Genomic DNA, 72,089 nt, shown 5'->3' on the forward strand with positions numbered 1-72,089 from the left:
TTTGGCAGGTGAGAGGAGATGCAGGATGCTAAGTATATTGGTTTTTAGAGATGGTTTGTGGGCAGCAAGATGCCTGGAATGGTCTTTTGGGAGTGAGTAGCCCCCACAGGTATCCCACAAAGAAAACAAAGATGAAAAACAGTTACAATTTAATCACTGTATTTGCAGCAAAGATGCCGCAATAAATGCAATTGTGCACAGCAAAATTTCAATTTTTATGACACAAAATGTTTAATTCAATGCTGCAATATTCTGGGAGGTCTGGTCTGTAGATAGGTCTTTATGTCAAAAGCAATAGGTCGTAGCTTGGGAGCATCCAGGCACCACCGACAGGACTCCCTCTTGAAACAAAGAGTACAAAGCATACCAAAGACCTGTTTGTATTACTATACATCATACTATTTTGTGCAAAACATGTTTGAACTGTAAAGTAAATAGGCTATCAGGACTTTACTCCAGTGTGCTTGCCTTTTCGTGACTTTGCACCAGGCATCAGTGTTGGTAAATCAGCCTCTTAGTTTTTCATGATTGATAACATCCACTGGATGCTGGAAGAGAGCAAAAGAAGTTTAACTCTAAAAATATAATCTTTCCAGTCTGATTTCAAACCGGTGAATCAAGTGGGGGCATCCATTAAGCTTCATTTTGTTCAATATTTACGTTTCATAATTAGCTCAACTTGTTATATCCTGTGAATTCTCCTTTAGGACCTATGCTGATGATACTCCACTGGTAATCATATTGGACAATACTTTAAGGGAAAATGTCAGGTTTAAAATTTACCTTATGGAAGAGGTCCTGTAGGTAAGTAGAGAAATCACTCAATCTGAACAAAGAAAAGATCAAAATTCTTATTTTTTTTTCACATCAATTTACACAGGGGCACAACCTGATGGCATTCGTAACTGGGTATACCATCTGTTCTAGTTGGTTCTTGGATTAATACTAGACAATTTCATAATCAACAAGGTCATGTTTCCCTGCTTTGCTTTTATAATTCAAAATTAGACAATAAAAATCTGTCCTATTTTACAAATTTATTGTTTAGCGTGCCATAATACTTCCAGATTTAGACCACTGTAATGTCCTTTATCATTCTCTTTCTAAATGGGACAGCCACAAATTACAGTTACTGCAATTTGGTAGCTTAATCTCTGCTAGGACTAAATAGATTTACACTTATGTCTCTAGCATTAGTAAGCCTTCACTGGATTCTCGTCAGTAAGTGTTACCCAACATAATGCAGCAGCAAAAAAGGCTGCGCTGCATTGCTTGACAGAGAGAGAGTGGGAGAGCACCATACCTATGGAGGTATGACACTCTCCTCCCCTCTCCCTAGTGTCTGTGCAGAATTCTTCTGCCAAATACCATGCACACACTTTTGTACCATAGTGCAGGGCTGTGTGTGTGAGTATAGTATAGGTTTTGCACTGCAAGGATAATCTTCCAGTACAAAAAAAGGGCTCCCAGCTTTATAGTATTTACATTTTTTACATTTCCGTCTGTAATTATCCATATTTATTTTTTAGCCATCTTATTGTTATGTATCCATATTAATTTTGTGTTTTGTGAATAAATGAGGTTGTAAAATGTATATTTCCACATTTATTTAACTCTTAAACGTGCACTCATATGTGGAAGCCTGTCACGCTTTAGCAAATTAAGCCATCACATATAACAAAACACTACATCCATATGTGCATATTACCTTTATACTACTATTTACTAATATGACTATACTAATTTACATTAACATATGCCTGTATGTATCTGCTAAGGTTTTGCCTGGAATTCATGAAAGACAGCATGGAGAGTCTTTCACAAAAAGCACAATTTTCAATATTTTTCTGCTTTAAAACTTAAATACAGACCGGAAACACATTGTTTTCTGTATGTGTTGGTCTGTAAAAATCATTAAAAATGGAAAAGTGGGAGCCTAAAAAATTATATACCTAGACAACTTTCAAACCATTTTCAACTTTATATTTCACAACTCCATCTTGTGCCCTATGTGCTGTGGCTTCTACTCGCCGGGCTCATGTCATCCTTCCCTCCCTGTTGCCTACCTGTCCTGAGTACTCCAAGTAATCCTTCCATTGTGATGCCTTCTTGTCTCAAGCAATCCATGGGCCCCTCCCAGGAAGCTTGAACCATTGAACCTCCTCTGTTATAGAGCAAGTTTAGTCTGTTTTTGCACCTGCAGATTCTTACGTGTCTTTAGGATACGGTACGCTATCCACTGTAAACCATTGAACTGTACGATTGTGTTCTTGGGGTTCCGTTATACTTGTTAATTGTTTCCAATTACCATTTGCAACTGCCAACTGTAAGGCTTCATATCTGTTGTGTGTAACACGTGATTTTCCCCAGGTTCATGGGAATATTCCATTCTTCCACGTGGGGCATGTGCCTTCTGGAACAATCTTTTCTTCCAATATAAATACCACTTCTGAACCTCCATTGATGCTTGGCCTCATATCAGTCCTACACAAGCATTGTCCCTGCACTCACCTCCTGAATCACCCGGAACGTCCAGCGCTTTAGTTTTCTACAATTAAAGTTCCACTGGTGATTCCCTGGGCTCCAGCTCCGTCTACACATCCGTTGACTCTGCCTCTCACACACCTCTTCATGTTCCCTGGTGACATCAAGAGTCAAGTCCTTGAGACTTTCTTCAAACTCCGGACAAGCTTAAGACTTTGGCTAACTACTCGATATCAGGTTAGTGCACACTAATTTTCTGATAGTAGTAGCAGGTCTACATATCGCCATCTTCAAGACTATAGACTTGCCTTCAGTTCCTTCTCTGTGATTTTCCTCTAAATCTCCTTGCCTGTTCGTGCTCTGGAGCCCTCTGTAAACTTGGCGTTGAATTGTGATTACACAAGGACTGGAGACTTAAATTCTGTGTTTCTCTGATGTAGAGTAATGCCAAGAAGAATGTCCTTAAGAATGATTGACATATGTATGAACCTTGTATATCACAACCTGTGTTTCTAGCATACCTTTGGACTGTTCTTAACTCCAACGTGTGTTCCAAAGTTTAACCTTGGGAGTGTCTGCAATTTCAACCTATATTAAAAGTGTAACCTTGGGAATGTTCTGAACTCCAACCTGTGTTCCAAGTGTAACCTTGGAAGTGTCCTCAACTCCAACGTATGCTTTGAGTGTAGTCTTGGGAGTGTCCCTAACTCCAACTTATGTTTCAAGTGTAACCTTGGGAGGGCCAATAACCCCAACCTATGTTCTGAGTATAACCTTGGGAGTGCCAGTAACTCTAACCTATGTTCTGAGTGTAACCTTGGGTGTGCCAACAACTCCAATCTATGTTTCAAGTTTATCTGAAGAGTGGCAGAGGGTCCAAGCAGTATTTCAAGTTCTTCCTCGAGAGTCTCAGACATTCTTATCCAGGAACTTGGTTATCTAGATCTCATGCACTGATTTTAAGTAAATATGTAAGTGTTTGTCACTGAAATCAATGCATTATTATAATATGTAGAGGTCTGGATCCTGCGCAATCTGAGAGGGATCGGAGGTCCAGCGTCGGCTCCAGTGTCGTCTCTGCAGTTAGAACCAGGTGAGTGAGTGACAGAAGGCCAAGGATTGCATGTTTCCACTGCTTGGATGGCATGGATGACCAGATGTGTTTTCAAGACCTGGGCCAGACTCCATTCCAGGACATCTGAGGGTTTTAGGTCTTGTCAGGGCATTAGAGTGTATACAGTCTGAAGTTCAACTCTGGTGATCAGAAAATCAGTTGTTTAAAGACAATCTGGTTCAACATCATCCTTGCCAATTACCCTGGTTACCTGAGGGAGAGACTGGGGAAGTTCCCAAAGGTGTACGTCCTGATCTGCAGCCCTTATGCTTAGACAAGTTGGGAAATCAAATAGATATTTCCGCTAACTGAGGCACTAATCCTGTTCATGTCATAATTACTTCCCCAGTCCCTGTACTTTTGGACCCACCCAAACTATTGTTTTGGAAATTGTCACAAATTTGATGCACTCTAAGATCAGTGCTAGTTACAGTTTCTTTGTAACCCAGAAGCCTGTACCTCCGATTTTGGTAGAATGACTTTAATCTTGTCCTATCTTAGGGGTGTCACAGTTATTTGGGCTATTCTACTCCTTGAAAGCAATGACCCGGCTTTAAATGATCTAACAAAGTTTAAAAACACAACGCTTCATCTCTTGGATATGCATACCCTTGTTCAGACCATTGATACTGGGTTGCTAAATCACCACCAGGGCAGTAAGGTCCTCCATACCTACATTACTGTATTCGGTCAACTAGATGTTGGATTCCAGTGGCTGGTGGATATGGTTGGAAACAAGAACGGCCATCTTTTGTAGAGGGTTGAGAGATAATCAAAAGATTTCCCTGGTGCACCCTGTAAACCTACCCCTAGACTGTTCCGAATTCAGTGACTTAGTTGTCAGGTTTGACCATAGGAAAGAGGAATGTAAAAAGGAATAAAAACTGTATCTATATTCCGGTGAAGCGGAGCATTGTACACAAGAGTGTACTGCCAAACTGAAGAGAATTCAGAGGGTTAGCACCTTGACTTCTGACACAGTGCTGAAACTACTTGAGTGCACAGCTGACATGGAGGTTAGTCAGTCAGACAGGATTCTTGATTCAAACCTCCCTCACCTTGCGACTACCTCACATAAGGTTCCACAACCTTTAACAATACCAGCCATCCTTATCATTTCACACCAACAGAGACAGGGGTTATCCATGCTAATTGATTCTGGGGCCACAGGGAATTTACCAGATTCAGCCTTGGCCAATTCATTACAAGCCTTCAGGTTACAAAGAGTGAACCAGAGCAGGGTAGAACTGTAGATGTCTCTGAGTTCCCTTCTGGGTTGATTGTATATCAAACGACTGCACTATACTTAGTATATGAGAAAGGGCACACTGAGACCTTGACCTTTGATTGCATTGACATAACTTCTTTTGCCACTATTTTAGGAATTTATTGGCTTCAGCTGCACAATCCTACCATTGACTGGTCTCTCCATTTTGTCATTTTTGAACCCTAATACTGTCAAACTCATTGCTATGATAACTCTCTGAGAGGTCCATCTCTCTTGGTGTTGAGGTAATGCAAACCTTCAAGACACTTTTGACATTCAAGAAATTATACAACTACCTCCTCACAAGGAAATTGGTTGCCACATAGACTTCACTCTGGGTGCAACACTTCCCTATAGACAAGCTTACACTCCTTCAGGGCCTGAGGCAGAATGTTCTCTTTTTTCCAAATTGGGCAGAGTTAGTCAGAGTGTGAGTAGAGACGAAATTGACTCATGTATACACTCAGTTCCCTTATCATGGTACCACCTTATCTACCCTAACAAAATAATTAAGACAAGAAGCCTTAACAGGGTGTCAGGACATTCCATTGGAAGATCTTCTAAGGATCGAAGAGATCTTAGTAGATTGTCAATTATGGTTTGAGTGGTCCACATTGTCTAAGGATGTGCATGACAGCGTTCAGATTTGCCCAACACATTTTCAAGGCAAGACATTCCACTCTGCCCCTCCAGGCTATTCAAGAGCCCTGCCCATACCTCATTATCCCTGACATGTCATCAGCATGGACCTTATTACTGACCTTCCTAACTCCAATGGCTATACCACTGTTTTGGGAGTAATTGATCTTTTCTCCAAGATAACACACCTTATTGCCTTTAAATAAATACTTACTGGCAAAACCCTTGTCATGCTGTTTTTTCAACACATTATACAATTGCACAAGCTTCCTTTGGTCATTATGTCTGATAGGGGCCTGCAATTTGTTTCACAATTTTGGCACAATCTTTGCACATCATTCGACACTGAGGCTCGACCCTCATTTTCCTGCCCCCCCTTAAGCTGATGAACAAACAACTCAGGTTTTAAAGCCTGTACTGCGATTGTCTTTTGACCTCCACTCCCGAATGTTAAGAATCCTTGTTACCTGTCATTGATTTGCCTCTAATAACACAACACAATCAGCCACTGGGGTCTCCCCTTCTGTTGTTTAACAGGCATACATCCACATATGATACCCAAAAACATTGCTATGAGCTTTGAAAATGTACCTGCAATACAAGACTTTGTGAGGCACTTATCTGACTCCCAACATGAGGGGTTACAACACTTACAACAGCCTAATGTAAACATGGAGAAAAATGTAATCAAAAATCATTGCAACCACCTGACTACAAAAGCGGAGACCATGTTTGGATTGCCACAAAAAACTTATGACTACATGGTCCACACAAATTGTAACCTTGGTTTATTGGTCCCTTTCCAATTGAAAAGGTTATTAACCCTGTAGCAGTCCAGCTCCAACTGGAAAATGATTTGCCTGTCCACCCTGTGTTCCATGTTTCTCTCCTTAAACCATATCATGCTCAAACCAGTCCCGCTCCTCTACCTCCACCTGTAACCCAGGATAGTCTCCTAGAGTTTGAAGTTAAAGGATTCTAGATTCACAACATGTTATGGGTCATTTGTTTTATCTAATTGCAAGGAAAGAGTGCTGAAGAACTCTCTTGGGGACCTGCTAGTAATGTTTATGACATTTGTCTGGTTCATTCATTCATTCCCATCAACCTGACAAACTACGCTAAGTAGGTTGTTCCCAGCAGGAAGAGAACTGTCACAACTATATCTTGTGCCTATATGTGGGTATCACTCATCTGGCTCATGTCATCCTTCCCTTGGGGCGCCTCCCTGTCCCAATCGGTTATATCTCGGACCAACGAGTGCTTGAATCACCCATGCCTGAACAACGAGGTTGGAACAACGATCTTGTTGTTTCCACTAATGCCTTTACCACGAATGCCTAAACAGCGATTTTTCGTTGTAAAGGCATTCCTGGTAAAGGCATTAGTGAACGGCATGCATGGTTCCAGCATGCGTCCCCCCTGGCTCCCCACCCCTAATAATTACTGCAACCCCCAAACAACCACCCCAACCCCCACCCCCAAAATTACCGCAACCCCAACCCCGCCCCAAAAACCTAAAGCACCCCAACCCCCACTCCACCCCAAAAACCTAAACACTGACCCCCCACTCCCCTGCCCCTAAACCTTAATCACCCGAGCCCCCCACCCCCAAAAAAACAGCCCCAGTCCCAGCCCAACTTACCTCCTCCAGAGTGAGCAAGAATGTATTGTTTGAGAACGTAGTGCTGGCCTAGGCAAAAACAGCTAGACTGAGAATAATAAAACAAGACCGTAAAAGTGACTATTGTTAAAATAATAAAACAAAGCTGAATAAAATATATCTAGGTTAAAGTGCACATCGGCAGGTCTAGTATGCTAAAATAACGTGCATGAAGCTATTACTAAAATGGCTACACAACAGAGGAAATGCTACAGATGTGGCATGGTAGGTCACATGGCCAATGACAGGAAATGTTCTGCTTTGGGGGTTGTGTGTAAGTCATGTGTTTTCAAAGGCCACTACAGGAAGGTGTGCGTATCTAAAAATAGAAGCAAAAAAGTGAAAGAGGCAGGACTTGACAAGAACATTTTAGATGAAGATGAGTATGAAGAGTTGCAGGTTGGTGAAATTGTTTTACAAGTGAGTGAGAAAAGTAAAGGGCATGAACCTGAGGACACAGTAGATGTGAATGGTCATGGTGGTGTAAAAATGTTGTTTGATTTGGAGGCAAAGATTACTTTAGTTCCAAAGGAATTTCTTAAGGAGAAATTGTTGGGAAGAGTCAAGTTACACAAGCCAGGCATTAGACCATTAGCGTATGGGGGCCAACCCATTAAGTTGGTGGGTTATTAAGTGGGAGTACTGGAATACTGTCATGCCACTCACCTGGCTCTTCCCTGCAGAGACAATGCTGGACCTCCTATCTCTGTGAGGGTGGCTGATCCGGGAACTGTAACCGTGAATCAACTGCCGCCCCAAAAGGGAAGGGGGATTGGGACAAAATAACAAACAGAGAGACTTGCATGCCTTTCAGATCAACCTCCGTCTTCTTGGAGTTGTGCATATGTCTCTTCTCAGTCTTGGAGAGCATTGTCCTGATATGTGCATAACGTAGTGCGTGGTGAGCTGTCCTGCAAATACAAGAAGGGTGGTATTCAACAAACAAGTTTACTAATAGTCACTTAAACAATAATGTATCTATTGCTGCATAGATTTCCAATAATCAACTGTTACCCTAGGAGTTGCGGGACTACTGGCAGAAGCTATTTAGTGTTTTAACAATACACACTCAGGTACACCTTGTTGTTCAACACTAGGCACAAGGTACGCAACAATGTGCTTTTGGACTTCACAGACTATAGCACAATAAAGGATGGCACATCAGAATGACACTGGGCACTATTATCAAGGATTCAGTATGCGCATTAAATTATACCCACAATGTCTCAAAGTTCAAGAGTTGTCCTATTTTCTGATTTTAAACATCAGAAAAACAAGTCTTTGGTTGATATGCTTTCTATTAGTGCACTAACCTTAAGGATGGTACTTAACCATGTTTGCTTCGTTTATATCGTAGGCATGGCATTGCAGGGATGGTGTTTGCTGCATCACTGCATTTGCAGGGGAGAAGATGTACACAGCATTGGAGATTCTTTTGAGAGCTGTGCGGTGTTGCAGGGATGGTGGTCGGTGCATTGCTTGATTTTCAAGGGAGAAGATGTCCGCAGCATCGGAGATTCGCAGGAGAACCGCAATGCAGAAGATGCTTGGCCAAGTCATGGAGACGTACAGGTGAACGGGATCGCTGAAAAGGATATGTCCTCTTCAACCAGTGAGTAAGCCAAGTACTACCTTGTGGTTTGAGTGCGGTATAAACACTGTTCCCAAATCCTGATGAGTCAGCCAAACTGTCCCCATAGTCATGTGCCTATGAGTCAACCCTGATATCCCCACAGCCATATGCCTATGAGTCAGACCAAATATCCACATAGTCATATGCCTATGATTCAGCCCAAATATCCCCACAGTCGTGTGCCTATGAGTCAGCCCAAACATCACTATAGTCATGATGAATCTGCCTGAAGGCCCTGGTGGATATTACCATTTGGTGTGTCATGACTCAGTAGCCTAGGGCCCTGGGGATATAATTACCATAAATGCAAATTATGCTGTCAAGCCTACGGGTCAATGAGTCACAAGAACAGCCAGGGGTCATTGAGACATAGAATGTGAGGGCTGTAGAATGTGAGGAATTAAGGTTCCAGGGAAGGTGGTTGATGGATGAGACTCAGACTGGGAAGCCAAGAGGCAGTGCACATGTTGGATGGCTGAGGTGTATTTACCTAGAACCTAAATAAATCAACTTTGACCTCTTCTACATGTTGGAGTTGCTATTTCACAATAACCTTGGGAGTGCCAGCAACTCCATCCCTTCTTCCAAGAGTAACCTTGGGAGTGCCAGTAACTCTAATACATGTTTTGACAGTCAAATTGAGAGTGCCAGTAACACCATTCTTTGATTTGAGTTTAACCTAGAAGTGTCAGAGGCTCCAAGCAGTATTTTGATTTATTTGAGTCTCTGAGATTCTTATCCAGGAACCTGATTTTGAAGACATTTGTGTTTGTCACTGAAGTTAATGCATTGTTAAAGTATGTAGAGGCCTGATAGTGTATTGATGGCAATTGCTTCTTGTTGTTGTTACCAGTGTTATATGTATTCACGAAAACAGAGGGTCTGGTCCAGTGCACACCCACCTTCGCAAACAAAGAAGGTCTGAGGAATGACATATCCTGGTAAACAGTCTTCCACCATTGCTAAGCTGATCCATTCCCGCAAGTCTCCATTTTTTAATTTTGTCCCAACCCTCCTACCCCTTGGGACGGTGCAAGATCTAGCAGTTCAGTCCCTGGATCTTGCATAATTCTGAGAGTCGTACGAGGATCAGCAATACGCTCCAGTGTCGTCCCTGCAGTTGGAACCAGGTGAGTGCATGACATTGTATGTGCACTGTACAGTGCAGCACACATTGAAAGTCAGAAAAGAAAGGAGAAATTAAAACATTTCTCCTTTTAACACCTGCTTTCATGTAGCATTCATTTCTTAAGCAAAACCATGTCTGCTATTGGAGTAGATAGGGTTTTCATTACAAACCAGGAATGGTTGTATGGTATCCCATGTACCGCCCATGGAACACCTCCTTGACCATTTGTAACTTACAGCAGTGTGTCACGCTATTTTGCATAACTTTCAGACCACTTTCCAGCACACAACAGGTTTTGCACTGCAAACTAAATCACTAAAAAACATTTTGTTCTGGTTTGTATCACATTTGTGATGTAAAGCCAACAGAAAATTTTAGTAAAACTGGCCCTTTGTATTTTCCAATGGACATTTTACCAACAAAGGGCCTTTATATTTATATCCAAGATAACATTATTATTTTATCAAACTTGAGGTCTTCACTCTGGTACAACAGTGTTGAGCTTGAAAAGATTCAGGTAAGGCAATCATTCTTTCTTTGTAGTTACTGCCAAGCAATCTAATCCACTGCCTGCTCGACTACAATTCCTCCATAGTCATATAGCTTTAAAGAAAACATGAAAACATTTATTTCAAACCTGTAACTTAGATACATATTATAGCTGATTGAATGTGTTATTCATATGTAAGTATGTGGTATGTTTTCAGAACAAGCTTAGCCAAAAGGCAGCAAAGTGCTGTAGCACTAAGACATATTAGGGTAATGGTTGCACACTATAAAAAAGTATCACATAACATATTGTGAAGTCTACACTTTATCACAACAAGCAAACTAAAACACAGAATAATAATTCCACCTTTTGCTCAACTATTCAGGTAATCTCTTTTTCTAGCTGCTAACAAACAATTTTTTTTTTTTTACTTGAAATTCATAAATAGTAACTTAAATGAGACAAATGTGGCAAAATGTTACAGCTAAATTCAGACTTGTTTCAGCCAGAAACCTTAATATATGTTTCAAATGATAGAAACATTAATGCAAGAAAATTGAGCAAGCATTGTGAAATTCATAAATGGCAAGCAGGAGTAGTATGCAATTGTTAATATGGAAGGTAAGAGTGTTAACAGTCTCACTTTAACGCTTAATTTAAGATAGCAGTACAAAGTGATGAATCAATTATTGAACATGTAAATCAATTTTAGACTGTTTTATAAATGTAACTTCCATCATATGGACTGGCTCTTAGGTCCCTTAAGATCAAGTACATTTTTAAACTCTGGTATTAAGAAATAGATCTCTGTTATACCTGTCAGCTCTTGACATGGGTTCCCCTGCATTTTTGCTTCTGACTTCCTGTTTTTTATCCTGTGCTGAATTTAGTTTTTGCTGGCTTATGACTCTGGGCACTTTACTACTGGTGACCAGTGTTAAAGTGCAAGTGCTCTCTGTATAAATTGTAATGGTGATTGGTTTATCTATGATTGGCATTTTTGATTTACTGGTAAGTCCCCAGTATAGTGCACCATGCATGCCCAGGGTCTGTAAATAAAACACTACTAGTGGGACTGTAGCAATGATTGTGCCACCCACATGAGTAGCCTTGTAAACATATCTTAGACCTGCCACTGCAGTGCCTGTGTGTGCAGTTTTAAACTGCCAATTGGGACAAACCTTTCCTTTTACTACATGTAGGGCACTCCTAAGGTAGGCCCCCCAAGGCAGCCCCATGGGGGGCAGGGTGCTGTTTATTCAAAAGGTAGGACCTGTTCTGGTGTGTTTTACAGGCCCTGATAGTGAAATACTGCTAAATTCATTTTTCACTATTGCAAGGCCTATCTCCCCCATAGGATAACATGGGATTGCCTTGAAATATCTTTTAAGTGTAATTTATTCCCATTGGGGGCAGATAGAGATTTGAAGTTTGGGGTCTCTGAACTCACAATTTAAAAATACATCTTTTGGTGACGTTGTTTTTTAAATTGTAAGTTTGAAAATGCCACTTTTAGAAATTTGGCATGTTCTTGCTTAACCTATCATGTATGGGCCAGGAAGACAGTTGTGCTGTTTGTGAATTCACTCTAGACAGTCACACAAAGGGAACTGAGGTGTGCCCTGCATATCCTGAAAGATCTTCCTCAGGTAGAGTGGTGAGACAAGCTGGCACTTGCATCTGAATGGGGCTGTGCATGTCCTTGCACAAAGCAGTCTACAACCCTCTGGAGTGTGTCTGGGGCCAAAACAGGGAAAGGTAGGGTCCTATACACTACAAAGAAGTCTCTTTGAAGTTTGTCTACATTAAAGGCAGAAATGGGTATAAGGTCTGGACCTCTTACACCACAAGTTTAAAACACATATGGACTGAGGACATTCTGCCAGGAAGAAGAGCTGGATGCTGTAGGAGAGACTGCCACTTTGCCTGTTGCCTTGTTGTGCTGGCCTGCTGCTTGCAGCTTCTGTTCTAGGAGTGAAAGGACATCCTGCTTTCCAAGGTTCTCCAAGGGCTTGAGTTGAGCCTCCTGTTAAAAAGGGTTCTCAGGTACATCAAAGTCTTCATCTGCCAGCACCTGGGCTCTTCTGTGGTGAGCCCTTTCCTGTCAAGTGGTGCCAAATCCAGTTCTGGGCCCTTGAAGGAGGTTTTTAGTGCTGCAAGAAGAAAATCCATACATCGACTCACTGCGCTATTCCGAACCGACACATTGCTGTAAATATTTGATGCATCGCTGCCGCCTGCACCTGATTGGGGTCCCCGCTTGACGCATCAACAATGGTTTTCAACACAGGTCCCAGCTCTTCATTGTGGCACGTCAGAAGAACCACAGCTCTGTGAGTCTTTAGCACGGCAACAGAGATTCATGACGCACCACTCTGACTTCGATGCAGCACTTGCTTCATCGCTGTGAGATTGACGCATTGCGGCTTGACTTTCGATGCATCACCAACACGCTGTGCTCGGGCATTATTTTCTTCATTGATACCGCACTGCAGTAAAGAACCCACACTTTGTGCCGCAAATGACACATCACCTCCCCTGTGGCAGTAAGGAACTGACACATCACTTACCCTGCATAGCAGTAAGTAACTGACGCATCACCTCTCCTGCAACAGTAAGGAACCAACACCTCTCTGGCTCTTTTGATGCATCACCTCCCCTGCAGCCTGCATCATCATTCTTTTTGACACATGTCAGATACTTTGCCTCAGTCAAACGCTTCATGGATTTCAGGAACTACAATTACATTTAATCTTTTGAAAGTGATATCTTTGCTTGTGTATGTTGGATCTTTGTCGTTTTGGTCTTGTTTTACCCAGATAAATATTGGCTATTTTTCTTAACTGGTGTGGAGTACCTTTGTAGTGTTTTCACACTGTTACTGTGTGTGCATACAAATACTTTACACATTGCCTTTGAGATAAGCCTGACTGCTTGGGCCAAACTAGCAAGGGGGTGAGCACGGGTTATCTTAGCTGTGTCTCCCTTACCCTGATTACAGTGAGGGTCCCTAGTTGGACATGATGCAAACCACTGCCAACTAGAGACCTCATTTCTAACAATCAGATTTAATTGCAAAACAACATGTAGGTGAGAAATAGTTTCTACTGTCACACTGCAGGGGTGATGGTTTTGTATTTTCACCCTATATATAAATGAAAAGTAAATGTTAATAGGATTTCAAGAACACTTAAAAACTCAGTAAAAGAAAAAGCATTTAAGCACATGATAGGCAAATTGAGGTGGCTTCTACCTAATACAGTATTTTAATGTTGATGATGGCACAAATTATCATAAATGATTATGAATACATGCATTACATTCATGAAAGCGATGTACTTGTCAGCCACATATTTTCTCTCCTGACAGAAACTGACAAAGTAAGATACATTTCTCCATATAATGTGTTCACAATACACTGTTATCCTATTACAAGCAAGCAACTTGAATCTTTCTTTTTACTTTGCCTCTTTAGATGGAAATCAATGCTTAATATTTCAAGATAATAAAAAAGGTTCACATCTGAAGATCTCTGCACTTCAAATTTTGATGCTTTAATGAAATGCAGTTTTTCTTTTTAAGGCCACTTTCTTAATATGTTTATACAAATAAGATGGTTAGTTCATTTCAATTCAAAAATGTTATGTGAATTAATGTTTACATTGGGCAACATGTTTTAGAACTGTAATCGCAATGCTGCAGATAACGGTATTTTTCTTTAAGGGGAGACTTTCTCTAACTTTAGTTTCCTAAAAAATATGGAGGGCCACAAATAGATTCTTTTCATTTATTAGGTCGAGCCTATGCAGCACACATGCGCTGTCTCTCGACATGTTGTAATCCACTTCTGGGGGCTTTCACCACTCATTCCTTGGCTTACCTTTCAAAATTCCTCTGGTTTGTTATGTAAATGCTTTAGGTTTGCCCTGCCTTGAGGCTGTTTTGTTACTGCCTTGGAGACTGACCCTGTTACATGGATTATTGCACGATCGGCTATCTGCATCAGTGTTGGCACACTACTTTTTTCTTTTGCCTCTCCTCTTCGCGCTTGAGGCTGTATGTTGTGTCTTCCTCTGGAATCTTGCTGTTTCTTTGTGGTGTCTGCACCAGACAAAGGCTGCAAGCTGGGGGTGGGGATTCTTTTTTATTTTTTTATATTGCACAAAATCGACCGGAAATTTGGAGTACTTTACATGAGCACCGGTTCAATTTGCAACACCATTCCTAAATTCTTCCCAAGTTTAGCAGTTAAAAAATATACAACTTGGCATCTTTTAAATAGAAAAAAACACAAGGGAAACCCTCAACGCTGCACTCCCTTGCACAGGGGGAGAGCCGATACTATATTATTCACTGCACTTGGGATACTCGCCCCATAATGCTTTGCATGGCATTCCTTTTACAACACATTTTGCCGATAACTCAGCCTGTGGTGGTCCTAGGACAATAGGACCACCACCAAAGTGTTCATCACAACATGCTCTTTCTGTCATCTTCTGTGTCCCCACATTAGGTTGGAGGGGTTCCCAAAATCATAACCTCTCCCACCACTCAATGTCTTTTTAAGCTGTCTCCTGGTTGAAGCTTTTGCTGTACAGCTGGGCTTAGTTTGTGTTCTAATGGCCTTGTTTGCAATAATATTCTAGCAGGCCTGCTAGGCCTGAAAATGTGTAAATCACTATGCCTTCCAGGGGCTGAATATATGGCTACACTGCAATGCGCTCTGCCCTTCTCTTTTCATGTGGTATGTTCTCTAGGGGCTGAACATATGGTTACATGACCATGTTTCTTCCAAATGCTATTTTTATTTTGGTGCCCTCTAGGGGATGTTCTGACCATTACAGTCAAATGCCATGTGTATGAAAGAATCCACAAACACAGTCTATTTTTGATAAATGTTTAATGTGCTGCATGGCAAAATATGTATAAGGTCCCAAGGACGACACCTATTGGCTATGTAAATGCTTGTATTATATTACAAGGATTTATCAACAGTGAATGGAGTTTCATTGAAGAAAATTAAGTCAAAGAAATGCTAAACACTCACATGCAGCTAGTTAGTCTGCATGAACTGGACTATTCTTTATGAAACATAACATTACTGTTCATTTATTTATTCAGAGGTTTTGGATAAATGTATAAAATTGGCAAATATATTTTTTAATTTTATGTGAGATGTAGGAGAGGAGTTTGGTTGAGATAACTACAAAATAAATTTGATTTTGAATTTTATTTTCATATTTTGTATCTAGTGCTGCAGCTTCTTTTACATATATCAATCCCTAATGTGATAATGATAAAATTTTCATTGAAATAATCCAAAGTGTTGAATACAGATCAGATAGAGGTGATAATTTTTCTGCCAAACTTATTTTGCAAAAGATTTAACTCTTTAAACACTGTGCATCACACTGGCCATTTATATTTACAACAACAAGCTTGCGATCAATTAAACATCCTCGACAATCTATTGTTTTTTGTTACTAACAACATTATTCATAAAGACTTGTGAGGAAATTCCACTGACACCTCTGTTTCAAATACACACATTATAAAATTACCTATATTGGTTAATGACTCACATTGCAATGTTCTCTGTAGATATAGAGACAACCTAACATCTGGTTTCTAATAAGTCCCTATGATTGGCCCTGAAAGTGGTTTTCAAATCCCAGTTGACTGAAACACAATAATTGTACTATGTGAGCTGCTTGACCATGGTATGGCACCTTCCATCAACCTCCTTTGACAATTGGAGTTGCCCTCAGTGCAACCCATTTCTCCGGTCCATATTCTCCAAGAACACCTTTGTCTTTTGATCAGCCTTGGGAGTCACTCCCAGGGGACAGCATTTGACCATATGAAAACTACCTCATCCCATGTGTGGCTGTCGCAGAAACAAAGGGGCAGATTTAAGGTCCCCTAGAGCCACTGGAGTGTCATTTTTCATGATGCTCCGGTGGCGCTAACCACAGTTCCATATTTACAAGGAGGTGTAACACCACTTTTTTGTGGCATTACGCCTCCTTTTAACCCCTACGGTGCCCTGGACGAGCGCTCTCCCATGTGCTCAAAAGGCAGGGATGCTTGCAATCTGGCTTTTGAAACGCCCACTAGACACCAGGGATTTTCTTTTTTTGTGTGAAACTGCCAAGGGGGAGCGACCCCTTGGGCAAGGGTCGCTCCCAGGGGGGGGCAGTTTTTTGGAAGGCCTATTGGCAGATCGGCCTATTATTAGGCCGATCTGCCCCCGGGGGGGCAGAAACCTCTAGGCACCAGGGATCATTTTTTTTTTGTTTTTTTTTGTTTTTTTGGAGGTGGGGAGCAAGGGTCGCTCCCCTAGGGGGCACATTATATTTAGGCCATTTCTGCCCCCCTTGGTGGCAGATTGGCCTATTTTTATGAGGCCAATCTGCCCCCAAGGGAGTTTTTTTTTTACGTGAATTTCACGCAAGGGGAGCGACCCCCTAGGCAAGTGTCGCTCCCCTGGGGGAAAAATTTATTTTAGGCCATTTCTGCCCCCCTGGGGGGCAGATCAGCCTATTTTGATTAGGCCGATCTGCCCCCAAGGGGGGCAGAAACCACTAGGCACCGGGGATTTTTTATTTTTTTTGTTTTACAGATGGGGAGCGACCCCTTGGACAAGGGTCACTCCCCTGGAGGGGAAAATTTATTTTAGCCCATTTTTGCCCCCCCTGGGGGCAGATCAGCCCATTGTTATTAGGCTGATCTGCCCCCAGGGGGGGCAGAAACCTCTAGGCGCCAGGGCAATTTTTTTTTGTGTGTTTTTTTTTTGTGTTTGTTTTTTTAGAGGTGGGGAGCGACCCATTAGGCAAGGGTCGCTCCCCTGGGGGGCAAATTGTATTTAGACCATTTCTGCCCCCCTTGGGGGCAGATTGGTTGATTTTCGGTCAATGGGGGCAGAAACCACTAGGCACCGGGGATTATTTTTTTTGCGCCAATGTCACGCAAGGGGAGCGACCCCATAGGCAAGGGTCGCTCCCGGGGAGGGGATGGGGGTGTGGGGGGGCAAATTTATTTTAGGCCATTTCTGCCCCCCTGGGGCCGGCTGAGCTCGAGGCCAAAATCCACAGGTAGGCACTTTGCAAAAAACACCTCTGTTTTCTTTAAAAAAATGTGATGTGTCCACGTTGTGTTTTGGGGCATTTCCTGTCACGGGCGCTAGGCCTACCCACACCAGTGAGGTATCATTTTTATCGGGAGACTTTGGGGAACGCTGGATGGAAGAAAATTTGTGGCTCCTCTCAGATTCCAGAACTTTCTGTCACCAAAATGTGAGGAAGATGTGTTTTTTTAGGCAAATTTTGAGGTTTGCAAAGGATTCTGGGTAACAGAACGTGGTCAGAGCCCCACAAGTCACCCCATCTTGGATTCTCCTAGGTCTCTAGTTTAAAAAAATGCACAGGTTTGGTAGGTTTCCCTAGGTGCCGGCTGAGCTAGAGGCTAAAATCCACAGGTAGGCACTTTGCAAAAAACACCTCAGTTTTCTGTCAAAAATTGTGATGTGTCCACGTTGTGTTTTGGGGCATTTACTGTTGTGGGCGCTAGGCCTACCCACACAAGTGAGGTATCATTTTTATCAGGAGACTTGGGGGAACGCTGGATGGAAGGAAATTTGTGGCTTCTCTCAGATTCCAGAACTTTCTGTCACCATAATGTGAGGAAAATGTGTTTTTTTAGGCAAATTATGAGGTTTGCAAAGGATTCTGGGTAACAGAACCTGGTCAGAGCCCCACAAGTCACCCCATCTTGGATTCTCCTAGGTCTCTAGTTTTAAAAAATGCACTGGTTTGGTAGGTTTCCCTAGGTGCCGGCTGAGCTAAAGGCTAAAATCTACAGGTAGGCACTTTGCAAAAAACACCTCTGTTTTCTGTCAAAAATTGTGATGTGTCCACGTTGTGTTTTGGGGCATTTCCTGTCGCAGGCGCTAGGCCTACCGACACAAGTGATGTATCATTTTTATCGGGAGACTTGGGGGAACGCTGAGTGGAAGGAAATTTGTGGCTCCTCTCAGATTCCAGAACTTTCTGTCACCAAAATGTGAGGAAAATGTGTTTTTTAAGCCACATTTTGAAGTTTGCAAAGGATTCTGGGTAACAGAACCTGGGCAGAGCCCCACAAGTCACCCCATCTTGAATTCCCCTAGGTCTCTAGTTTTTAAAAATGCACAGGTTTGGTAGGTTTCCCTATGTGCCGGCTGAGCTAGAGGCCAAAATCTACAGGTAGGCACTTTGCAAAAAACACCTCTGTTTTCTTTCAAAAAATTTGATGTGTCCACGTTGTGTTTTGGGGCATTTCCTGTCACGGGCGCTAGGCCTACCCACACCAGTGAGGTATCATTTTTATCGGGAGACTTGGGGGAACATAGAATAGCAAAACAAGTGTTATTGCCCCTTGTCTTTCTCTACAGTTTTTCCTTCCAAATATAAGAGAGTGTGTAAAAAAGATGTCTATTTGAGAAATGTCCTGTAATTCACATGCTAGTATGGTCACCCCGGAATTCAGAGATGTGCAAATAACCACTGCTCCTCAACACCTTATCTTGTTCCCATTTTGGAAATACAAAGGTTTTCTTGATAGCTAATTTTCACTCTTTATATTTCAGCAAATGAATTGCTGTATACCCGGTATAGAATGAAAACGCACTGCAGGGTGCAGCTCATTTATTGGCTCTGGGTACCTAGGGTTCTTGATGAACCTCCAAGCCCTATACATCTCTGCAACCAGAAGAGTCCAGCAGACGTAACGGTATATGGCTTTAAAAAATCTGACATTGCAGGAAAAAGTTATCGAGTAAAACGTAGAGAAAAATTGCTGTTTTTTTCACCTCAATTTCAATATTTTTATTTTCCAGTTGTTATTTTCTGTAGGAAACCCTTGTAGGATCTACACAAATGACCCCTTGCTGAATTCAGAATGTTGTCTACTTTTCAGAAATGTTTAGGTTTCTGGGAACCACCATTGGTTTCATGCCCATTTCTGTCACTGACTGGAAGAAGGCTGAAAGCACAAAAAAACTTAAAAATGGAGTATGTCCCAGTAAAATGCCAAATTTGTGTTGAAAAATTGGGTTTTCTGATTCAAGTCTGCCTGTTCCTGAAAGCTGAGAAGCTGGTGATTTTAGCACCGCAAACCCTTTGTTGATGCCATTTTCAGGGAAAAAAACACAAGCCTTCTTCTGCAGCCACTTTTTCCAATTTTTTTGAAAAAAAACGAAATTTTCACTGTATTTTGGCTAATTTCTTGGCCTCCTTCAGGGGAACCCACAAAGTCCGGGTACCTCTAGAATCCCTAGGATGTTGGAAAAAAGGACGCAAATTTGGCTTGGCTAGCTTATGTGGACAAAAAGTTATGACGGCATAAGCGTGAACTGCCCCAAATAGCCAAAAAAAGGCCTGGCACAGGAGGGGGAAAAGGCCTGGCAGCGAAGCGGTTAAATATGGGGCCCCTCCGATGCAGTGTTCTGCATCAGAGGGGTGTGCAATGGTGGTTGCTGTGGGTGTTCCACCACAATACCCATTGCTTTTGATGCTGCCCAAGATTTACAAGTAATCTTAAACCTGTGGCAGCACCAAAAACTAGTTTTGAGCCTCAGCTTACCAGGTTTGCATCTTGGCGTCAACTCAACATCCTGTGATTCTGCACAAATCAGTTAATCTCCCCATGCCAAACAAAAAAATATATAATATGTCCTTGTGTAATGTAATTGGTGTTCATGAAAAGCGCTCCAATACTTTTGGGTTGAGTTTCCTCTATATAAAACTGCAAAAAAAGAAAATTTAGACATTAATAGAGAGACAGATATGTGTTACAAATAATAAGGGTTGAAAATGAGATTCAAATTATTATGTATAGTAATATAAGTACTATGGTCACAAAAATATCTGAGCACGGATTAGAGAGGGTGGATTGCTGCTTGCAGGATGCCCACAATGTGCTCTAATGGGTTTGGAGTAGTGTTGACACAACATGAGGGGTCGCAATATCTGCTGCAGCTGTTGAAAGTGACACACAAAGAGTATTGCAATATTATAAAGGAAAGGAAACGTGTTAGTTTTACTCAGTGAAAAACATCTGCAGAGTTATCTCCTATGTGACAGCCACTGGCAGAATGTTGTCAGTCATTGGCAAAACACACTGAGAGAGAAAATGAGGGAGTAGGGGGGTAAACAGGGAACACAACCGTACTCAGCTCCCAAAATACAAAAACACAACTGAGAGTACGGGGTTCTTGTAACGGGGGCGAATCAATAGTATATCAATTATAACACTAGGCCCCTCGTAATCCTCAACTAGAGGCGAGACATGGGTGGACTGTCCAAGCGGTCCTGAGAGAGGTCGGTCTAGGCGCATAGAGAGCGCCCGCCTTTGATGCAAGTCTGACTATAAGGGGACGCTCCCTCTCCTGGACACCGGAGGCCAGTAGCCTCTTGTGATAGGGTCCTCCCAAGGTATTTCCTTGGCAAGGTAGGCCCCTCCGCCCACTCGGGTATCACCCTCTAACGATTTCCTACACTATTGTTATTTTATGATTCAGCGCTCACTGAACATGAATAGCAGGGATCCTTCGCACTGATGAATGCCCCGAGACCTTCCTTCGCTCATTTTTTGTGGCAGAAACATGTCGGCTTCTTCCTTTTAGATAGGTGACCCAGTGAGTCATTGCTCTCACATTGGTGTCCCAGTCTTCTTTTTAATCACACCAAACAGAACCTTCTATTAAAAAACTCACATGGGTATCTGTTTAGGTGTTTTTATTTCTTAGTCTAGCTGGATCCCTTTTCCAGAACCAGAAGTTATCTACGCACTCCCTCGTGTTCCTTTAACAGTGAGGTTGAGTCCGCCCATGTGGCACTGTCCTACCTGGGTGGGGCTAGGTGGTCATATGATGAAGCATGACACCATAGAGTGTGAGAGACCACCTAGTCCGTAAAGGAAATTCCCCTCCCAGATCATACACCACAGTCCATCCATGTCTCACCTCTAGTTGAGGATTACGTGGGGCCTAGTGTTATAATTGATATACTATTGATTCGCCCCCGTTACAAGAACCCCGTACTCTCAGTTGTGTTTTTTTCAGTCATTGGCAGACATTAAGGTATGGTGAAAGAGTGTTATGTAGTACGAGAAGAGGCATATCAATCTATGACCAGCACCTGGGCAGCTAGCCCGCCACTTGCTTGTGGCCTCCAGTTCCTGCTTGTCCCAACCAGATCCAGTTGCCGCAATTTGACTAAGTGACATGGCTGTTGCCTGGGTTTTCCTGTCCCGGTTTTCCCACTCTCCATTCTTCCTGCAAACAGAAGTCATGATCACTTAATGCAGGCTGCAGCGTGACTGAGCCACTGGTGCACCAAAGACATGCCAAAAGCAAGCCCATTTGTGCCTGTCTGTGCCTAGACTGCATCTAGTGTCATGACTCCTGGCCCTCCCACCCCCCCACTGGCACACCATTGCCCAGCTCCACACTCACAACTCCGGATGCACAACAAACATTGCCACCATCATGACCCACGCTCCATGGTCGGACCTTACACCTGCACCCATTGCCAATTCACCTGCCACAGCACATACACCAGCCCCCCCAGCAGCCCACTCTGAACACACCACAGATACCACCTGAATAAAAACACCAACTCGCTTATGTCCTCCTCACCACACACTCACTATGGAAACACGCCACTGAGATTTGGGACCTCATCTCAACTATCACACCCAATGTCCTCTTCTTCACCAAGACTTGGCTCAACCTCACTTCTGCACCTAACATCGCCACCGCAATACCTGAAAGATACAAGACACACTGTCACCCATGCCTTCCTCTCCAGTCATTGGGACTACGGAAAGCTCTCTATGCGGAGATTGCAGCTCACCTCCTCTGACGACTACAGACCATACAGAACAATGCCGCCAGACTCGTCCTGGATTTCCCTAGACCAGGGGTCTCCAACCATTTCAGTAGTGAGAGCTACTTCTGATCAGTGAAAATCCTCATGAGCTAATTAATGCCAAGCAACTAGTGCATTGTTCCCAGAGACTGCCAACGCCCAGCTTCATTGAGTTGCACAGTGCAAATGCATTGTTAAGTGTACAACACCCACCCCAGGTTTAAAATGTTCCTCTTGTAAATAACACTGTAAAATGTGGAGTGCCCTAGGCTAGTAGGATGTCTCAATTGGCTGAAGTCCCATCTGGAGATCTACAGGAACAGGTTTGAATTCCAGCAGAGCCTTCTTTGACTGTCATCCTTACAAGGTCCATAACATCCGTTTTGTCCTGTAACCAATAAATCTGTCATTTGAGCACCGTGATGCAGTCTGTTTGTTGAGTTGACCAACTGCATTTGCTACTGCTCATGTCAGCACATGCTACAGGCGATTTGAAAAGCAGAGGTCCTGCTGAAATTTTATGAGAGTCGATTAAAACCATCAAAAGCTCCTGGTGCTCTGGTTTTGAAAAACTTCGAAGGTGTGATCTTGGTGAGACTGGGGTGTTTAAGGTGGCTTTCAATGGCAGGATAAATGAAGCCTGTCAGTCAGACGCCAGCTGCAGATCCCTTGAAGAGACAGAGAGAAAGTTTAGCACAGCCCTGCCTTGAAGGAGCTGTTGGCAAACTGCCAACAGGAGCATGTTATAAATGCCACCACCCAAGCAGTGCACACAATACTGTAGTGTTGTAACTCTGCCACCACAGTGGTGCACATTTTAACACAGTTCCAGATTGTGGTATGCTTTCTGCCACAGTGTTGTAACTGTGACATCCGAACTGCGGAGCTCTTTAAAAAGCAGTCTGATCCCCAGACCAGCGCACATCGTACGGTTGAGTTACCACTCTTCCATCTGGAGTACAGCCCACATCATTCTGTAGTCCATTTCTCTAGTCTCTTAGAAAGATCCTTGTCTCAGTTTCTGGTGACAAAATGCTTGTATCCCTGGTTTGCATTTAATAAACTTCTGGGGTCGTAAAAGATTTTAAATTTAATTTAAATAACAAACAAGGTATAGGTATGTCAGGCATCAAGCTTCCATTCATATATCCATCAATATATCCAGCACTTTATAACCTGTTTGTAGGACCAACCGGAGTCTGGAACTTCATTTTACGTTTCTCTGCACTGTAAAGAAAAGTAAAATGAAGCTGAGAGAGGCACTTTATTTTAAAAAACGGTGGAATGCTGCTTTCAATTAACACAACGTTTCACTGTGTTTTTTTTATAATAAAGAACGTCTTGCATCTTACATTTATCATCGAACAATAAAACAGTGTTTGACATGAATATATTTTTTTTAAATAAATTACCACTTGGAAGTTGACCAAAAACCAGGGTCAGAAATCTTATGCCAGTCCCAAGTGTAACAGTGGTTGTGTTCTTCAACCCATGGTGCCGAGCTCTGTATTACCTGCGCTGCGGTATGCACCTACAGGAATCCCCACCTGATTACTGGGCCTTAAAAGGCATTTTGTGGCAAGGCCACAGAGGTTGTTCATTATCGAAGTATAGTGTGGGGTAGGAGTAGGCGGCCTGATTGGTTCCCAGTGACCAGTCAATTAATTCTTGTAAAGAAATGGCTCCCTGTTGCAGTTACCCCCACTTTTTGCCTGATACTGATGCTGACTTGACTGAGAAGTGTGCTGGGACACTGCTAACCAGGCCCCAGCACCAGTGTTCTTTCACCTAAAATGTACTTTTGATTCCACAATTGGCAAACCCTGGCATCCAGGTAAGTCCCTTGTAACTGGTACCCCTGGTACCAAGGGCCCTGATGCCAGGGAAGGTCTCTAAGGGCTGCAGCATATCTTATGCCACCCTGGGGACCCCTCACTCAGCACAGACACACTGCTTGCCAGCTTGTGTGTGCTGATGAGAACAAAACGAGTAAGTCGACATGGCACTCCCCTCAGGGTGCCATGCCAACCTCACACTGCCTATGCAGTATAGATAAGCCACCCCTCTAGTAGGCCTTACAGCCCTAAGGCAGGGTGCACTATACCATAGGTGAGGGCACCAGTGCATGAGCACTATGCCCCTACAGTGTCTAAGCAAAACCTTAGACATTGTAAGTGCAGGGTAGCCATAAGAGTATATGGTCTGGGAGTCTGTCAAAAACTAACTCCACAGCTCCATAATGGCTACACTGAATACTGGGAAGTTTGGTATCAACCTTCTCAGAATAATAAACCCACACTGATGCCAGTGTTGGATTTATAAAAAAATGCACACAGAGGGCATCTTAGAGATACCCCCTGTATTTTACCCAATTGTTCAGTGCAGGACTGACTGGTCTGTGCCAGCCTGCTGCTGAGAGACGAGTGTCTGACCTCATGCGGTGAGAGCCTTTGTGCTCTCTGAGGACAGAAACAAAGCCTGCTCTGGGTGGAGGTGCTTCACACCTCCCCCCTGCAGGAACTGTAACACCTAGCAGTGAGCTTCAAAGGCTCAAGCTTCGTGTTACAATGCCCCAGGGCACTCCAGCTAGTGGAGATGCCCGCCCCCTGGACGCAGCCCCCACTTTTGGCGGCAAGTCCAGGAGAGATAATGAGAAAAACAAGGAGGAGTCACTGGCCAGTCAGGACAGCCCCTAAGGTGTCCTGAGCTGAGGTGACTCTGACTTTTAGAAATCCTCCATCTTGTAGAAGGAGGATTCCCCCAATAGGGATAGGAATGTGATCCCCTCCCCTTGGGAGGAGGCACAAAGAGGGTGTACCCACCCTCAGGGCTAGTAGCCATTGGCTACTAACCCCCCAGACCTAAACACGCCCTTAAATTTAGTATTTAAGGGCTTCCCTGAACCTAAGAATTTAGATTCCTGAAACTACAAGAAGAAGAAGACTGCTGAGCTGAAAACCCCTGCAGAGGGAGAACAGAAGACACCAACTGCTTTGGCCCCAGTCCTACCGGCCTGTCTCCTGCCTTCCAAAGAACCCTGCTCCAGCGACGCTTTCCAAGGGACCAGCGACCTCTGAATCCTCTGAGGACTGCCCGACTTCAAGAAAGAGAAGAAACTCCCGAGGACAGCGGCACTGCTCCAAAAGAACTGCAACTTTGTTTCAAGGAGCAGACTTAAAGACCCCTGCAACTCCCCGCAAGAAGCGTGAGACTTGCAACACTGCACCCGGCGACCCCGACTCGACTGGTGGAGAACCAACACCTCAGGGAGGACCCTCCGGCGACTCCGAGACCGTGAGTAACCAAATTTGTCCCCCCTGAGCCCCCACAGCGACGCCTGCAGAGGGAATCCTGAGGCTCCCCCTGACCGCGACTGCCTGAACTCCATTTCCCGACGGCTGGAAAAGACCCCGCAGCCCCCAGCACCTAAAGGAACGGAACTCCTGTGCAGGAGTGACCCCCAGGAGGCCCTCTCCCTTGCCCAGGTGGTGGCTACCCCGAGGAGCCCCCCCCTTGCCTGCCTGCAACGCTGAAGAGATCCCTTGATCTCTCATTGATTCACATTGAAAACCCGATGCTTGTTTCTACACTGCACCCGGCTGCCCCAGTGCCGCTGAGGGTGTACTTTTTGTGTGAACTTGTGTCCCCCCCGGTGCCCTACAAAATCCTCCTGGTCTGCCCTCCGAAGACGCGGGTACTTACCTGCTAGCAGACCGGAACCGGGGCACCCCCTTCTCTCCATTGAAGCCTATGCGTTTTGGGCACCTCTTTGACCTCTGCATCTGACCGGCCCTGAGCTGCTGGTGTGGTAACTTTGGGGTTGCTCTGAACCCCCAACGGTGGGCTACCTTGGACCAAAAACTGAAACCTGTAAGTGACTTACTTACCTGTGAAAACGAACAAAAACTTACCTCCCCCAGGAACTGTGAAAATTGCACTGTGTCCACTTTTAAAACAGCTTGTTGTGTTTTATGTAAAAAGTATTCATGCTAGTGTAATTATTTAAAGTTCCTGAAGTACTTACCTGCAATACCTTTCAAATGAGATATTACATGTAGAATTTGAACCTGTGGTTCTTAAAATAAACTAAGAAAATATATTTTTCTATAACAAACCCTATTGGCTGGATTTGTCTCTGAGTCTGTGTTCCTCATTTATTGCCTGTGTGTATGTACAACAAATGCTTAACACTACTCCTTTGATAAGCCTACTGCTCGACCACACTACCACAAAATAGAGCATTAGTATTATCTCTTTTTGCCACTATCTTACCTCTAAGGGGAACCCTTGGACTCTGTGCATACTATTCCTTACTTTGAAATAGTGCATACAGAGCCAACTTCCTACACTTCTCGTGCAGGCTTCTGCACTGAAGTCACCCCGCCTAACCAACTCAGCTAAGCTCAGTTCAACCAATGTGAGCAGCTTGTGTGGGTGAGGATGGGTAAGTACTGCAAGAGGCAGGCACTGTGTACTTTACTTAATTGTATGATTAATTAAAATCTTTACAATATTAAAAACGATGGGACATTTGACAGATAAAGATCTATTACATAAAATCAGTAAGACCACTGACTTTAAAATATAGGTGAATATGCAATGCACTGCAAAAGGGCTAAAATTAACAAAACACTAGCAACAGGCCACATTTACTTTTAATGCAAGGCATCAAAGTTCACTAAAGTGGATGTTCAGGCCATGAGTTACTCAGAGAGGGTCAGTGAGCTACCAGTAGCTCACAATCCACCGGTTGGAGACCTTTGCCCTAGACAAACCTACATCACCCTCTTCCTCCAGAAACTCTACTGGCTTCCTGTATGGAAAAGATGCCAGTTCGAGCTCCTCATCCATGCATACAAGGCCCTACACAACTGTTGACCCACCTACTTGAACCATCGCCTGAACTTCCATTAGACCACCAGGCACCTTAGCTCCACTTCCCTTTCTATAACCCTTGCCCCCTGAATCTGACATAGCAGATACAGCGGTAGCTCCTCCTACCTTGCAACGAAGAGATGGAATGAGCTACCCTTTCATCTTCAGATCTCTCTCAGAGTTCCATATGTCCCTGAAGACCACGCTATTCAGCTTATCAACTGGACCCTACCAGCACCTGGATACTCTCATGGGTGACAAAAATCAGTCTACAAATCTACTGATTGATAGATTGATTGATTGATTGATTGACCAGCTGTAATGGGCACATAGATGTATTGAATTGGTGACAGAAAACATACAAACAATTCTCAATTGACACAGAGGTAGACTTTCTAGCCCCTGCTAACTGACTGCTACCTTAGGCCCGTCCACATGTCAGTTCTGTCAGTGCATCAGCAGTGTAGGTAGCCACAGGTGATGAAGGAACTGACAATTCAAGAACTGCAAAGTAAAAAAAAATAATTACATGGTACTGATGAACAGATCTGAGTCCTATTTACTTACAACATAAGTTTGTGATTATTACATTAACCCAGAATAGGCAGGCAAGATACCTTAATGGCAATGTGGAGGTACAAGAAGCAAAGATATATACTTCTCAAGAGTGTATTTGTGGTAGTGATAGCAGTGAGGAATAATTGGCTGTGTGGTAGGAATGTACTGAGCTTCTGTGCCTTCCTGTTGCCCTGCAACAGGAGAGGCTACTGTCTTCCAGCTGCCACAAGTAATGAGTTAGATATAAGGATTGAATAAAAAAATCATGAGGAGTCAAGATTGGAATGAAGACTTTTCAGTCTAATGGTGTAGGGTATAAAGCCGTGTGTGAGTGATGTGTAGGAGACTTACCTTTCTATTAAGCGGAGATGTGTGCTGTTTATGGACAGCATGATATGAACAGGGTGGTATGTTCTTTTTCAAAGATGGAACAGGCATGCTTTATAAAAGTCCAAAGTGGATGGGAGAGAGGATACATTAATCGAGGAGGGTAATATCAAGGCAGGATCTAGATGTGCTACTAGGAAAAGCCTTTCCTACAAGTATACAGGAAAACGTCTCTGTGAGAAATTGGATTGTTAGTTGAATGAGTGGTGACCTCTGTTCAACCAACAGCCACAGTCTCTGTCAGGGTGAACCACAAAAGGCACTAAATTCACCTGTATTTTACATTTTAATAACATTTTCTACACCAAAATTAGGAAAATCCAATTAATAGTGCAGGAGTTAGGAATTTTTAAACTTTAAGGCAAAAACTAGCACCTAAAAGATCAAAGTGCCAATCACAGACATCTAGTCACGAGAGACTGGGACAAAGTTGAAAAATACGGCCAGCCACAATGGAGCCAGCTGCAAAAAGTGGTTTGGAGCTGTTGTGAATCCATTTTAGTTCCCCACTGGGCACAGGAAATAGCTTAGCCACCAGCTTGCAGGCCTGTTGCCCTTTTTATCTAGTAACCTTTTACCCACTTAGCATGGTTTGATATATCCTACTTTATCATTATTTCTTTTAGCACTTTTGCAGTAGCTTGGATTTTATAAGAAATGTTTTGCTTTTTATTATCAGTGCCATTCTGAGAAGGCGTCATTATCAGTGATGTAAGTAGGCTTTGTCATCATGTCCCAGACTGTTACATTTGACAGGAACATTGTGCGCACTTGTTAGAGATTGTTTATATATTTGCCGACCCAAGTCTGCTACATTATCAGTTGTTTAGGTACATACCTGCGTCAGTGATCCTACATGAGCCATATAAATACACCTCACAAGGACAAGGTCACTAGAGGGGATCTTCCAAATGCAATCTATGCTGCACGTTACCTTGCTGCAGAACTCAGCATTTGTGTTTTCACGAAGTCTGACCTACAGACCTCATTCCAACGTAACGAGGGATGGCAACGCTTCTCATGGACATAGTACTGGCAGATTAGGGTTTTTCACACGTAGCTCTCGTTAGGGAGGAGGTTAGGCTCTTTGCTAGGAATTGCATATCTTATGTTTATTACAATATGGTGGGAAGTTTTATGTTCACAACTCTCATCTTCACAATTTTGCTTTTATTATTTCTCTTTATCCTAATCACTGCAATTCATGCATTTTACCGTAGATTGCAGCCTTTTCAAAAAATATATTGAAAGCTCTCCTGCATCTCATTCATGGCAAATGTGAGTCTGAGACTTTTTGCTAAAGAGAGAAAAGGGTAACTTCTATTTCATCACGACTCCCCTGAGAAGTCGTGTCTAGAGTCGTAAGGCTGCTAGATATCACCATAACTGTCTAAGTTTGGTGAGGTACTGCTTGCAAGCCGTGAAGGTTGGGCAGAGAGTTGCGACTTGTTGAAGAAGACACTCAGTCGACTACAAACAGAAGTGATGTCACCCCTAAACCTGCAGTCTCTCTAAGGAGCGAGAGTCCAACTATGATGGAGCTCCTGGACAAAGTCACAGTGAAGATTTCTCTGTTCAGAGGAGGCTGGAAGCGGTAGCGGACAAAACGTCCACAAAGCCAGACACACCTCTGAAAAGGACCAGTGAACAGGTTTGCTGATGCAGAGAAAGTCAGGTCAACTAGTGATGCACCTTGGACAGAGAGATAAGCCGGTTGGTCCCAGTCTTCCCTCAGTTCTCAGATCAATTTGTAACCAACTATTTTCTAAGGTCTAAGTTTCAGCTTATGGCAATCTTGGAGCATTCAGCACCACCACCAAGGCTCCAGGAATGGAGGCGCACCATTTGGGAGGTTATGGCTCACTCAAGCTGGGTCTAGGAGCGGGTTCCAGATGGTGGAATCCTTTTCTGTCTCTGCAGCTGTGATCATGCTGCCAGCCAACTAGCCCTCGGAGTCACTCTGGTAGTTCTGGGTTCAAGCAGTAGAACAGGGCTCAAACAGCAGGGCAGGTCTCTGAAAGTTCAAGGCAGGCTTCAAGCAGCAACTCAGTCCTTCAAGGTGCAGAAAATCAGTCTCGAGGAGTACCCAGCAGACCAAAGCTGTAGGCAGTCCTCTGAGAGTGCTTCCACAGGTCCAGAAAGTTAATTGAAGACTGGGTCTGCCAGTTGATGGCCCATCCAGGCTCATCCAGGCACACCATTCCCCTATTATGTGGCTGTCTGGGAGGAATAAAGAAAGTGAAACTGCCAACTACCCCCAGTCATCTGACCCAGTAACAGGCTGCTGGCACCAAATATTTATGGCAGGAAAATGGCAACTTTCTAAAAGCATCATCACATATTGAATGCAATAAGGCAACCAAATGTTATCTTATGAGAGAAGTAGGCCTCACAGTAGTGAAAAACTAAATGTAGGATCTTTTTACTACCAGGACATGTAAAACTTAAAAGTACCTGTCCCAACTTTTAATTACAATATACATGCGGAAAGGTGACCTAGGGCCTACCTTAGTTATGATCTATATGCAATAAAAGGAGAGGTTAAGGATTGGCAAGGGGGTTATATTGTGAATTCGAATTGGCAGCCTAATACTGCATTCAGGCTACAATGGGACGCCTGGGACATGTTTTAACGTGCTTCTTAAGTAGGTGGCACAATAAGTGCTACAGGCTTTTAATGTACAGGCCTTGGGTATATGGTGAACAACTCTACAAGGGACTTATATGCATATTAAATATGCCAATCAGACGTAAGCCAAGTTTACCAAGTTTAAAGGTAAGAGCAGAAGCACTTTATCACAGGTTGACAGTGGTAAAGTGCATAGAGTCCTAGAGCCAACAAAAGTGAAATTCAGCAAAAACCAGAGGGTAGAGGCCAAAAGTTTATGAAAGACCATCATAAGGCTGACAGATCTAACACGTGTTCCTTAACTGAAAGTGGGTAGAACTACTCAACCTTACAGAAGTTCTCTTCAGTAAGGCGGAAGAACCTGGACAGACCATTTTCATTGGAGCATTCCACCCGGAAATCCATTCCATGAAGAAGATTTACAACGTCGCCTGTTTTGGATTCTCACTCCTCATCAGCATAAGCCATTGGAGGGACCTGCGGTCTGTCTGAACCCAGAAGTGAATCCCAAACAGGTATGGTCTCAGCTTCTTTAGTGCCTAAACCACCAAAAAGGCTTCCCTTTCAATGGCACTTCACTTTTGTTCCCTGGAAAGTAGCCTCCTAGAGGCGAAAGCTACAGGTTGGTAAAGTCCCTCCTCATTTAGCTGTTAAGACTGCCTCTATGTCTTCCTCTGATGTACCGGTCTGCACAGTGAATTCTGGGGAAAGTTCAGGGGCCTTGAGCACAGAAGCCGTGTACATGGCCTGTTTGAGGATGTCAAAGGCTTTCTGATCACCTTTTGGGCTGCTTCAATGGTGTCATATCCCTTGACAAATATCCTGTGGCAGCCAGTGAGACCCAGGAAGGCTCTCACTTCTCTCTGAGTTTTAAGGGACTCCCAGACCATGATAATCTCTATTTTGGTCTGGAAGGGTTGTGCCTTACTTCTGCCTACAAGGTGTCCCAGGTACACAACAGAACCTTGTCCTATCTGCCACTAACTGGCATTGACAGGCAGGCCTGCCTGTTGCAGGGCATGAAGCACTTCCTGCATATGAAACTGGTGGCCTCCCCAGCTGCTAATAAAGATAGCTATGTCATCTATATAAGTAGCACTGAAGGTCTCTATCCCAGTTAAGAACTAGTTCAACAGAAGGTGCAGGGGCATTCTTCGGTGCAAATGGCAACACTCTGTGCTAGAGAATCCTGACCTCTCTTTGGTCCCCTCAGTTAGGGCAATATGCCAGTACCCAGAAGTAAGGTCAAAGGTACTCAGGAACGTGGCAGCCACTAACAGATCAATGTGCTCATCATCCCTGGGGATGGGGTGGGCATCAGTCTTGTTGACTGAATTAAGCCCCCTGTAGTCCACATAACACCAAAGTTCTGGGGTGGCACCTGGCATAACAGCTTTAGGTACCAGCACCACTGGGCTAGACCAAGCACTACTGGAGAGCTCAAGCACTCCTAGTTCCAGCATCTTGTAGAATTCTTGTTTGATGTTGGTCCACACTTTGTCAGACAACATGTAGATTTTATTCTTGACAGGTAGACTGTCCCCAGTATCAATATTAAGGGTATACAAATGTGTAAGATCAGGAATGAGGGAAAACACTGAGACAAATTGTCCCAGCAACTGGTCAAAGCGTCTCTGATGTTCTAACGTCAGGTTAGGAGAGAGGTTGACACCTTCCACCAACCCATCTTTTTCTTTGGATGACAGGAGGTCAGGGTGAGGTCACTCTGCTCTTCCTCTCCATCATCTGTCACCAACAGCCTGTTGAACTCAGACCTCTCATAGTGAGTTTTGAGGTGATTGATGTGGAGTGCTGTTAAGGGTTTTGCGTCTGTCTTGAGGTCCACCGGGTAAATGGCCTTCCTCTTCCCTTCAACCACCGCATACGGCCCAGTATAATGCTCTTGGAGGGCCTGGGTTCCCCACTGGCTCTATCACCTGCAAGTTCTGGCCAGGCTGAAACTCCACTAGAATGGCCTTCTAATTGTACCAGTTTCATGACTTCCTGGCTAGCCTCCAAGTTCTCAGAAGCTTTCTTTCCGAACATGGCCATCTGGTTAATGAGGGCTAGCATTTAGCTAAACGCATCCTGGGCGGCATCTTGGGAGTGTGCTTCCACCCTCCTTTACCAGACTGATAGGCCCCCCTAACAGGGTGAACATACAGAAGTTCGAATGGGCTAAACCCAATTTCCTTCTGTAGCACCTCTCTGTAGGCAAAAAGCAGGCATGGCAAGAGGACATCCCACTTCTGCCTCATAAGCTCATAAGCTCAGGCAGGCCCATAATCATGTTTCAGATTTTATTTTTACCTTTCAACAAGTCCATTGGTTTAGGAATGATAGGATGAGGATAACTTGTGGATTATTGCACATTCCTTCCACATAGACTTAAGTGTACTGATCTGAAGTTGGTGACCCCATTGACACCATTTCCTTTGGGAGCCCTACTGGTGTAAAAATCCCCATCAGTGCCCTAGCCATTGGAGGTGTGGTCACAGCCCTCAGAAGGATTGCCCCTGGGCATCTAATGGCATAGTCCACCAAAACCAGGATAAAACTATTGCCTAATGCAGTCTTGAGAACCGAGTGGTTCAACAATGTTGATGTCCATCCTTTCAAAGGAGATACCAACAAAAGGTAAGATATTCAGTGGAGCCTTCAGCTTTTTCCTTGTTTTCCTTGTTTTCTCACCGGCCTGGCAGGTGAAACACATCTGCAGAAAGCATCTGAAGCTATCCTCTTTCGATGCTGATAGGACTGGGCGACAAGCCTGGCAAAGGTCCTGTCTTGCCCCAAATGTCCTGCCAGGGAAATGTCATGAGCCGACCCCAGTAGGAAGGCCTTCTAGCATTGGACTACCACCAACACATGTGTTGCCCAATCCACATATGCCAGAGGCTCACTGCACAGGAGGTCATTCTCAAAGCAATGAGCTGATCACCAGAGGTTGCACCAGCTGCCTAGGCTTCAGTCTTGCACCTCATGCCCTCTGGAGTTGGGGACTCCTTTTCTGCCTTCCAGAACTCCTCCCTGCTGGGGTCACCCTTTACTTGCCATCCCTCAAGTCCCAGGTAGGTCTCCTAGGGAGGCAATGTCTTCCACAGTAGGCTTCTGGGCTGCCTCTCCTTGCGCCCCATCAACCTGTACTGTGGGAGTTTCATGGGATAGTTTCCCATGCCCTTCACTTTCCTGGCAGCTTCCTGGGCCATCCTTCTAGCCTCCAGGCTTCCTTGACTCCTCTCTTGGACAGGTATGGACCTTTCCAGGTGCGACCTAAGCTCCACTTCCCTCCAGGAAGTGTTCTTCAGATCATTCACAAGCAAACAGTCCAGGAGCAAGTCAGGGCTCACAGTTACCCTAAGAGAACCTGAGCCAGTTCAACCACCACTCATAGGAAATCGGAGCCACAGGGTAGTCTGCTACTACAACCAAGTGGAATACATTGGGTATCACCTGCTCTGAGGACACCAGATGACACTTGACAGTAGTCATACTGGCTCCTGTATCCCTAAGAACTTCCACCCTCTTCCCATTGACGGTGACCCTCTGCCTGTACCTAGAAGTAGCTGAAGGCATATGGGCTTTGGGCACCATCTCTCCATCACCCAGGGACACTAAAGTAACCTGATCTGCCTCCCCCACACTACATAGGGCCATTTCCTCCCCAAGTGCTATACTGACCAACCCAGGGGTACGACCACCAGTAGGGTGTTGTGCCCTCTTGGGACACGTGGCATCACCCTTGGCGTACCCAAACTAGTAACACTCATAACACATGGGGACAGATTTTCCAGTGTTCTTGCCAATATATTACTTTTTCTGGTAAGACTGGGGCTGGGACACTTTCTCCTGAGAACCTTTTTGGGGGCCTTGAGAGAACTCCTTCCTATTTTTATCTCTCCCCTCCTTTTTCTGGTGGGAACCCTGACAACCCTTTTGGAGTCCCCTAGAAACCCTCTTGTGGGTCCAGGTGCTGATCCATTGAACTGCTTCCTTAGCAAGCCATCTGGGGCCAGAGAGCTTATTATCCACACTGTTTTGGTGCAGCTCTGTAAAACAAACACTGAACATGCGCCCTCTAGGAAATTGTATAGCCCTAGAAATTGTATAATCATTCACTTCACTGCCCTTCACTGCCATGCAAAAGTTTCCAAACAAACCACCCAGGTAAGCTGATGAAGCTTCTGGCTGTCTCTAAATGTTTCCCGATCCCTCTCTGTGGTGAGCTCATATTTTCTGGTCAGGGCCTTTTGAAGGGCTACCTCATCGGGTCCCCTTTCCCTAGGGCTAACGGGGCATCACTTCCTCCATTGGGAATGTGCCTCCAGGGGCAGCCCTTTATCTTCTTCAGGGACACTATGCATCTCTAGGGCAACCTCATAGACCTCAGAGCAGTTGTGTATGTCATCTCCCACAACATTGTTAAGCAGCATATCTTTTGGGATGTAGACTCTTATTTCTCCAGTGGTCACTGCCACCAGTACAGCTGACTATACCTGCTTGGCTCTGATGTCCAGCTCATTGAGACTAAGCTCAGGGGACACCCTCCTTTACTCCATGGCCAGACTTTCCCTGGCTACAGCTCTATCGCCCTCAACATTTTTCTCCTCAGCAATAGCTTTTTCTATAGCTAAGGCTCGCACAGCCTCAGCCTTCCTCTCCTCTGCTTCCAGTTTATATTTTCTAGCTACAGTCTGATCTTTCTCTCCTCCTTCCTGTTTTCCAGCTCCTCCAGGTAAAGGTCCTACACAGAGACACTGCTCCCTGACCCATTCTGGCATCCCCTGTGGGTGAGTTGCACTCTCTTTGCAGCACAGGATTCAGGTTTGGGTTCTCCACCTCCTCATCCTCATCCAAGTGTGGTCCTCCTCCAGCCCATCCTACTCTGGGGTGGCTTGCAATCTCTTGATTTCCTCATATGCCCTCTGGGCATTCTGGAGGTCCAAGTTTGTGGCCTTCTTGCCTGTATTCAGCCCAATTTCCATGCATAGCCTCTGCAGCTCAGGCCCGGTGAGGGTGTCAATGTTGAGCTGCTCCATCTCCATGGTTAAACAACAAAGGGGGGAATAGGACACTGAGAGTTAGAAAAGGGAGAAAACAGCCAAATGAAAACTCTGTAGAATTTAATGAAGAGATCAACCATGGTGTTAAATTATTTATATGGAATTTATGTGTTGCACAAATTACTACATCAACCACATCCTCTCATTTTGCAATTTTTTAAATATAAAATCCTCAGCGTGTGTAACTCCATCCATCATGTTTTTGCAAAAATGAGTAACTGCAATTGTCTGCTCCACTGATGGTGTTCGGGGGCAGATCATGTAGTTCCCTGTTGCGATTCCCTTCAAAGTTAACTACAAAGTCAGCTTCCTCTGTAAGTTTCCTCTTCCTCTTGAATGGGGTGGGATGCATCCCAGAGGCTGAAGTTAGTGTCCACAAGGTCGGGGAGTACAAGAGGAGGAGCCCAGGGTATGGGCTGTATGTATATGTTTCAAGAGTAATTGTTTATCAAGAGATCGATTTTCCTGAAGTGAATACTGTTTTCCTATTCTCTTCCATTACTGGCTTTACATAGCATAGACAGAGTTTGCTGCATAAGCTGTGTAGAGTTCCGTTTACAAGTATATGCCCAGAGTGCACCCATAAAGTTACTAATAGTAGCTTTACAGTTGAATATTCAACCATAACTGTCTCAAACTCACTGTGTACAGGGTCGACACATGCAGTCCTAACACTAGGCAGCACAGTCTTCCTGGACTTGGTGAGTTGCTCCCCGCCCCAATATGTTTTACTATATTTGTCTTGCTATTTCTCAGACTGAGGAGTCATTACATTAAAACCACATGCATTTGACTTTTCTTTGCATAATGTTACACTCGGAGTTTGTGCACTAAGCCACTGAAAGACTATAAGTTAAGATTTCAGTCAAAAACGTTTCTCCAAGAGGAAGTATATAACACAAATGGAAACACAGCAAAGGGAGTGTTTTAATTCCTAGAAAATTATAATTTTGCATACCCATAACTTATTTGATATAGATACAAATCTTTTTTTTTTTATGAGTGCAGAGCAGAGAGCGGCACTGTCATTATGTGAAAATTCTTAAAAACTCTGGAAAAACGGAACAATTGTTCCCTTTAAAGCGAAAGAAAATTGAAACCAAGAACAGTTTATTATACGTCTAATTAGTGGATCATTAATCAGATTTTCATTTTTCATGTTAGCCATTTTTCGTCTGGCTTTTATGTTCAAAAAGATCAGTAAGTTCATGTAAAGAGGTAATTGTTTACCATCTGAAGCACAAGCCATTAAGGCATGACATTCTTATTAAATCTTTGATAAATTAAATGCAATTATGAAGTTTCTTTTGTTCTTGCTTGTAGAACATATAACTGCAAATCTGTGGCATGGAATATAGATGAATTCAGATTAGTCTTTTGAAGGAAAATGCTTTAAAACATTAATAAAAAACGCCTGAAGCCAAGACTGCAATTCTTATTTAGCTTCGATCACACGTCTGTGCAGGGCAGCCACAGTATGTGGAGAGTAGCTAGAAGTCAGGCACTTAGTTGCAAGACGGCCTACGAGTTGAACACTCTACTGACGTCTGTGGTGATTGATAGGTTTCGAGTTTGAAACTAGAAAGGACCCTTCATCCTTCTGAGGCCGGTAAATCAAGTACCGTGACAATGAGTAATAGCAACACCGTTTCTTCATAGTGCTTAGTAATCACAGAGGAGCAATATAAAGGGGTCTATAATAACAATTTATCATTGTACCCATGACCATCTTTTTATTTAATTAAAGCACAGGACTACCCTAAGAGCTTTCTTTTCAGCTGCATCCTCAGCTTACTGTCAAAATGGTCAAGTCAAGGGGTACAAGAGATTATATATTGTATTTCTTTAGCCTATTTAACCTTCAAAGGCCTTTCGTCCAAATAAGATTGGATAAATAAGACTTGATCCAGCAAAGCTGAGAGCTCCATATCCATTAGAATGAATATTTAAGACTTGATCCACCAAAACTGAGAACTCCACAACTGCGGTTAAAGTTTGAGGTTTTAAAGAGACCGCAACAATTCGCATCTGCTCATCAGAAGCTGAGCTGGACCCATATTAACATACATAGGGGCATATTTATACTCTGTTTGCGCGGGAATTGCGTCGTTTTTTTTGACGCAATTTCGACGCAAAACTAACTCCATATTTATACTTTGGCGTTAGACGCGTCTAGCGCCAAAGTCCATGGAGTTTGCGTCATTTTTTTGCGTGGACACCTACTTTGCGTTAATGATATGCAAGGTAGGCGTTCCCATCTAAAAAATTTACTCCGAGGCATGTGCGCCGTATTTACACTCCCGGGCAAAATTCACGCCCGGGAGTGGGCGGGTCAAAAAAAATGACGTACGCCCGCTTTTGCGCCGTTTTTTAGCGCCTGGACAAGGCAGGCGTTAAGGGACCTGTGGGCTCAGAAGGAGCCCAGAGGTGCCCTCTCATGCCCCCAGGGACACCCCCTGCCACCCTTGCCCACCCCAGGAGGACACCCAAGGCTGGAGGGACCCATCCCAGGGACATTAAGGTAAGTTCAGGTAAGTATTTTTTTTTATTTTTTTTGTGGCATAGGGGGGCCTGATTTGTGCCCCCCTACATGCCACTATGCCCAATGACCATGCCCAGGGGACAGAAGTCCCCTGGGCATGGCCATTGGGCAAGGGGGCATGACTCCTGTCTTTGCTAAGACAGGAGTCATTTCTATGGGGGTTGGGAGTCGAAAAAAACGGCGCAAATCGGGTTGAGGCCAAAAATTTGCCTAAGCCTGACTTGCCCCATTTTTTGGCGCCCAAGCTCCATATCCCCCTACGCCGGCGCTGCCTGGTGTACGTTGTTTTTTTCCACGCACACCAGGCAGCGCCGGCGGCTAACGCCGGCTAACGCCGGCTAACGTCATTGATTAAATACGGCGCCCGCATGGCGCTTCAGAATGGCGTTAGCTGGCGCTAATTTTTTTGACGCAAAACTGCGTTAGCGCAGTTTTGGTCAAAAAGTATAAATATGGCCCATAGCGTTTTTGAATGACAATAAACTGAAGTGCGCATTTTAGTAGTGGAATGGTTGCTGTTGGTGGTGGGTTGAATGTTATTTCCTTTTTTCCATATACTGTTTTCCGTTTCTCATGTTAGCTGAGAATATTCAGTCCTTTATGTCTTAATATTTATTGAATCCTTAAATCTAAATAAAACGATTTGAAAAAAAAGGGTAAAAATAACTAGTGGGGTAAAGAGGAAATAAAAGTAAGGTGAAAAAGAAGCGAAGTGAAAAATAAATTCGTAGAAGTCAATCGATAACGTAGAATATTTTGTAGAAGGGGAGACGATAAATGTTCTTTTCGTCCTAGTTAATCGTACTGATCACAGCAGTCAGCGTTGTTTGCGATTTCCTCCGCTGCTGTGCTGGTATTCAGGTGAAGGAAAGGATGGCTAGTGATAGTCCAATCACTAGCAATCGCTCTAAATAGCATCCCACCCCATCGCTTTTCCCCCACTATGCCACTCCAGGCAGAGGCCCGCTTTATGCAGATCAGCCCTGACCCTGCTTCTCATGTAAAGATTCCATCCTGAACTGCCAAGCCAGATGTCCTCCAGAAGAGAACTCGAGATATCCCACACTGGTGTTGGTCTAGTTAGTCCTCATCAGTGAGATATAGGCCCTCATTATGAACACGGCTGTGTTAACCGCCGTGTTCATGCTGGCAGTTATTCAACTGACCGCCAGCCCCCCGGGGACCCCGCCGGCCATATAATGTACATTTCTGCCCGCCGGCCCAGCAGAATGCATGGCCGGGACATTGCCGGCGGCTCCATGTCAATGCCTCTGTGCGGCGGGTGCAGCTGCACCCATCGCGCAGATCACTGCCCGTAAATTGGGCAGTGACCTGCATGATGGGGCACTGCACAGGGGCCCCTGCACTGCCCATGCTAAGGGGAACCCGCCAGAGAAAGGCTGGTGGCAGTAGGGATCATTATCCAAGGAGCAGCAGCGCTGCCCTGTCGGATAATGATTCCCTCCGCTATCAGGCTGCCTGTTGGAGGCAGCCTGGCGGTGGAGGAGGGCCGCCTATGGTGGCTCTCCATGTGTTCATTATATGGCGGGCTGAACCGCTGGGGTTCATAATGACCCCCATAGTTTGGATCCAGTGAGACAGCGAGCAAGGGACCTGCATCTGGGTATACCCTTTTTCTGTTAGGGCAGTGGTTCCCAACCTGTGGTCTGGGGACTCCTAGGGGTCTGTGAAGCATCCTCATGGGGTCCCTGAGTGCTTAGAAAATTAACAAAGAGATTAATAAATTGTACATAAAAAGATAGCAATTGAAAATGCACTGAAAATGTCAAGGTATTTGAAATTGGAGGCAAAAAATGAAATTAGTATCCTCAAATTGATTTGTGGGACTAGTGCAGGTGCATCAAACAGAATATAGTACGGACAATGTGTGGCTTCAATTGAATTTAGAAAAGCTCCAACTTTCCTATTAAATTAATTATTTTTTAAATTGTATTTGTTTGCAAATTAAATAAAATTCATTATAATTTGTGTATGTGTTTGATGGAACGCTTGTTTCAGTACTTTTTGGGTATTGTTTTGTGGTTCAAATCATCAACAATCTTTAGGTCTGGGTCCCTGACTTCCAGTAATGACTCAGTGGGGGCTCCTCAAATTCCAGTGGTTCAGTGAGGGTCCCCTGGTTTCAATAATGATAAAGTGGGGATACACAAAAGTCAAAAGATTGGGAACCACTGACTTAAGGTGTTACATCAAGCACACAAAAGATGATGTGGGCTATGCTTGCAATTAGTCTAACCACTGGTAACTACTCAGGGTAACATTCCAGTCAATTGTTTTTCACCCACTTGGCTTAAACCTTTGCCCAGCCGTTCCCCAATACTCTTTAAGCTTGCTGGTAAAAAAATCTTGGGGGGTCCTTTATCCACTTCTTTGAAGGTGCATGTGTCTCAAGTACTTTACCTGTGTCTGTCCAAGTTTTCTGCTAAAGAATGATGCCCACATCTGGCTAACCTAATAAACAGATCTTCAAGGGTTGGATTTAGCGCTGGCATGTAGGGTGGCCAAAATATTGTGGACAAAAATATTGAGAGGTAAGTGCATGTATGAAGGTATAGCTTTACTCACCTTAACTCCACCTCTACATATCTTGAAAAAACATATATATGAATATACGTGTGTGTGTATGGAAATGTATATAGATAAATAATATGTACATATAAATTACATATACAGAATATATGTGTGTGGGTGTGTGTGTGTGTGTTTGTATTTGTGTGTGTGAGTATGTGTGTATTTCCAGATATTGGAATTTAGGAATTGTCACTGCTCGATGAATCTCCATAAAACTTTGCAGACCTATCATTTTCTTATATTGGTTGATGATGCAAAGCTTCACAGTGATTAGATAAGAGGGTGCAAATAAAAAACAGGGGCTTAAAACACATTTTTACATCAATGCATTTTCCATAGACTTTTTAATCCGATCTAGTGCCAAAATAGCTGAACACATTTACACAAAATTTGACAGGAATGAAGATTAGTAGATTATAGTGTGGAAAGGGTCTTTTTTATTATTTGATCTGAATTGTTTCAGTAGTTTGTAAGTTATAAGCAACAAAAACATAGTGATATATTGGTGCCTTTGGAGTATACCGCTGTACATGGCAATGAAAAAACACAATATTGCTAGTTAATGGAAGCTTTTGAAAAATGAAGAGGAAGCCGTATTGTTTAGATCACACTTGTGTTTGTTCTGTGCTTTTATGTGAAATAAAGATTATTACTGTTTTTTGCTCTATAGGAAGATCAGAGGTAGTTTAGCAAACTCTGTACAGTATTTTTATTCATTTATACATTAAAAAAAAAAATGTTACGATGTACCATTGTACTGTCATGAAATGATCAAGAAAGTATTGCAGTACCTATTGAATAAAAAAAAAGTACATATGACAAAAGAGACCCAATGACACGCCACTCCACTCCACTCTATGCCACTTCACTCCACCCTACACCACACCATTCTACAACACTCTACTCCACTCTATGCCACTCTACCCTATGCCACACTATTCCAGTGTACAACATGCTACTCCACTCTACAAATCACCACTCCACTGTATGCCACACCACTCCCTCCACAACACTCCACTCCTTTCTACGCCACTCCACTCTGGGACACACCACTCCACCCTACGAAACACCACTTCAGTCTACAGCATGCCTCTCCACTCTACTCCACTCCACATAAGCCCTAAGCCCTCTACTCTAAGGCACTCTATGCCACTCTTTGACATGCTTTACTTCACTGTCCACCACTTCACTCTACTCTTCGACATGCTACTCAACTCTATGCCACTACATTTACAATGTTCTCCTCCACTCCACAACACTTTACCCAATTCCCTCTACGCTACTCTATGCCACTTTACTCTACTCTACTAGATGACACACTACTCCACTCTATTCCACTCTACTCCACTACTCCACTTTACACCACCACACTCTACACCACTCCATTCTATGCTATTCCACTCTAATCCACTGTGTGGCAATCTACTCCACTGTATGACACTCTAGACCCTTCTATGCCACTCCACACTACAACACTCTTCTCCACTCCACTCTACAACACTCTACTCCACTCTATGCCATTCTACTACACTCTATGCCACTCTATGACAGTCTGCACAACTCCATCCACTCCATGGTACTTTACTCCACTCTACTGTATGACACACTACTCCACTCTATTCCACTTTGCTCCACTTCTCCACCTTACGTGCCTCCACTCTATGCCACTCTATGCCACTACACTCTATGGCACTCTGTGCCACTCCACTCTACCACAAACTATGATATTCTCCTACACCAAATGCCGCTCTTTGACACCCCATCCCACTCTATGACAGTCTACACAACTCCATCTACTCCATGGTACTTTACTCCACTCTACTGTATGACACACTGCTCCTCTCTTTTCCACTCTGCTTCACTTCTCCACCTTACGTGCCTCCAATCTGTGCCACTCCACTCTATCACACTTTATGTCACCTCATTCTAATCTACGCTATGCCATTTCAAAAAGTACACCACTCCACTCTATGAAATGACACTGCGCCAGTCCACTCTACGCCACTAAGCTCTACCACACACACTCCTCATAATGAAATTTGAACTTTCACAAAAGTACTGCATTACCAAAAAATAAAATACAAACAATACCATAGTTAACATTATATGATTTCAAAAATATTTGTATTTAAAAAAAATTAATTCAGTGAGAAATCTTTATTATTTCTATACATAAACAACTTGAAACCCACAAGTATTAGAAATGTATATGTTATAGTTACAACTTTATGCCACCTAAAATTTAATATAACTTGCACACCTCAGTGCACAGTGATGTAAACTAGATAGGCAGACAAAATGAACTATAACTCGCCCGTCACCATGCACTGCATATACCCTTTCAGATTGCATCACTTATAACATGTTAAATCACAACTTTCATAGCACAACTCATGCATTTCAAATAACATAATTTATTAATACACTGTGCATGATGAAGGCCGGAGTTATAGTTCACAAGAGTTATCAGTGTAAGCTACCACCTCAAAGCAAGAGAGCTCTTGAAGTGTTGTAAAATCAACCAGTAAGGATAGGTGTCAGTTTTTGAATACATGAGGTCTTTTAAAACTGCCTCCTGGTGGACAACTCTTTTTTTTGGATTTACTTCTATACCCTGAGGGAGTCCGGCTGATCACAGAATTATACGGAAAACTGACAGATCGGAATACACTCCATCTGTTTAATGGGTAGAATTCAAAAGTTTGTAAAGACATCCTACTGGTTGGTCACTTTCTTTTGGCTCAGAAGGAACTGTTCCTTCCTACACTCCTTTGAAACATGTGCCACTCCACTGCCTGAACAATACTGCCAAAAAGTGTAACCCCACATATCAATCAGTTGAACAGTCAAAAAGGCGAGAAGCAAGAATGGACTTGGGCTACTTGAGCTACTTGAGACTCATACTAAGTAAACCCAGGCAGTTTTCAGTGCACTGACAAAATCAACCGTAATTTTGGTAACTTAGCATTACTCTTGTGCAAAATTCCAGAAATTATTCTATTATACCACCCAATTATGTGCAATTCAAAGTAAACATTGACAGCAAACATGCCTTTCACTGCAAACATATTTACCACAGACAATATGAACAGCAGAATGCTAGTGGCTGTTGTACATGGTGCTTTCAGTTTTTGCACTTTTTTATTTTTGCATGAACTGCATCCTCTTATCCAAAGTAGAAGTGAGTATGCATTTTGTACTAAAATATAGGGCCTCATTAAGACTTTGGCGGTCTTTATGCAAGACGGCTGCAGTGGGAGCTGCCAAAAGACCGTCATGCTGGTGGTATTCCGACCACGTATTAAGAGTCAAACACTGAAGGCCGCCAAAAAACAGCCGCAAATCCGAGACCACCAGGACAGTGGAGGATGGGAAAGAGGTGGTTCCACCACCAGCACCGATAGCCCGACAAACTCCCACCCACCAAATTACGAGCCACAAATCAGCACAGTGGTTCATCCATGGCAGAAAACCATTGACAGTCCGAACTGCTGCGCTCAAAAACTCACCTCAGACAGAACACAACACCACATTTGACAGTTCGAATACCCCATTCTTGACACACATACACACACCAGACACACCTACTCACTGCACTATGTAACACACCCCCACACAACCCACAATCCTTTGTGACAAAAACCACATACAGAGACAGCGAGGACTTACAAACTTATAACTTACCCCTTGTCTACAAATAGGGACAAATACACTTCACACTCAGCGCACACCACACAACTGCAGGATCAACACTATACACACATCACTACTGCACACAAACACCACAACCAACCAGCACACACAAACAAAAACCCTACGCCACCAAGCACCCTATACTGCACCATACACACACAACACCCACTCCCACCAACAACACAATCTCCATGTCCAGTACAAAGCACCCATGTTTCACAGACAATGAGTTGGGGGTCATGGTCGATGAAATTGTCAGGGTAGAGCCACAACTGTTTAGAGCACAGGTACGGCAAACCTCCATTGCCAGGAAAATAGAGTTATGGCACGGAATTTTCGACAGGGTCAACTCAGTGGGCAACCATCCACGCACAAGGGAAGACATCAAGAAGATGTGGAATGACCTACGGGGGAAGGTGCATTCCATGGTATCACACCACCAAATAGCGGTGCTGAAGACTGGCGGTGGGTCCCCACCTACTCCCCCAGAGTTCACATCGCAGGAGGAGAATGTCTTGGACATTCTGCTTTCAGAGAGCAGGACTGGAAGACCCGGAGGACTGGACTTTGGTGAATAACTAACACTCCCCTGGCACAATTTCAGTGGTTCGGCATGCTTCCACACCACCCAACCACTCCCCAATTCACCCTATCTTCTATTACAAATCCCACCTAATCACCTAATGCCCCTCCCCTGCAAGCCACACCACCAGCCAGCCCCAATGCCCACACAGTCCCTTCCGCGTGCACGGATAGCACAGCCAATCACAATCACTATGACTCCCACAATTCACCTGCCCATCACCATCAAAACCTGCAATGTGCACATCACATCTCTTGCATGTATGGCCATTCCACCAGCTATACCACTTGATGCTTAAACTGAGGACCACTACATGGCAATGACACCAATGCTATGGCACAACACAACGGCAAACAAAGCCAAACACAGACACAGCACTGTCACCAAAACTAAGGGCCACCTATGCAGATCAACACCCCTGACATGGCTTGCTCATGGGCATGAAAGTAAGAAGGTATACTCCATGCACAACATGCACAGACAGGACAATCAATCCTGCATACACACATACCCTCTTTCCACTTGGACACCATGCTGCAATGTACAGCCATACCCACTCACATCTAGAAAGCCTGAATTGCCATCTGCTAACAGGGCACAACTGTCATGTGATCCCTAACACAGGAACAGAATCCACCCATGATCAAAAGTTACCAAGCATGATCGACCACAACCCCTATGGAGCATGGTACATATGTCACAATCCACTATCCACAAACTGTGTTTGCAGTGCTGCACCTGTCATTGCCATTGCTGGGAATCAAGTCAAGCCACTGTATGCATCAGACAGAGACAACCATCCACACCTCCACCATTTAACCCTCTCTCATTCCTTCCACAGGTACCCCTGCCAGAGCCGCTATGGAGAGCATACCAGAGGCTGCCAGCCCTCTTTAGGATGAAGGCCCCAGTGCGGGCAACACCTCTGGATGTCTCAACAGTGACAACCTACCTGGCCCATCTGGGACCCCTGGTCAGCCTACCACTCCCTGACTTACCCTGCCCACATCAAACCCCCCCACACTGTGGTACCAACATCACAGCCAACCCTTTGTCCCCAAACCTGTATCCAAAGGACTGTACAATCAATAGTGTGCCCCACAGTACAGGGACCTGAGTCGACCCCTCACACCCATGACAATGAAGGTCCTGGTGAGTCTGGGAGTGAAACTGGGAGTGACCACACCTTACTAGGGGCACAGGCACATGGGGGCAGGGGGCATGGGAGGGAACCTGTGGGCCATAGGACGGGGCACCCAACGAAGTCATCTGACCAAGAAGTCATCTCCTAAGTCCTTGGAGCATACCATCAATACCATCAATACACACAAACCACACCAATTGGAGAGGAGGGGAGCATAAACGAGCAGCCACAGCATCCCTATTCCAGACAGTATAAGGTGAACACACAATGCTAATGTTAGTTAGCATACCATCAATCCCAGGACAGGATGGGCCAGATCATCAACATGTGGGGGGAAAACCAAAGGCTGCCGAGGAAATATCACCAAGAGGTCATGCAGCAGTGGCAGGCCCACAGTGCCACCATGGCCTCCATTGAAGTGGTGCTCAGGGACATTAACACCACCCTGCCTGCTTCCTCTACCCACCAGCAGGCCCCTTCAACTAGCCATATTACATCTGAGCTTTCAACATCTGCGGCACCTAGAGGAATGGAGGCCCTGCCAGGGGAATCACAGGCCTCTGGCACCCCTTCCTCTGTAGCTGAAGAACCCCTACAAACGTGGACGTCCATCCAGACATCTGGCCGGATCAGATGCCAAGACCCCACTGCCAGGAAGTGACCCTCTCCTGATTTCACTCCCTTGTGTGCCACTGAGACACCCTGTTGACAGTTCAATGATATCACTCCATTTTCTCATGGCCCTTGGACACTGGACCAGGGCTATCTACAGCTGTGCCACCTACTCTGATGATTTCATCTACCATGACCCCACTCATCACCTGTTTGTCACTGTATGCACAATAAACACTGTAGATCACAGCAACTGCATAGGTGTCTATTTGTACATTACATAGGTATGGGCAGCAAAATGTTATGTGAGTATGACCCCCTAAACCAACAGGCAGCGTAATGGAGAGCAGAGGGAGGCATCCTCTGCAGGAGACACAGTACAACAGATATGTCCCTGGGCAGATGTAAGGGAGTCATTAGTCCAGCCACACACCAGAGTATATTCACTTATCCAACATGCAAAATGACACAAAGCACATATGCAGTTCATAGTTGTTGTGTCCAGTGTAGAATGCAAACTAAACAGGCGACAACAGATGTCACTTAAACATTACCAGTCTCAGGAAATACATCACAAAATACTGTAGCTGGCATCTGTCATGGGCAAAACTCTACTCAGTAAACAGTTACCAAAGGCTAATGAACATAAATGCCTCAAGCAATAGGTAGGAGAGGAAAAGAGTCACAGTACACTGTTACTCGCTTGAATGGCATGACAACAGGAGAATGCAGGACACAAAGCACAATACAGGCCTGTCCATAGGAGATGTGAATATTGCAACCTGCATAGAGTACACATGTTAGAGATGAGATATTTGAACTCTGCACCTTACATGCAATCAGTCACCTCCCACAACACACACATAGGGATAGGAACACATCACACCACCACTGATGACTCAAATCAGTAGGACCATTGACACCAAGCAATGTGTAAACATAACACTTGCAAATACCCACACAACATACCTGTAAGTTACTGGAACTACTGATCGATGAGCTCAGTCCTAGAGTCAGCTGCACCTTCCTCATCTGTCTCCTCATCACTTTCCATGTCTACATCACCAGCCACTGGTCCAGCTGCCTCCCCATCATCCGCTAGTAATGGTATCAGACATCTAAGGGGTAGATTGTGGAGCATACAGTTGACAACTATGATCAGGCATACCTTTTAGGGGTGTAGAGGAGGGCACCTCCAGAGATGTCCAGGCACCTGAATCTGGCCTTCAGTAGGCCAAATGTCCTTTCAATTACACACCTCGTCCTACCGTGGACCTCATTGAAACAGAGTTCCCCTTCCGTGGCAGGATGCCTCACTGGTGTCAACAGCCAGGGAAGGTTAGGATAGCCAGAGTCACCTGTATGCACAGAGGTAGAACCTGTTATAATACAGGTGCAGCCACAGGGTAGCTAGTGATGACAGGTGCTATAACAGAAACACACACATCCAAATGCATACATACCAGTGAGCCAAGCCCTCTCCCTGTTTAGTTGTGCCATCATGAAGGGGGCATTGCTGTTCCTCAGGATGTAGGAGTCATGCACAGATCCTGGATATTTGGCTGTCATTTGGGAGATTTACTGGTCTGCCACATGCACCACCTGAACATGCCCCCCATATCATAGAAGCCTGCCTTCACATAGGCCAAATACACATGTTGGAGAAATCTGATGTAGCTGTCCAGGTGTGTCAAGACAGCACCAAGTACATCCTTCAATACAAGGTTGTGCGTGGGCTGTGACATCCCTGTTGCCAAGCCCACTATATTCTGAAAGGAGCCTGTGGCAAGAAAGTGTAGCACTGACAGGACTTGGACTGTGGGAGGGATCACATAGGGATTACGAATGGAAGGCAATAGATCTGGCTCCAACTGGGTCCACAGATCCATGATGGTCTGACGATTCAGACAATAGGTTTGTATGACATGCCTCTCCTCCAGGGTAGCAAGGTCGACTAGCAGACGGTACACTGGTGCATGTCTCAATCTCCTCATGACAGGTTATTTAGGATATAAAGAAGAGAATGTACAATGTGACAAGCACCCCACACATGTTAGCTGAAGATGTCCTCATCGCACACACCTAGCACTGTAGACATGCCTTGCACTGCTGACCCATACAATATTGGGCATGCTGAAGCGGCATGGATACCATCCTTACTGTACAATGCTGGCCCTGATCAATAGTTTGTGACACACATCACATGTGTAATGTTCCATGTGTGTACACAGATTTGTTCTGCACTGACCATGTATGTAGTCATGCCATATATCTATAGGTTCACACCACCTATGAAGCTCTGAGTATCTGGACATGCACTTCATCAGACAACCAGCTATATAATGTCACTGTGTCAGGCATGTCACATGTATAAGCCTAACCATGCTGCCACAACATAGGCAGTGATCCGCATTCTGGGTAAAAAAACGTGTATGGCGCACTTATTTTGCTGCAGCAAGGCATGATATGTGCATAAAATGGCAGGAGCCTGTCCTGCATGAACTGGACGGATAGAAGTGACCTAAGTCTGCCGGCGTATGTCGTCATGGCGGTATGTGGTCGCAACTCGCGTGCAACTTGTCATTGGTTAACATTGCTGACTATGGGGGACCAGGCCTAAAGGCGATCACCGCCGGCGGTGACGGTCCTGTACGTGGCGGCCGTGACCGCCATTTTTTGCAGCCTTGCTCACTTGACTCCTGACACTCTTGCAAGCAAGACTTCCACGGCGTGAGCTGCTGTGTACTGTCTCTGGGAGCATCATGGCACATCCTGCCGGTGATAGGGCCCCAGCCTTCACCCAAGAAGAGCTAGAGAAGTTAGTGTAAGGGGTCCTACCCCTGTCTGGACACCTGTATGGGGCACCAGAGGAGCAGGTGAGCCCAATGCCATTGTCATGTGTGATAGAGGTGTGTGTGAGTGTGAATGGCATAAGTGTACCGATCATGGAGTACATGTATGCAGTGGGCATGGAGTTAAGTCATTTGAACTGTGACGATGAGCCTGTGTGGGCATTTGGTGAGTCTGATGTTTATACTCAACTGCTGTTGGTATGATGCAAGTCTAAATTATTTTCTCCTTTGGCTGTGTCACCCATGCAGGTAAACGCCCATCAGAAGAAGGGGATATGGTGTGCCATTGCCATGCAAGTGTGGACCCCGGGGTCCAAAGCCGGTGGAGCACCCATTGTCACAAGCGGTGAGAGGACCTGAGACACTGGGCCCGGAAGACCGCAGAGGCCCAGCTGGGGATGTTCTCCCAGTGAGGGAAGGGTTTTGTCATAGCATGACACATAGGGCCTCATTCCGAGGCCGGCGGGCGGCGGTCGCCGCCCGCCTGGCGGGAACCGCCATATGGCCGCTCCGCGGTCGAAAGACCGCGGAGGCCATTCTGGCTTTCCCGCTGGGCTGGCGGGCGACCGCCAGAAGGCCGCCCGCCAGCCCAGCGGGAAACCCCTTCCCACGAGGAAGCCGGCTCCGAACGGAGCCGGCGGAGTGGGAAGGTGCGACGGGTGCAGTTGCACCCGTTGCGAATTTCAGTGTCTGCTAAGCAGACACTGAAATTCTTTGTGGGGCCCTCTTACAGGGGCCCCAGCAGTGCCCATGCCATTGGCATGGGCACTGCAGGGGCCCCCAGGGGCCCCATGACACCCCATACCGCCATCCTGTTCCTGGCGGGCGAACCGCCAGGAACAGGATGGCGGTATGGGGTGTCGGAATCCCCATGGAGGATTCCTGAGGGCAGCGGAAAACCGGCGGGAGACCGCCGGTTTTCCCTTTCTGACCGCGGCCAAACCGCCGCGGTCAGAATGCCCTTGAGAGCACCGCCAGCCTGTTGGCGGTGCTCTTGTGGTCGTTGACCCTGGCGGTCAATGACCGCCAGGGTCAGAATGACCCCCATAGCGTGTAGATGTGATTCACATTTTGTATTCAGTCTCCTCAGGCTGCCTTATGTTGTAGTGGGATGAGGAATTGGTGTACAGCCAGTGGTGTTTGTCCATGTATGCCTCATGAATGCAAATGTTTCCCTTCTGAGATGTGTTTTGTCTGGGGTCAATGACAGATTTTGTCATTTGTGGAATGATGTGTGTGAGGCTGGAGTTGCAGTGGTGTGTAGCACAACTGGTGTACCTGCATGTGTGGTGGCATTGGTAGTGGTCTATGATGTAATATGTGTGTTCCAGAGGTAAATCTGTTGTGACACTGCACTCAGTGGATGTGCCATTTGTGGTACATGGCCCATTGTAGATGCACTTAGTAGTATGCTGAGTAGTGATATGTGTGTTGGGTGTCAGCTGCTCTGGCTATGTGATAGGGTCTGACTGATCACATGGCTATAACACAGATTCACATAGTACACATCAGATGTGAACTGTTTGGGTGTCTGACTTGTATTGGCTAAATCAGAGTTGTTCTCCATAATGGTATCACTGTACTGAGTGGCCAGCCATGTAATATGACAGGTAGGTGCTGTGTGATCTGTGAGTGGAGTTGTCTTCACTGTTATAGACATATTGCAGAGGACATGGACTAATCGGGTGTTGTCAAAGTAGAGGCCTGAAGTGTTGTGCTCAGTCAGCTGCACATCCAGTGGGTGAAAGGGGTATGGAGAGGTAAAATATGCATTCAGGCATACTATTGATACAGCATCCAGGGCATGCTGTGCCAGCTAAAATGGCTTTGATCGGCATCATGGGGATGACTCTAGAAGTGCAGTCCTACTTACGTGTTGATGTAGGTGTGAGGGTTGGCATACAGGTGTGGGTAGTAGTGACATGTAATGACATGATGTAGGTAATGTGTATTGGCAAATGCAATTACCTAGCCATGATACGTATTGTCACAGATGAACATGTTTAGCTGTGTCTATTGGAGTTATATGTTGATCCTTTCCCCTCCTATCGGTCTCTCTCTCCCTCCCTCCCTCTTTCTCTCTTTGTGTACATCAGCATCATCTGGCAAAGGAGAAGGGGCTCAGGCGAGTGGGGAAGCAGTAGCCCATGGGACCCAGGAAGCTGGAACCATCGAGACAGAGGGACCCAGTAGGATGAAGGGTGAGGGGAGTGCCACGGAGGAAAGCGGATCTATCACCTCTTCTTCAGAATCCTCCTCTGGAAGACACTCACTTGTGGTGGCGGACTCATCTGGGACCACCCCAGCACCATCATTGTCCGCCACCCCTTAATACCACTGCCCTCCCTGTAGCTTCCCACCCACTAGCCCGTGCCCTCTCACCCAGGAGGGTGGACATCTCCTTCACCACAGGCACCTCTGCCCCAGCCCCAGTCAGCCCTGCTGCCCTCAGTGAGGAGACTATTGACCTCCTGAGGTCCATCTCTGTGGTTCAGTCCACCATGGTGAACGCTGCTCAAGTACAACAGAGAAATGCGTTCCTGGAGGGCAAATGAACACATTTCTAAAACTTACTTAAAGCTGTTGTTTGGGTGATGAATAATGTGGTTTTGAGGAGACTTATTACTAATATTTTTGCCTAGGTGCCAGGCAATGCATCCATGGTTCTTTTCTATTAGTCATGTCGGGGCATTCCAAACGGACAAACCCTTTTTTACACTACTAGAGGCAGCCCTGCCTAATGCACTCAGGTGATCACTGCTAGTAGCCTTGCATATGGTGGCCACTAATGTAATTTTGTCTGATATGGTCACTGTTATAACATTAAGGTAGCTCAGGGTATGCCAGGGCTTCTGTTCTATAACATATTAGGACCAACATACCTCAGTCAGATGTTCTGTCTTCTTGACAGTTAATGAGAAGTTCTCGTTGTTGTCTGTTTGCACGTGTCTACGTGCACAAATAATTTTGTGCATTGGGTCCACATTTCTTTTACTTCCTTAAATCTGTATAATATGCTGCAGAAGCTACGGAAGTGGAAAGTCAGTTTACTTGAACTTTCCTGGTGCTGTAGTCTTTTCTCATATATGCTGCACAAATTCTCTGAGTCTACCTTTCTTCTTGGAAATTTTGAAGTGACATTCCACTAAATGCCAGAGTGTTAAATGTAGTTAATATAGATGTGATAATTTTGGGCATGTTTGATGTTGAGCAAACTGAAATACTAGAGTCAGAATTTGTAGCAATGACAATAAGAGGTAATAAGAAGTCACTACAAGTGCAAAATCTGAAAAGCTGATAAGTTGGAGGTTGTCAGAAACTGGGTTATTAATTTGGGAAGAGGAGACCCAAACCAATTTAGTAAATACAATCTGGCTAGGTTGAGATACTCTCAGTGCACATTAGCTATTTAACAAGTAGCAGTGCATCCTAATTTCATGTACTACCAACAATTTAAAGTCGAGAAAACAACAAAATAAAATTACGACACATTAAGAAAATGGAAAACAAATAATAAGCAAAAATGAACCAAGATTATTAAATAGTTTGAAGGAAACATGAGATCTGAATGTGAACATTTCTAAGACAAAAGGAAAACATGCTTAGGATTAGTAAAGTACCATTAAAAAACAACAGTTCACGGTTTCCACAATCTAGACATAATATCTGGTTGACCACTATGGAGCTGAGGTCACAAACACAAAGCTGGCCGTTCCAGTCAACATTTTTGCCTTTGGATTAATCTCTGAAATGGAAGTCAACATTTTCTAGAAGGGTAAGGCATTAAGTTTTGGTATTGCAAACCCACTGAAAACCCCTGCCATCTCTAAATATCTGTGCTGATTAACAACATAGAATGTATAACCAGACAAGGAGATAGGAGGAATAACAGGAAAGAAAGTGAGGAGTTGAAAGTTCAGACTAGAGCTCATCCTTCAAGGTTTCATCTGTTTCAAGGGATGCAGGAGTCAGGCATCCTGCTTTCTATATCCACTTTTTGTATGAGGCTAAACACATTACCCTTGGAGAGGAGTTCTTTCCTGGGTGCAAGCAGGAGTGCTTAAGTCCTGGAGTAAGCCCTCTTTTTACAACAAAAGTCAGGAGTTTTCTTTCTTTTAGTAATGACTTGTCTTTGAGCTTGAGCCTTTCCCAGTCTAGGAACAGTCTGAGACAGTGGTGAATGAGGTGGTAGATATATCCTATGATCGGGCCTGTGAATGAATAAATTCTGCCAGCCAATCTGAACTAGTTTCTCCCAGTGCCTTCACATCCTTTTGCAACAGCTCTTTGCTTCAGTGCAAAATTACTCTGAAGCACCTATTTCAACATGACAGAAGCCTACTAAGCAGGCTCCCTTCAGCGTTTTCACAACTATTCTATTGATTTCTCTGCATACCTGTCAAGTTCCAAACCGGTTCCTTTTCCCATTGTGAGATTAATGCCTGGCAGTACAGGAGGGTCCTGGGAATGAATAGGAGAAGCTGTCCTGGCATCTCCAAATTGATGGCTGGGTAAAATAGTTTTTCATACTCAGCATGGGTGTTTTCTCTGTCTATGTGTTATTGCCTTTTAAATTCAATCTAGCCAGAGCACAGTGGTGTTCCTGAATGCCAAATATTGTTGTGTTATATGTGACTGGTGTAAATACACACTGCATGCTGCATATGACATGTAACTCCCATGCCATTTTAGCACCATCTACTATGGCATTATTGAAAAGTTAAATAGACCAACTGGATGAAATCAATTTCAACAAAACCATTCAAGGGCCAGAACACATACACTAGATCACTGAAGAGCAGTGTCATAATGCTCAGAATCCTAATATTAGTATAATAAGATCCAGAAAATGGTGTAACCATGCAGAAATTCTATATTTGCAACAAAGGTCTGTTTTTGGAAAGTAGATTTAAAAGTTTACTGGATGGAAGTAAGGCAGGATGGGGTCTAGGACCTTAAATGTGTGTTTTGCACACACTGTTGTTGTGGCAAGCTCAGAATGTATATTACGAACAAATATTACATAATTGTGGTTATTTCTTCTATCCATATACCTGTAATGATAATTTTGTGAAGCTCAGTTGTAGGTACATATCTAAATCAATCCTAAATCTACTATTAACTATTGGGAAAATGGTGGTGTATTACAAAGGTGGGGAAAAAGACTCTTGGTTGATATGATGTTTGGGGTTACTAAGATGAAGAAAATGTGGAACATACTAGATTCAAACTAGATTTTCAGCTGAGTGATGTAACCCTTCCCGTCATTAGGCAATGGGGTTTTTGGGTTGGTTGGTTGGAGCAGAAGAACTGCTGCAAATCAGATGCATTGTCAAACCTGTGGTCACCCCACCCCATTTGAAAGGTGAGGAAGTACCAGGGCTGCACTGATTCAGCCTCAGTTAGCTCTAACACTGCACACCCATAACCTTGTTGACTGTCTTCTTTTGAGCCACTGTGAGATAGGTATAGTTGCTCCTCGACGTGCAGGTTCCCATTTCTTAATGTTTGGTCACACAATAGAAATAGACGTAATGAGGAGCATTCTATTTTAAGAAAAGGGAAGTACAGTAAAGGGGAATAGTGTGAGAATGTGTTGGAAAAAATATCATCCAACAAAAATACTTTGATCTAAAAATTGACTGTTAAATTATTGTGAAGTTATGTATATTAAGATAAGTATAGTTTTCCCATACTTATCTCCACATATATTTACCTTAATAATATCTTTATAGTTCACGGCTCTCATAAAGAGCCATTAGCTTGAATGCCAGGATTCTAAATCAAGTAATTCACTGCTATGACAAAGCAACTGTCAGAAAAACACAACTTGTTCAACACTGTAGCTACATTGTAAAGGAATTCCAGACTGCTCTGGTAGGGCTTCTGAGAGCTGGTCAAAGTGGCGGCACTAGAAAGCAGGGAGCAGAGCTTCTGCAGGGAAAGGAAGGCACAGATAGTGTTGATGGTGGGTGCCAGGAGGCTGTGTAGTGTTTTTAAATTTGGGACTGAGAGGAGAGGCCTTACTATGTATGACTTTCTCATTTTATCTCTGCCCCTGAGTAGCTGTTGAAAGAAGGAGCAGGTGATTTTGGAGGCCATCCATACCATGAAGATGGTTACAAAGTGAATTACAGGAATGTTTTTCATCTCAGAGTTCTTAGTGACATCATAGAGAACTTAAGCTCAGCTCTGGTTCACTATTTGTTGTCTTCCACAACCCTTTGGGGGAAAAACATCCCCGTAATTCACTGTTACACGTCTGTAATTCTATAGATCTTCAAGCTATGTGAATGTAGCAGTAAGAATCGTAAATATATGCTTATCATTATGCACCTAGCTTCACAATATTTTAAATGTAAATATATTTGCCACAATATTTTTGTTGGATGCTATTCATGTTCTTGATATTCTGACTTACAGCCACTCCTGGCCCATCTTTCAGTAGGTAATATTCTCAGGTCACCAACCACAGCCTGACTGTCTACTGTCTGTTACAGATGTTCATTGTCCTGATTACAATCTGGAACTCTGTGCCCTTTGAGGTCTACTGCACAGGTGTGCCACTACTGTGCAGTTGTATTACTCCTGTTTTTCACAATTAATGGGTACTCTAGAGAGAGTGTATTTTATTCTCCTGGTACATGTTACAAAAGGCCTATGATTTTGTGATCAAATGCATTTATGTATTCACTGAAATGAAACAGTACTTAATAATACAAACCATGCCACGACTCACAGGTAATGTTTGAGTTTGTGCAGGGAGCCCTACAAATGACCTCATGAACAAAGTTTCAGAATTTAAGTTCATACCTCGTTGAATGGAGTCAGTGTGTGGAGAGAACAGATGAGTGGGCTATGAGCCTATGGTGGAGTGTGTATGTGTGTTTGTGAATGAATGATGAAAGAATGCCATAGAGCTGGACATAAATAACAGCTTTTGAATGCAGAAAAAGACAGTCGGGCGCTCTAAGAAATGTTCACACCTGTGAACTTTAGATTAGATGCTAATTTCTGCAGAGGTTGGTTATTCTCTGAATTATATAAATAACTGTTTTTCCTGCTAATAATTATAGTTACATGTTGTGCAGCTAGTTCAGTTTTATGCATCATGTAATATTTTTGACAATCACCTTGAAATTGACTTTTAGCTTTGTGTGAAGACATAGTTTACTATCAAATGTTTCATGCCAGAAACAATGAGCAGTACAAATATCGTAATAACTAAACCAGGCAGAGATTGAGATGACACACTAAACCCATACATATAATGTACCACTGGACATAGTGAAACATGTAGAGGTGAGAAAAACGTGTACCACACTGGTCTAATGTCAGAGAGGATGGTATGAATAGTGGTAAAAATGCATTTTCTGTCTTGGGAATAAAGTTGCTCTAAACAGTAAAATGAAAGAATGTAGTTAGGGTACATCAACATTGGACTGGGGCATCTGGCCACGCTTTGAGTATTTTGCAAGGTGTAAGCATAAACATAAAAAGTAGTGTGGATGTAGGCTAGATAGGCCTTTAAGCATTCAGCCCCAGGATCTCTAAGAATCACCTAGGACTGGTTAGATTGAGTGAGCCTACCCTTACGAGGGAAAGCTTACCAAAGAGGCAGTGCTGTAGTCTATTCTGCACACACATGGAGTTTCCACTATGACATAGAAGTCTAGTTTAGTGATTTAGGGCCAGATGTATGAAACTTTTTTGCATTCACAAATGGTGCGAATCGCAAAATTCGGCCGTTTGTGAATCCAAAAACGTGGTCTGCGATGCATGAAAGCATTCGCAGATCAAAAGTAAGAAATCGCAAAAATTTCGATTTTTCGCATTGCGACCTATTTTTGCAAGTCGCAATTCGATGCAACAAAAAAACGCAAATTGCGATTTTTCGCAGAATGGCATTTTGCACATGCAAAATACCACTAAGTGAAACCAGGTGGTAACCACGTGCAACCTATATAAAGAGGCCCAGAATGCCTCAGACTTTTTTCCACAATGGCTGCACTCTACGTCATGGCGAGGAGGATGAGGATCTTGGCAGGTTTGAGGAGAGGGAGGTAGAGACAGGAGCGCATTTTCGGAGTGTCCATTACACTTTTTGACCAGACTGAGGAGGAAATATTTGAGAGGTATAGGTTGAACTCAGCCATGATACTTGATCTGGTAGCTGAGCTACAACCCATACTGCAGCGCAGAACACATTGGACACATAGCATCCCTACCCATGTGCAGGTATTATGCTCCCTCCACCTACTTGCCTCAGGGAGCTATCGAGGGGTCATAGCAGCAGCTGGAGGGGTATCACAGAGAACCCTATCTAGATTTTTCAATGCATTTCTTAACGCCATGCTGAGCAGGATACACCAGTACATTGGATTACCCCACAGGAAATACAGCAGACAAAAATAGATTTTTACCAGATAGCACAGTTCCCCCATGTCCAATGTGCCATAGATGGGACACATGTTGCAATCTGTCCACATCAGCCACTGAGTATGTGCACTGCAACCGTAAATACCAACATTCAACGAACATACAGGTTAATGCAATGCCTCCTACATCATAACTGATCTTGTGGCCAGGTACCCAGGGAGCACCCATGATTCATACATCTTTCGCCAAAGCGGCATCCACACAAGACTGCTAGCTGGGGAGTTTGGAGAAGGATATCTACTAGGTATTGTCCCTCTGTACACTGGCGCATTGATGGCGTGCTGATGTCAGATGGCTCAGTTACTCAATATATCCTCTGTCCCTTCCAGGAGACAGTGCCTACACAGTGCACACCTACATGATGACACCCTACTTAAATCCTACTACACCTGCTGAACGGAGCTACAATGCAGCACACAGGGCAACCCGCAAAGTGGTGAAGCGCACCTTTGGACTGCTGAAGAGTCGCTTCCGGTGCCTCCACAAAAGTGGAGGGGAAGTACAGTACAGCCCAGACACGACATGTAGAATAGTGGCTACTTGTGCAATCTTGCACAATATAGCTACGACAAGGGGCATACCTGTAGAAATATGTGATTCTGAATCTGATGAGGATGATGATCCCATACCACCACTACAGCCAGCAGACAGGACCAGTGCAGCAGAGGTAAGGCAAAGGTGTGCCGACAACACACACAACCATTTCAGATGTAAGTATGAACAACACAAATCCACTGACAACTGGACCTGTAGTGAGTACATTTATTACCTTAATGACAGGTAATGTTAGTCCAAAGAATACCAACAAAAGTGATTTTAAAATAAAACAAAAGAAGTCCACAGTAAAGCACTATTCCTTCATAGTGTACTCATTACCCCTCTGGCCACCACAGTCACTTCTTGCGCCCACGCATGTCACTCGGGTGCCCAGTTGCCTCACTGGCACCTCTATTGTCTGCCTCTGTGGCAGTGCTGTGCCTTGCACTGCGCCACCTGGTGTCCATTGCGGGCACAGCTAGGCTGCTGAGGCTGGATGTGTCCTCCGTGTCCCCCAGTCCAAGCTCGCTAGGTGTGGCTGACCTGTTTCCCATGATGATGTCAATCACATTTGTGATTTGGACAAGTCCGTGAGCCACATCCCTGCTGCTCTGTGCTTCCTCCACCTGTGCAGCCACTGCACAACGTGAAATTTGTGAGGTGGAATTAGCCAGCCCACTGACAGAGCGACAAAATCCCCGAATATGTTCATGAAGCATCGCTCCTGCCTGCGGTGGCACACCCTGTCATGGCGCAGCTCCTGACATAGTTCCCGCACAGCAGAAGTGAGCTCTCTTGTGTCCTGCGATGCCTGGGCCTGTCCCTCATGCAGCTGTTCAATATTTGCATTCAGGCACTCCAGCTGGCGATGCAGGCCCCCCATGTTGGCATTATGTTGCTGCATCTGTTTTTGTAATGCAGTGATCTTTTTATTCTGCAGGCGCTGCTGCTGCAACATAGCCGCTTCCAGGTCACCAAAGAAGGAGGTTCCCACACCTGCCTCATACGCCTGTGCATCTGCATTTGCAGCAATCCTGTGGTGTGCTGTGGTCTGCTGCGAAGTGGCCTCCTGCATCTGGGTGCATCTGCCAGTTGGGGATGGTGTATGTGGGCCTTCCTGCTGCTCATCGGAGTCCTGACTGAGCTCTGGCAGTGGCAGTGCCCTGGGCCTGCGTCAGAGTGGCGCAATGGTCAGAGACCCACTCGTGTTGGAGTCTGAGGCTGGATGGGTGACAGTCTCCTCTAAGCTGGCACATGCTGTGGCTGCTGGGCCTGGCCCACCTGCAACGACAATATGCAGCATGTCAGTTATGTTTGTTATAAGTAAGGTCACACAATGGTAATAAAGGTACAGGTACATCTCTTCACTGTGTTGTGGGTTTTGTGTTCTTCTGGGTGTCGCTCTACTTAATTACATTGTCTGTGCTACTTTCAGCTCTGGGTTGTGGACTGCCACTCCCATAATGCATTGTTGTGCTGCTTCTACAATGTGGAATGGGCTACTTCTCACAATGTTTTACATTACTTGCTAATTCCTAAGGGGCTTTTGGGCATACACTTATGGGGTTACAATTCAATATTGCACTTACCTTTGCTGGTGATTGGTGTGCTGGAGGTGTCTATCTCTGAGACCCCACTGACTGCTTCAGGGAGGAGTGTGGACTCCACTAGGTCCTCTAATGGGGTGGAGGGTGACTCTGTGGGTGGGCCGCCTCCTATTCTCCTCGCCTCCTGCAGTCGTCTTGCCACCCTCTCTTTGGCACGGGACCGCAGGTTGTACCACCTCTTCTTAATTTCTTCTACCGAGCGCTGTGCCACTCCAACAGCGCAGATCTTTGTTTGTATGTCTGCCCAGAGTCTCCTTTTCTCACTCTCAGGCACCTGGAGTGAGCTTTTGCCAAAAAGCCGGTCATGACACCTGACCACCTCCTCTGTCAGCACCTCCAGCTCTTGCTCGCTAAATTTGAGCTTACGCTTTCTTTCTCCCTTCTCCTTTCCTTGGGCAGAGGTGTCCATGGTTGTTCTGGTGTGCTGCCTCCTTCAGAGTGTTGCTTAGTGTGGCTGGGCTGACTCTCTCTGGATGCTGGTTTGGGTGTGGCACCTGAAACTGCCTGGGATGACTCACTTCCTGCTTGAGATGTCATCAGGCTCCTCCAAGTGTGCTTTCTCGCAATTTCTCACAATTTGAGATTTTCTATTACCGAATCGCAATTTGCGAAAATGCAAATTGCGATTCGGTAAATCGGCCTCACAAACCACAAATAGCGATTTTAAAGGAATCACTAATTACGAATCGCAATTATGGTACATGGCCTATTGCGACTCGGAAATAGCGATTTCTAAAAAATCACTATTTGCGATTCGCAAAGGCATTTCTTCATACATCTGGCCTTAGATATTTATGCTTCTCAGGATAGTTCTGCTTGGCGCATATCACAACTACAGTGAGGCTCACCTGCTTCGACTAACATAGAAAACATATTAAGATCCTTAATCTGGGATTACATGCATCACCTCACTTTCTATGAAAAATAAACCCTTTTATGTATGCAATCAACAAGCAAGACAATATAACCATCACAATCAGACATACAAATCCTCAATTAACACCTAGGAAACTCCAGGCGTACCCCTTGTATGATAAGACTTACCAGGACACTAGGCACAAGAAATGACTGAAAGCGGACAGAGCCTAGGCACATGGTTAAATCACGTTCAACCCCTGGTGATGCATTCCACAGTAACATCACTAAAAACACCCAATCCCCACATGGGGCCAGATTCAGAAAGGTAAACTTACAATTTTGTGTAAGTTTACAATTGTTTGCTATTCACAAAGGTATTTCACTAGTTGCATCTTTATGACTGTAGAGTCTCCGCATAAAAAACATAGAACAGTCCTATCCTTTTCTGTGTGGAGACTCCATAGTCATAAAGATACTACTTCAGCACAACACCACTCATACAGTATCATCTGTCCAACATACTTTATATGTAAAGTAAAAAAAAAAAACTATATAGACAACAAAAATAAGGCCACTATATCATCATAAAATAAGTAAGTGTATGGAATTTAGCTACTTTACACATTTCCTTCATATACATATTAAGTTAATAATGGTAAAAAAACTTTAATAATATTAATTTAAAACACATTAAGTATGTGAAAAGTGTACAATTATAAACATAAACATTATTATTCACTTTAGAATAATTGCAAAAACATATTAAAAAATAAAAGTTTGAATTAAACATAAATAAAAAAACATACTAATAATGATTATAGTACAAACACCACGTATTAAAAAGTAAGCAATTATACAATAACAACATAAAAAAAATATTATCGCAAAATAAACAAACATCTAATTTACATTAAACTGAATTTGCAATTGAAAACACAAAATGTATATAAAAACATTTTTTTTTTTTAAACAATACAAAATTAGATTTCAAGGGGTCAAATTTACCGCTTCCACTGCAACCTGACTAACAGTAGAGAAACTGTAGGCCATTGGAATAGTCAGATTTAATATTCTTTTGCCAACACAAAAAAGACTTGGGAAGGTTTTGGACATTGGAGGGGCTAGGTTTACAGTTCACACTTTAACATACACAACAGGGAAAGGTTTGGAACTTGAGTAGTCAGATTTGCAATTCACAGTCCAACTTCAACCAGAGTAGGGAAATTGTTGGAGATGTCAGATTTACTATTTCCAGTCCAATGTAAGTAACAGTAGGGGAAGTGTCAGGCTTTGAAGGGGTTAGATTCACTATTCCTAGATAGCCTGAGCAACAGTAGGGAAAGTGTTGGACATAGAAGGGTTTAGATATACTTTCCCAGTCCAACATAAGAAACAGTAGGGAAAGTATTGAATTTTGGAGGGGTCAGATTTTGTATGTCCACTCCAACTTGAACAACAGCACCATTTCTAAGACAAAAGGAAAACATACTTAGGATTAGTAAAGTACCATTAAAAAACAACAGTTCACGGTTTCCACAATCTAGACATAATATCTGGTTGACCACTATGGAGCTGAGGTCACAAACACAAAGCTGGCCGTTCCAGTCAACATTTTTGCCTTTGGATTAATCTCTGAAATGGAAGTCAACATTTTCTAGAAGGGTAAGGCATTAAGTTTTGGTATTGCAAACCCACTGAAAACCCCTGCCATCTCTAAATATCTGTGCTGATTAACAACATAGAATGTATAACCAGACAAGGAGATAGGAGGAATAACAGGAAAGAAAGTGAGGAGTTGAAAGTTCAGACTAGAGCTCATCCTTCAAGGTTTCATCTGTTTCAAGGGATGCAGGAGTCAGGCATCCTGCTTTCTATATCCACTTTTTGTATGAGGCTAAACACATTACCCTTGGAGAGGAGTTCTTTCCTGGGTGCAAGCAGGAGTGCTTAAGTCCTGGAGTAAGCCCTCTTTTTACAACAAAAGTCAGGAGTTTTCTTTCTTTTAGTAATGACTTGTCTTTGAGCTTGAGCCTTTCCCAGTCTAGGAACAGTCTGAGACAGTGGTGAATGAGGTGGTAGATATATCCTATGATCGGGCCTGTGAATGAATAAATTCTGCCAGCCAATCTGAACTAGTTTCTCCCAGTGCCTTCACATCCTTTTGCAACAGCTCTTTGCTTCAGTGCAAAATTACTCTGAAGCACCTATTTCAACATGACAGAAGCCTACTAAGCAGGCTCCCTTCAGCGTTTTCACCACTATTCTATTGATTTCTCTGCATACCTGTCAAGTTCCAAACCGGTTCCTTTTCCCATTGTGAGATTAATGCCTGGCAGTACAGGAGGGTCCTGGGAATGAATCGGAGAAGCTGTCCTGGCATCTCCAAATTGATGGCTGGGTAAAATAGTTTTTCATACTCAGCATGGGTGTTTTCTCTGTCTATGTGTTATTGCCTTTTAAATTCAATCTAGCCAGAGCACAGTGGTGTTCCTGAATGCCAAATATTGTTGTGTTATATGTGACTGGTGTAAATACACACTGCATGCTGCATATGACATGTAACTCCCATGCCATTTTAGCACCATCTACTATGGCATTATTGAAAAGTTAAATAGACCAACTGGATGAAATCAATTTCAACAAAACCATTCAAGGGCCAGAACACATACACTAGATCACTGAAGAGCAGTGTCATAATGCTCAGAATCCTAATATTAGTATAATAAGATCCAGAAAATGGTGTAACCATGCAGAAATTCTATATTTGCAACAAAGGTCTGTTTTTGGAAAGTAGATTTAAAAGTTTACTGGATGGAAGTAAGGCAGGATGGGGTCTAGGACCTTAAATGTGTGTTTTGCACACACTGTTGTTGTGGCAAGCTCAGAATGTATATTACGAACAAATATTACATAATTGTGGTTATTTCTTCTATCCATATACCTGTAATGATAATGTTGTGAAGCTCAGTTGTAGGTACATATCTAAATCAATCCTAAATCTACTATTAACTATTAACTATTGGGAAAATGGTGGTGTATTACAAAGGTGGGGAAAAAGACTCTTGGTTGATATGATCTTTGGGGTTACTAAGATGAAGAAAATGTGGAACATACTAGATTCAAACTAGATTTTCAGCTGAGTGATGTAACCCTTCCCGTCATTAGGCAATGGGGTTTTTGGGTTGGTTGGTTGGAGCAGAAGAACTGCTGCAAATCAGATGCATTGTCAAACCTGTGGTCACCCCACCCCATTTGAAAGGTGAGGAAGTACCAGGGCTGCACTGATTCAGCCTCAGTTAGCTCTAACACTGCACACCCATAACCTTGTTGACTGTCTTCTTTTGAGCCACTGTGAGATAGGTATAGTTGCTCCTCGACGTGCAGGTTCCCATTTCTTAATGTTTGGTCACACAATAGAAATAGACGTAATGAGGAGCATTCTATTTTAAGAAAAGGGAAGTACAGTAAAGGGGAATAGTGTGAGAATGTGTTGGAAAAAGTATCATCCAACAAAAATACTTTGATCTAAAAATTGACTGTTAAATTATTGTGAAGTTATGTATATTAAGATAAGTATAGTTTTCCCATACTTATCTCCACATATATTTACCTTAATAATATCTTTGTAGTTCACGGCTCTCATAAAGAGCCATTAGCTTGAATGCCAGGATTCTAAATCAAGTAATTCACTGCTATGACAAAGCAACTGTCAGAAAAACACAACTTGTTCAACACTGTAGCTACATTGTAAAGGAATTCCAGACTGCTCTGGTAGGGCTTCTGAGAGCTGGTCAAAGTGGCGGCACTAGAAAGCAGGGAGCAGAGCTTCTGCAGGGAAAGGAAGGCACAGATAGTGTTGATGGTGGGTGGCAGGAGGCTGTGTAGTGTTTTTAAATTTGGGACTGAGAGGAGAGGCCTTACTATGTATGACTTTCTCATTTTATCTCTGCCCCTGAGTAGCTGTTGAAAGTAGGAGCAGGTGATTTTGGAGGCCATCCATACCATGAAGATGGTTACAAAGTGAATTACAGGAATGTTTTTCATCTCAGAGTTCTTAGTGACATCATAGAGAACTTAAGCTCAGCTCTGGTTCACTATTCGTTGTCTTCCACAACCCTTTGGGGGAAAAACATCCCCGTAATTCACTGTTACACGTCTGTAATTCTATAGATCTTCAAGCTATGTGAATGTAGCAGTAAGAATCGTAAATATATGCTTATCATTATGCACCTAGCTTCACAATATTTTAAATGTAAATATATTTGCCACAATATTTTTGTTGGATGCTATTCATGTTCTTGATATTCTGACTTACAGCCACTCCTGGCCCATCTTTCAGTAGGTAATATTCTCAGGTCACCAACCACAGCCTGACTGTTTACTGTCTGTTACAGATGTTCATTGTCCTGATTACAATCTGGAACTCTGTGCCCTTTGAGGTCTACTGCACAGGTGTGCCACTACTGTGCAGTTGTATTACTCCTGTTTTTCACAATTAATGGGTACTCTAGAGAGAGTGTATTTTATTCTCCTGGTACATGTTACAAAAGGCCTATGATTTTGTGATCAAATGCATTTATGTATTCACTGAAATGAAACAGTACTTAATAATACAAACCATGCCACGACTCACAGGTAATGTTTGAGTTTGTGCAGGGAGCCCTACAAATGACCTCATGAACAAAGTTTCAGAATTTAAGTTCATACCTCGTTGAATGGAGTCAGTGTGTGGAGAGAACAGATGAGTGGGCTATGAGCCTATGGTGGAGTGTGTATGTGTGTTTGTGAATGAATGATGAATGAATGCCATAGAGCTGGACATAAATAACAGCTTTTGAATGCAGAAAAAGACAGTCGGGCCCTCTAAGAAATGTTCACACCTGTGAACTTTAGATTAGATGCTAATTTCTGCAGAGGTTAGTTATTCTCTGAATTATATAAATAACTGTTTTTCCTGCTAATAATTATAGTTACATTTTGTGCAGCTAGTTCAGTTTTATGCATCATGTAATATTTTTGACAATCACCTTGAAATTGACTTTTAGCTTTGTGTGAAGACATAGTTTACTATCAAATGTTTCATGCCAGAAACAATGAGCAGTACAAATATCGTAATAACTAAACCAGGCAGAGATTGAGATGACACACTAAACCCATACATATTATGTACCACTGGACATAGTGAAACATGTAGAGGTGAGAAAAACGTGTACCACACTGGTCTAATGTCAGAGAGGATGGTATGAATAGTGGTAAAGATGCGTTTTCTGTCTTGGGAATAAAGTTGCTCTAAACAGTAACATGAAAGAATGTAGTTAGGGTACATCAACATTGGACTGGGGCATCTGGCCACGCTTTGAGTATTTTGCAAGGTGTAAGCATAAACATAAAAAGTAGTGTGGATGTAGGCTAGATAGGCCTTTAATCATTCAGCCCCAGGATCTCTAAGAATCACCTAGGACTGGTTAGATTGAGTGAGCCCACCCTTACGAGGGAAAGCTTACCAAAGAGGCAGTGCTGTAGTCTATTCTGCACACACATGGAGTTTCCACTATGGCATAGAAGTCTAGTTTAGTGATTTAGGGCCAGATGTATGAAACTTTTTTGCATTCACAAATGGTGCGAATCGCAAAATTCGGCCGTTTGCGAATCCAAAAACGTGGTCTGCGATGCATGAAAGCATTCGCAGATCAAAAGTAAGAAATCGCAAAAATTTCGATTTTTCGCATTGCGACCTATTTTTGCAAGTCGCAATTCGATGCAACAAAAAAACGCAAATTGCGATTTTTCGCAGAATGGCATTTTGCACATGCAAAATACCACTAAGTGAAACCAGGTGGTAACCACGTGCAACCTATATAAAGAGGCCCAGAATGCCTCAGACTTTTTTCCACAATGGCTGCACTCTACGTCATGGCGAGGAGGATGAGGATCTTGGCAGGTTTGAGGAGAGGGAGGTAGAGACAGGAGCGCATTTTCGGAGTGCCCATTACACTTTTTGACCAGACTGAGGAGGAAATATTTGAGAGGTATAGGTTGAACTCAGCCATGATACTTGATCTGGTAGCTGAGCTACAACCCATACTGCAGCGCAGAACACATTGGACACATAGCATCCCTACCCATGTGCAGGTATTATGCTCCCTCCACCTACTTGCCTCAGGGAGCTATCAAGGGGTCATAGCAGCAGCTGGAGGGGTATCACAGAGAACCCTATCTAGATTTTTCAATGCATTTCTTAACGCCATGCTGAGCAGGATACACCAGTACATTGGATTACCCCACAGGAAATACAGCAGACAAAAATAGATTTTTACCAGATAGCACAGTTCCCCCATGTCCAATGTGCCATAGATGGGACACATGTTGCAATCTGTCCACATCAGCCACTGAGTATGTGCACTGCAACCGTAAATACCAACATTCAATGAACATACAGGTTAATGCAATGCCTCCTACATCATAACTGATCTTGTGGCCAGGTACCCAGGGAGCACCCATGATTCATACATCTTTCGCCAAAGCGGCATCCACACAAGACTGCTAGCTGGGGAGTTTGGAGAAGGATATCTACTAGGTATTGTCCCTCTGTACACTGGCGCATTGATGGCGTGCTGATGTCAGATGGCTCAGTTACTCAATATATCCTCTGTCCCTTCCAGGAGACAGTGCCTACACAGTGCGCACCTACATGATGACGCCCTACTTAAATCCTACTACACCTGCTGAACGGAGCTACAATGCAGCACACAGGGCAACCCGCAAAGTGGTGAAGCGCACCTTTGGACTGCTGAAGAGTCGCTTCCGGTGCCTCCACAAAAGTGGAGGGGAAGTACACTACAGCCCAGACACGACATGTAGAATAGTGGCTACTTGTGCAATCTTGCACAATATAGCTACGACAAGGGGCATACCTGTAGAAATATGTGATTCTGAATCTGATGAGGATGATGATCCCATACCACCACTACAGCCAGCAGACAGGACCAGTGCAGCAGAGGTAAGGCAAAGGCGTGCCGACAACACACACAACCATTTCAGATGTAAGTATGAACAACACAAATCCACTGACAAATGGACCTGTAGTGAGTACATTTATTACCTTAATGACAGGTAATGTTAGTCCAAAGAATACCAACAAAAGTGATTTTAAAATAAAACAAAAGAAGTCCACAGTAAAGCACTATTCCTTCATAGTGTACTCATTACCCCTCTGGCCACCACAGTCACTTCTTGCGCCCACGCATGCCACTCGGGTGCCCAGTTGCCTCACTGGCACCTCTATTGTCTGCCTCTGTGGCAGTGCTGTGCCTTGCACTGCGCCACCTGGTGTCCATTGCGGGCACAGCTAGGCTGCTGAGGCTGGATGTGTCCTCCGTGTCCCCCAGTCCAAGCTCGCTAGGTGTGGCTGACCTGTTTCCCATGATGATGTCAATCACATTTGTGATTTGGACAAGTCCGTGAGCCACATCCCTGCTGCTCTGTGCTTCCTCCACCTGTGTAGCCACTGCACAATGTGAAATTTGTGAGGTGGAATTAGCCAGCCCACTGACAGAGCGACAAAATCCCCGAATATGTTCATGAAGCATCGCTCCTGCCTGCGGTGGCTCACCCTGTCATGGCGCAGCTCCTGACATAGTTCCCGCACAGCAGAAGTGAGCTCTCTTGTGTCCTGCGATGCCTGGGCCTGTCCCTCATGCAGCTGTTCAATATTTGCATTCAGGCACTCCAGCTGGCGATGCAGGCCCCCCATGTTGGCATTATGTTGCTGCATCTGTTTTTGTAATGCAGTGATCTTTTTATTCTGCAGGCGCTGCTGCTGCAACATAGCCGCTTCCAGGTCACCAAAGAAGGAGGTTCCCTCACCTGCCTCATACGCCTGTGCACCTGCATTTGTAGCAATCCTGTGGTGTGCTGTGGTCTACTGCGAAGTGGCCTCCTGCATCTGGGTGCATCTGCCAGTTGGGGATGGTGTATGTGGGCCTTCCTGCTGCTCATCGGAGTCCTGACTGAGCTCTGGCAGTGGCAGTGCCCTGGGCCTGCGTCAGAGTGGCGCAATGGTCAGAGACCCACTCGTGTTGGAGTCTGAGGCTGGATGGGTGACAGTCTCCTCTAAGCTGGCACATGCTGTGGCTGCTGGGCCTGGCCCACCTGCAACGACAATATGCAGCATGTCAGTTATGTTTGTTATAAGTAAGGTCACACAATGGTAATAAAGGTACAGGTACATCTCTTCACTGTGTTGTGGGTTTTGTGTTCTTCTGGGTGTCGCTCTACTTAATTACATTGTCTGTGCTACTTTCAGCTCTGGGTTGTGGACTGCCACTCCCATAATGCATTGTTGTGCTGCTTCTACGATGTGGAATGGGCTACTTCTCACAATGTTTTACATTACTTGCTAATTCCTAAGGGGCTTTTGGGCATACACTTATGGGGTTACAATTCAATATTGCACTTACCTTTGCTGGTGATTGGTGTGCTGGAGGTGTCTATCTCTGAGACCCCACTGACCGCTTCAGGGAGGAGTGTGGACTCCACTAGGTCCTCTAATGGGGTGGAGGGTGACTCTGTGGGTGGGCCGCCTCCTATTCTCCTCGCCTCCTGCAGTCGTCTTGCCACCCTCTCCTTGGCACGGGACCGCAGGTTGTACCACCTCTTCTTAATTTCTTCTACCGAGCGCTGTGCCACTCCAACAGCGCAGATCTTTGTTTGTATGTCTGCCCAGAGTCTCCTTTTCTCACTCTCAGGCACCTGGAGTGAGCTTTTGCCAAAAAGCCGGTCATGACACCTGGCCACCTCCTCTGTCAGCACCTCCAGCTCTTGCTCGCTAAATTTGAGCTTACGCTTTCTTTCTCCCTTCTCCTTTCCTTGGGCAGAGGTGGCCATGGTTGTTCTGGTGTGCTGCCTCCTTCAGAGTGTTGCTTAGTGTGGCTGGGCTGACTCTCTCTGGATGCTGGTTTGGGTGTGGCACCTGAAACTGCCTGGGATGACCCACTTCCTGCTTGAGATGTCATCAGGCTCCTCCAAGTGTGCTTTCTCGCAATTTCTCGCAATTTGAGATTTTCTATTACCGAATCGCAATTTGCGAAAATGCAAATTGCGATTCGGTAAATCGGCCTCACAAACCACAAATAGCGATTTTTAAGGAATCACTAATTATGAATCGCAATTATGGTACATGGCCTATTGCGACTCGGAAATAGCGATTTCTCAAAAATCACTATTTGCGATTCGCAAAGGCATTTCTTCATACATCTGGCCTTAGATATTTATGCTTCTCAGGATAGTTCTGCTTGGCGCATATCACAACTACAGTGAGGCTCACCTGCTTCGACTAACATAGAAAACATATTAAGATCCTTAATCTGGGATTACATGCATCACCTCACTTTCTATGAAAAATAAACCCTTTTATGTATGCAATCAACAAGCAAGACAATATAACCATCACAATCAGACATACAAATCCTCAATTAACACCTAGGAAACTCCAGGCGTACCCTTTGTATGATAAGACTTACCAGGACACTAGGCACAAGAAATGACTGAAAGCGGACAGAGCCTAGGCACATGGTTAAATCACGTTCAACCCCTGGTGATGCATTCCACAGTAACATCACTAAAAACACCCAATCCCCACATGGGGCCAGATTCAGAAAGGTAAACTTACAATTTTGTGTAAGTTTACAATTGTTTGCTATTCACAAAGGTATTTCACTAGTTGCATCTTTATGACTGTAGAGTCTCCGCATAAAAAACATAGAACAGTCCTATCCTTTTCTGTGTGGAGACTCCATAGTCATAAAGATACTACTTCAGCACAACACCACTCATACAGTATCATCTGTCCAACATACTTTATATGTAAAGTAAAAAAAAAAACTATATAGACAACAAAAATAAGGCCACTATATCATCATAAAATAAGTAAGTGTATGGAATTTAGCTACTTTACACATTTCCTTCATATACATATTAAGTTAATAATGGTAAAAAAACTTTAATAATATTAATTTAAAACACATTAAGTATGTGAAAAGTGTACAATTATAAACATAAAAATTATTATTCACTTTAGAATAATTGCAAAAACATATTAAAAAATAAAAGTTTGAATTAAACATAAATAAAAAAACATACTAATAATGATTATAGTACAAACACCACGTATTAAAAAGTAAGCAATTATACAATAACAACATAAAAAAAATATTATCGCAAAATAAACAAACATCTAATTTACATTAAACTGAATTTGCAATTGAAAACACAAAATGTATATAAAAACATTTTTTTTTTTAAAACAATACAAAATTAGATTTCAAGGGGTCAAATTTACCATTTCCACTGCAACCTGACTAACAGTAGAGAAACTGTAGGCCATTGGAATAGTCAGATTTAATATTCTTTTGCCAACACAAAAAAGACTTGGGAAGGTTTTGGACATTGGAGGGGCTAGGTTTACAGTTCACACTTTAACATACACAACAGGGAAAGGTTTGGAACTTGAGTAGTCAGATTTGCAATTCACAGTCCAACTTCAACCAGAGTAGGGAAATTGTTGGAGATGTCAGATTTACTATTTCCAGTCCAATGTAAGTAACAGTAGGGGAAGTGTCAGGCTTTGAAGGGGTTAGATTCACTATTCCTAGATAGCTTGAGCAACAGTAGGGAAAGTGTTGGACATAGAAGGGTTTAGATATACTTTCCCAGTCCAACATAAGAAACAGTAGGGAAAGTATTGAATTTTGGAGGGGTCAGATTTTGTATGTCCACTCCAACTTGAACAA

The sequence above is a fragment of the Pleurodeles waltl genome, chromosome 12 (assembly GCF_031143425.1).
Source record: "Pleurodeles waltl isolate 20211129_DDA chromosome 12, aPleWal1.hap1.20221129, whole genome shotgun sequence".
Classification (NCBI taxonomy): domain Eukaryota; kingdom Metazoa; phylum Chordata; class Amphibia; order Caudata; family Salamandridae; genus Pleurodeles; species Pleurodeles waltl.